Source organism: Phragmites australis, chromosome 17 (genome assembly GCF_958298935.1).
Source record: "Phragmites australis chromosome 17, lpPhrAust1.1, whole genome shotgun sequence".
NCBI lineage: Eukaryota > Viridiplantae > Streptophyta > Magnoliopsida > Poales > Poaceae > Phragmites > Phragmites australis.
In genome coordinates, this window is record NC_084937.1 from 2438289 (window position 1) to 2499236 (window position 60948).

The following is a 60948-nucleotide window of genomic DNA, read 5'->3' on the forward strand; positions in this document are numbered from 1 at the left end:
CCTTCACTCATGCAAAAATTGACAATATCAATTCTAGTATGCCAACAAACAAATCTCATGTACCTAATGGCTTTAATAGTGATTTCCTTAAGAAATGTATGATCTTTGTAAAGCCTTTCATAGTGGAGATATCTGTCTTCAAATTGTCAATGCTTCTTACATCACCCTAGTTCCTAAAAAGGACAACCCCTCTTATGTTACAGATTACAGGTCAATCTCTCTTCTGAACTCCTCTATCAAGCTCCTCACTAAGCTCCTTGTAGATAGACTCCTAGTAATTGTGACTTCTCTTGTCCATCAAAATCAATATGGCTTTATTAAGTCAAGATCAATCCAAGACTACCTAGCCCGGTCCTTTGAATACTTACACATTTGTCATCAGTCCAAAAAGGAACTAGTGATCTTAAAATTGGACTTTGAAAAAGCTTTTGATAAAGTGGAGCACCAAATCATTATGGATATTCTTAAATATAAGGGCTTTGGAGACAAATGGATCTCCTGGATCTCAGGCATTCTATATTCAGGTACCTCCTCAATGGAGTTCCTGGGAAAAAATTCACTATATAATAGGGATTAGATAAGGGGATCCTCTTTCCCCTCTCATTTTTGCCCTTGCAGCCGACCTCCTCCAAAGTATCCTGAACAAAGCCAAGAACAAGGGATTCTTTAGCTGCCTCTTGCCTCAGTAGTTGGGCTTGATTTCCCAATTGTTCGATATACAGATGACTCTCTGTTGATTATGCAAGCTTGTCTCAGACAACTCTTTGCTCTTAAAACCCTCCTTAACACCTTTACTGACTCTACAAGGTTGAAGGTTAACTAAAACAAATCAATCATGGTACCAGTCAATGTTGATGAAAGAAAAATGGAGATCTTATCCAGGACCTTCAATTGCCAGAAAGGATCCTTATCATTTACTTATTTGGGTCTTCATCTAGGTACAACAAGACATTCTTTTGCAAAATATTTGCCTCTGGTGAAAAGGGTAGAAAGAAAAATGTTAAACTGCTATAAATACCTTACCAAGGTTGGCAAACTTGAGATGGTTAACTCAATTATTTCTTCTTTACCTACATATGTTAAACTGCTCTAAATACCTTACCCAGGTTGGCAAACTTGAGATGGTTAACTCAGTTATTTCTTCTTTACCTACATTCTTTATGTGCAGTCAAAAAAACCCAGTGACAGTTTGAAAGGATCGAATGGCTCAAGAGGGGGTGAATTGGGTTCCAATTAAAAGTACGTCTGCTGAATTTCAGAATAAATAGCAACCTTATCCTAAATGAAAGACAATACAACTACACGAACAAGGTAGAGGAACAAGTAAACAAGCAAGCTAGAACACAAAGTAAATTACGGAACAAGTAGCAACTTTATCCTAAATCAAACATTTTGACCCGATCCAATAAGTCCTAGACCCACCAATCCAAACTGTAGCTAGGTGGATCCGGGTGCAAAAGATATTTTAGGGTATTTTGATTTTTGGAAAATTCCATAAAATACTGAAAGGAATATTAGTTGTGTTGATAAATCGGCTTAAATAATCTAAAATGCATAGAAAAATATGTAGACCTCAAATAAATATGAAACTAATTTTGTTGGGTTTTTATTATTGTAGTCTACATGTTAAAATTATGTGCATGCATGAAAGTGCTACTATTTTTCCTATAATTAAGTGAATGTGTTTGTTGGTGAATCAGGAACCAGGGGTCCCCAAATCCCGAGGCCGGGCCAGCAATCTGCCACGTGGCGCCTTCCCGCGGGGTTCATCTCCGCGAGGTACGAGAAGACTAAGTCCCAGGAGGGGGTGCTCGGGACCATGAACCGTGGTCCCCGAGTACCCGAGTTCCCCGATGATCTGCGAAGACCAAGTGCGGGGAAGAGAGTGCTCAGGGTCATGAACAGTGGCCCTCGAGCACCCAAGTACCCCGAGGACCCAAGGAAGGTAGTTCCGGGAGAGAGTGTTCAGGGCTGCGAACAGCGGCCCCCGAGCACTCAGTTCCCCGAGGATCCGAACAGTCAATTCCGGGAGAGAGTGCTCGGGGCCATGAACAGTGGCCCCGAGCACTCGGTTCCCCGAGGATCAAGAGAGGGGGTTTCCGGGAGAGAGTGCTCGGGGATGTGAACAGTGACCCCTGAGCACTCGGTTCCCCGACGGCCCAAGAAGTCCTTCGTCGGTGGCCCCCACAGGGGTCCAGCGGTGAGATGTCAGCCTGTGAAAGGCCCAATGCAGCATTTAAGAGGGCACGTGGCCCGTCACCTCTAACTGCTGCTGCCACGCTCGGTGTCAGCCCCTGTCACATCCTGGCAGAAGGGCGTCGGGACATTTAATGCTCGGGTCCCATCTCGTGTCATTTGGTGCGCCTCGGGATAGCATCGCAAGGCCCAAGGCGCCTCGCCTGCCGCCCTGCTGTGTCAGGCGAATAAGACCGGGCAGGCACGTTGGGCCGTTCTGTCGCTGCCCGGTGGGCCCTCTCCACGGCGCCCGTTGCCAGCGCCATCATGACGACCAAGATAGGGCGGGGGGGCGCGTTTTCAACCCCCCCGGTCACTTTGCAGCAGCCCATGATGACTGCTTTCCCATTTATGGCGCCTTGGAACTCGTGCCTTCCCTTTCGGGGCACGGACAAAGGAGGTCAGATCTAGCTCTCCAGCGCTCAGTACGGCACTCTGAGAGATTGAGGAACTCTGGAACACAGACACCTCGACAGAAGAACACCTTAGTATAAGCACAGAAGCTAAGACCACCGAAGAGCAAGGAGCCCGAAGCTCTAGGATAGACAAACATTCTTGTAACCAGCAACATTCCTGAGAGACATTCTCAGGGCATTTATAGCATCCACACAGGAGTAGGGTATTACGCTCAGTGCGGCCCGAACCTGTCTAAAAATCCCTCCAGTGCATTTACTGCATTCTGAATTCGATCCTTCCATCTCACCTGCCATCGCATTTACACCCATTTATTTCTCCCGCAAACATATTCAGAATCATCCCCCCGGCCGAATCTCAAAAAGGGGTCCCTCCGGATCCCTGCGATAGGAGTTCACCCTCCGACAGCTGGCGCGCCAGGTAGGGGGGTTGCATCCCTGAATTTGTTTGTTTTTCCTGCAGAAAAAAATGACAGGTGGCCATCGTCTCCGACGCACCAGCTCCAGCTCCAGCGAGGAAATGGAGCCCCTCGCGCAGGAGGCCCCAGCCGCTGCTGCTCCTCAGCAGCAACCACGGTCCGCACGCACGGCGCTCCCCTCTTAGGGGGACCATGGCGCTGGGCCCAGCAGGACCGCTGCCGCCGTCACTAGCGCACCACCTAACCCTCAGCAGGCGGCAGAAACTCCTACCGCCAGATCCACGTCTGGACAGCGCCGGGCGCCGTTGCGGCGTAGGCTCGCCTTCGGCGAGGCCAGTCCTGGGATTTCGCTGCTTGCGGCGCAAGCTCTCCTCAGGCACCCGCCGATCCAGGCGGCGGGGGAAACCCCAGAAGGCCACTGGCTCCAGGAGGTGGCCGCCTTGGTCGGCACGGCTCACCGTCAGGTGCTGGCCGAGAGCTCTCGTGCTACCTCCCACCGCGGCGCAACCAAGGCTGGTCCATTCTCAGGTGGCGGCCGAACCGGCCGCGGGGCTCCAATAGGAGTGCCACCCCCTTGGCTACTACCGGAGCTCAGGACCTCCGCTTGCACCTCAATGAGCGGAGGGCTGTTGAAGACACGCGCGTTACCCTCGAGCGCCAGCGGGAGACCCGGCATGAGGCTGAAGCTGAGGACCAGGCCTCCTCCTTGCCGGCCCATGACCGTCGGGGCTCCCCGCCTCGCCGGCGTTCACCGCCCAAGGGTGCTGCCCGCGCAGCAGGGTACGGCACAGGCTGCCGTGCCTTCACCAGCGAGCTCTGCCGGGTCAAATGGCCCACCAAGTTTCAGCCAGAACTGCCGGAGAAGTACGACGGGTCCATCGACCCCGTCGAGTTCCTCCAAATCTACACCACTGCTGTCCAAGCGGCTAGCGGCAGTGAAAAGATGATGGCCAATTATTTACATGTTTTCTTGAGGGGCTCTGCCCGCTCTTGGCTTATGAACTTACCCCTAGGATCCATCGGCTCCTGGGATGATCTCTGCCACCAGTTTGTGGCAAACTTTCAGGGCACATTCACACGCCCTGGCCTGGAGTGCGACCTCCACACCATCAAACAGCAGGAGGGGGAGACATTGCGGCGCTTCATACAGCACTTCAGCCAGGTCCGCAACACCATCCCGCGGATAACCCCCCATGCTATCATTGTCGCGTTCCGACAGGGTGTCCGCGACGAGCGGATGCTCGAGAAGCTGGGCACGCACGAAATCGAAACCACCGTGAAACTCTTCGCGCTGGCCGACAATTGCGCCAAGGCGGCGGAGGCTCGGGCATGGCATGTTCCGCGCCCTGAGCAGCCCGCCGTCGATCAACCAGGTCCTTCCCGCTCCGACAGGCGGAAAAAGAAAAAGAGAAGAAGGCGCGAGGCTGTCCCCGTCGAGCCGGCCTAGGGCCCCGCCCATGGGCCGGCCCAGGAGCCCGACCGCAGACCTGCTCGCCGGGCGGCCGCCGACAGAAGACCCGCGCCCGTGAGGGCTCTGGCCCGAACCCCTCCTAGGGCTCCGGCTCCCGCGAGGGCTCCTGCTCCCGCAAGGGCCCCCGCTCCTGCGAGGCCCGAGCCGGGGAAGTGGTGCCAGATCCACCAAACCAAGTGGCATGACCTCACGGAGTACCGCACGGTCAAAGGTCTCATCAAGCAGCGCCAGAGGGACCGCGAGGAGCCCCGCAGGGGCGGCGACGACAAAGCCGCCCCTGACAACCAAGAGCTCGGCTTCCAGGAGCCCGAGCACACCGTCGCCTTCATCGACGGAGGCGCGTACACGGCCTTCTCCCGCCGCAGCGTCAAGACCATGCGGCGCGAGGTGTGCTCGGCGACCCCGAGCACTGAGGCCGCAAGGCCCCTGAAGTGGTCGGACGCCCCGATCACGTTCAGCCTGGCCGACCACCCCGCCAGTACTGCAGGCGTGGGGCGACTACCCCTGGTAGTGTCCCCCACCATCTGCAACGTAAAGGTCAGCAGGGTGCTGATCGACGTGGGTGCAGGCCTGAACCTCCTCTCCAGGGAAGCCTTCGAGAAGCTACAGGTGCCCTCCAAGCGCCTAAAGCCGTCGCTCCCCTTTTACGGGGTGACACCCGGGCACTCCCTGCCCCTCGGGCAGGTCGAGCTACCCGTGACATTCAGGAGCCGGGATAACTTCCGGACAGAGAATGTCATCTTCGACGTCGTGGAACTCCCCCTCCCCTACAACGCCATCCTCGGGCGCCCGACGCTCGCTCGGTTCATGGTGGTCACCCACTATGCTTACCTCACGGTCAAGATGCCGGGCCCAGCGGGCCCCATCTCTATGACCGTCGAGACCGGCAGCGCCGTCTCCTGCGCCGAGCAGTTATACTCGGCCTTGGTCTCAGCTCGGGCTGAGGTCAAAGGTCATCCAGGGGGCCCGGGACCCTCTTCATCCAAACCCCGACTCGCTGCCGACGCCTCCGTTCCTACGAAGGAGGTCGTGGTGGGCGAAGACGCTTCCCAGGTCGTCCAAATCGGCGGTGACCTGGGTGGCAAATAGGAAAGCGCGCTCGTCGCCTTCCTCCGAGCTAACGTCGACGTGTTTGCATGGTAGCCGTCCGATATGCCCGGGATCCCAAGGGAGGTGATCGAACACCACCTGGCTGTGCGCCCGGACGCACGGCCGGTGAAGCAGAAAGTCCGGCGGCAGGCGCCCGAGCGCCAGGAGTTCATCCGGGAGCAAGTAAGTAAGCTCCTTGACACCGGCTTCATCCGAGAAGTCCTCCACCCCGAGTGGCTGGCGAACCCAGTCATCGTCCCGAAGGCCAACGGCAAGCTCCGCATGTGCGTCGACTACACCGACCTAAACAAGGCTTGCCCAAAAGATCATTTTCCTTTACCACGCATGGATCAGATTGTAGATGCAACCGCGGGGTGCGATCTTTTATGTTTTTTACATGCAAACTCTGGTTATCACCAAATTTACATGACCATAGAGGATGAAGAAAAAACTTCTTTTACCACTCCGGTGGGGACTTATTGCTATGTATCGATGCCATTTGGTTTGCGCAACGCTGGGTCATCTTTCCAGCGTGCTGTGCGCATTACCCTTGACTCGCAAGTTGGCCGCAACGTCGAGGCCTACATCGACGATCTCGTGGTCAAATCCTGAGACCACGCCACCCTGCTTGAAGATCTAGCCGAGACTTTCAATAGTCTCCGCACTACCCGCTTGAAGCTCAACCCTGAGAAGTGTGTTTCTGGGGTACCTGCAGGTAAGCTCCTCGGTTTCTTGGTCTCTAGCCGAGGAATCGAGGCCAATCCAGAGAAGATCCAGGCCATTGAGCAGATGCGACCCCCGGCTCGACTCAAGGAAGTTCAGCGCCTCGCTGGCTGCATGGCGGCCCTCGGGCGCTTCATCTCCAAGCTCGGGGAGCGAGGACTCCCCCTCTTAAAACTTCTGAAGAAGACCGGTCACTTCAACTGGACGTCGGAGGTTAAGCAGGCCTTCCGCGATTTGAAGAAATATCTCACCTCGCCGCCCGTACTGGTGGCCCCCTCCGAGGGCGAGCCACTACTGCTCTATGTCTCGGCCACTCCTCAGGTCGTGAGCATAGTACTGGTGGTGGAGCGTGATGAGTGCTCGGGGCAAGGTGCTGGGTCCTAACTCCCGGCTGCCCCCGGGCACTCCCCAGTCCTCGCGGCTCCCCCCGAGCAGGGGGTCAAGCCCGAGCACTCGACTCCCCCCGAGCAGGGGGTCGAGCCCGAGCACTTGGCTCCTCCTGACCAGGGAGTCGAGCCCGAGCGCTCAGCCAGCCCCGACCACGCCGCCAAGCTCGGAAGCTGTGATAGGCTCTCGGGTGAAGCCGCAGTCCAGGCCCACCGAGTACAGTGACCGGTGTACTTCGTCAGTGAAGTCCTCCGAGACGCCAAGACAAGGTATCCCCAAGCCCAGAAGCTGCTCTATGCTGTGCTCGTTGCTTCCCGGAAGCTGCACCACCACTTCCAGGCGCACAAGGTCTCAGTGGTTACCACGTATCCACTAGGGCTGATCCTCCGAAACCGAGAAGGCACCGGGCGCTTCGTCAAGTGGGCGGTGGAGCCGGCGGAGTTCGATCTGCACTTTGTCAGCCGCCAGGTGATCAAAAGCCAGGCTCTCTCTGACTTTGTGGCAGAGTAGACACCTGTCCCCGAGATCAACCAAGAAGAAATTTCCGCCTATCCCGGGCACGATGCGCTCGGGTACTGGATTATGCACTTCGACGGTTCCCTCACGCTGAAAGGCGTGGGGGCGGAGTGGTTCTCACCTCCCCAACGGGTGAAGAACTCCGGTACGTCATGCAGCTGCAGTTCCGAGCAACCAACAACATGGCGGAATATGAGGGCCTCATCGCCGGCCTCTGGGCCGCGGTGGGCCTCGGAATTCGTCACCTCCTGGTCAAGGGAGACTCCCAGCTGGTGATCAAACAGGTGTCGAAAGAGTACCAGTGCACGGATCCTCAAATGGCGGCATACGTGGCGGAAGTCAGGAGGCTGGAGAGGCACTTTGATGGCCTGGAGCTGCGGTACATATCTCGCCGCGACAACGCTCCGGCCAATGACCTTTCTCACCTGGCCTCTTCCCATGCGCGCGTCCCTGCCGGAGTCTTTGAAGAAAGGCTCACACGGCCTTCCGTCCTGCCTGCCAACCAGGACGAAGGGGAACCCTCGAGGCTAGTTCAGGGGACCCCGACGGTACCCTTAGTGGGAAGCCCCGTCAGGGTGCCGCCGCCCGGCGAGTGTGCTGCGCTTGCTGGCAGTTCTCAAGATGCCTCGTGGATGGACGCGATCCAAGGGTACTTGAAAGAAAAGTTCCTCCCCGGGGATGATGCCTCTGCCGAAAGAATGGCACGACAGTCCAAGCGCTATGCCATAGTAGACGGGGGTCTCTACCAGTGCGGCACGGACAGTGTCCTCCTGAAATGCATCACCCGGGCAGAAGGCGGCGAGCTTCTCGCTGAGATCCACGAGGGCGAGTGCGGTGGCCATGCATCGTTCCGCACGCTGGTCGGGAAGGCCTTCCAGCAAGGTTTCTACTGGCCTACAGCTCTCCAGGATGCTTCTGAGTTGGTTCGGCGCTGCAGGGCGTGCCAGTTCCACGCAAAGCAGATTCACCAGCCAGCTCAGGCTCTCCACACCATCCCCCTGTCATGGCCCTTCGCGGTCTAGGGGCTGGACATCCTCGGTCCATTCCCCGAAGCAATCGAGGGCTATGAGTACCTCTACGTCGCCATCGACAAATTTACCAAGTGGTCGGAGGCGGTTCCAGTCGTCAAGGTTACCAAGAACACAGCGCTTCAGTTCATCCGTGGTATCACAAGTCGCTTCGGCGTCCCGGATAGGATCATCACCGACAATGGCACTCAGTTCACAAGTGCCCTGTTCGGGGACTACTGCAAGGACCTCGACATCAAGCTCTGCTTCGCCTCTATCGCTCATCCTCGAAGCAATGGGTAGGTCGAGCGTGCCAATGCTGAGATACTGAAGGGGCTCAAAACCCAGACCTATGACGTGCTCGCAAAGCACGGGAAAGGGTGGATCGACGAGCTGCCTGCTATGCTGTGGGCCAATCGGACCACGCCAAGTCGCGCTACCGGAGAGACTCCTTTCTTCCTCATGTACGACGCTGAGGCGGTCCTCCCCTCCGAGCTCACTCTTGGCTCCCCTCGGGTGCATACCTACTCCGAAGGCGAACAGGAACGGCGAAGGTGCGACGACGTCAACTATTTGGAAGAGCGCCGGCGGCGTGTCGCCGTCCGAGCAGCCTGATACCAGCAAAGCCTGCGGCGCTATCATCAGCGTCACATCCGGGCCCAGTCTCTCGAGGTGGGGGATCTAGTTCTCCGACGCGTCCAATCGCGCGAAGGAAGGAATAAACTGTCCCCTATGTGGGAAGGCCCCTTTACCGTGATCGGTGTCCCGCAAGAAGGCTCTTTTTGATTGGTTGCGGAGGACGGGCAGCCGCTCCCCAATGCGTGGAACATCGAGCATCTGCGCAAGTTCTATCCGTAGGTGGCATGTATGTGCTCGGGCCAACCAGGCCGGGGTCCCCCCGCCCAAGTTGGCCGGGGGCTACCACTAACCATGTAAGTCACCCAGTCTTGTACAAAATTATCAATATATATTACCATTCTCCAGTTCTTATTTCAAATTTTATTTTTTTCTGGAATCCATATGTTTAATCTGTCTGGTGAGATGCTCGACTGTGCGAAAAAAACATGCTCTCTCTTTTTCCCTGTTGATAAAAGAATCCCAATCGGTATGCGCGTAGGCAGTTACCGCCTGACCTAAGTCTGTTGTGGTAGGCTGTGGTGTTCGGTGTCATGGCAGTACCCCAAGCATCACCGAGCCTCTGGGGTTCTTGGCTGATCCTACCGCTCGAGCAAAGAGTGGTCGGGAGCCTAGACTCCAGGGGCAGGCTATTGGTGCTCGGCCTGGTCAGTCCTTCCCGGGTGCCACCAAGCCATAGGACCTCTGGGTTATGCCTCTGTCTGCATACTTCGTCGGTCCGGGTATTCGAGAGGTCTCAGGTCGAAAACGAGAGCAATCTATAATGAGTATCGCACTAACAGAGCGCACCAAACAAAGAATCTTTTCCTATTTTTTCAAGTTACAGATCAACAACCGAGAATAAAAGCAGCTCGACCTATAGGGCCTCAGTGCCCAGGCCGCTGCTCAGGCCTGAGGGGTCCTCGGGTAATCCTACCGCTCGGGCATGAGTGGTCGAGATCGCCGGGCCCCGGGCTCCTTCTCATGCTTTCCAGTGCTCGGGCGCTCCGACCGAAGGAACCAAGTCCCCGGGCACCCCGAGCTCGGAGCGCGTACCTCTCCTGGACCGGTCGGCCGAAAGGCTGACAGCTGTCTGGTGAGTGGTTAAGGTTATACGAATTTACATCCTTACATATTCAGCAATCTATTGTTCCCGAGTTATCCTCGGGACCCTCGCATTCTAATCTGTTCGGCGAGACGGTCTCCTCGCGCACAAAACCCTGCCCACGTGTTCGCTTTTCCCGGAACGACAGAACGGACAGTAGAAAGGTGTACCATACGAACGGCAATGTCTGACCGAAGTCCTTCATGGTGGTCGTGGTGCTTGGCCCGCTTAAAAGTACCCCGGGCACTACCGAGCCTCTGGGGTTCTCGGGTAATCCTTCCGCTCGAGCAAAGAGCGGTCGGGAGCCTAGACCCTTGGGGCGGGCTGTCGGTGCTCGGTCCGATCTGTCCTAGCCCGAGCACCACCAAACCGTGTGGACTCTTGGTCGCATTTCCGCCCACACGCGTCTACGGTCTGCTTGTTTGAGTGGTCGCAAAATGGGAAAGCGTTCACTGGTCGTGGCGTGCTCCGTGCTGGATCGACCTATCTCCCGAGCAAGGAAGTTCGTGCCTTTGTCTCTTGACTTAGCTGTTAGACTCGTGAGGGCTCGGGGGCTAAACGCGCGAAGAGGCCTCACTACTCGGGCGATGAGTGGTCGGGGCGACTTCGTTCTCGGGGGGTGGGGGGGAAGGTTGGGCTCGGTCCGACTAAGTACTCATCGGGACACCAAGAGAAAAGAGAAAAGACTTCACCAAGCATCAAGACAACACTGGAGTTGCGATCCCAAGGAAAGGCTTCCATTATATTCAAAAAAGGACAGCTATTCAGAGGGATCACTCCCATATTTACATCAAGTCAAAGAAAAAGAAAAATACAAAAGCCTAATCTAGGTCGGCGGGCTCAGGAGGCAGTGAAGAGTCCTCGCTGCTGCTGCCACTGCTCGGCAACGGTGGTGGCTCCCGCATGAAGCAAGCCGCCACCTCGGCGACGACGCAACGGACAGCCTCCCAGGCGGCCTCCTCCTCGGCCTCGACCACCCCTTCCTGGGCTGGCTCCAGCGAGAAGTTGGGGTCCCGGCTCTGATAACAGGCCAGGACATGCTCGGCCACTGCTTGGGCCAAACCACGCCCTTCCCAGGAGGCTAACTCCTGCACAGCCCGGGGAAGCGCCTTCAGTCGTCGGCTGATCTCCTCGAAGCCGAGGGTGATGTGGCCGATGGTCGCTCACTCCATCCCTTTCTCGCCCACGTAGACTCGCCCGAGCCCAGCCACCCTCACGGACCTCCGTGCTTGCCGAAGGATGTCTCGCATCATCAGCTTGACGTTGGCCCGCTCGACGGTAACAGTCTCGAGCTCGTCCTTCGCGATCTGCAGCCACTCCTCAAGGCTTAGCTCCTCGGCCGCGCTGGTCGGGACGGCGCTGGTCGCCGGGGCTTCGGCTTGCTTCTGCTTCACCTGCTCGGCGACGGCAGAGAGAGCCTGCTCCCGGGCAGTCAGCTCCACCTCCCACTTGGCGGCCTACTCCTCCCAAGCTGTTAAAGCCGCCGACGCCGAGGTAGCCTCTGCTTCACGATGAGTCAGCTCCTCCTCCCAGGCATCCAGAGCCGTTGCCGTAATTTCGACGTCGGTCTCATAGATCGCGACCTCCTCCTCTCGACAGAGGACTTCGGCGCGGCTCCACTCGAGCTCGTCCTTCCGGCCGTGATATCTCACCCAAGCAGGTGGCTTCCTCTTGCGCGGTGATGGCCTCCTCGCGCACTTCATCCAGGGTCTCCCACTCCTCGGCCATCGCGCGCCTCTCCCTCTCATGGGCGGCGTGGGCCGAGGCAATGCGGGCCTCCAAAAGACGGCTAACCTCCTCTAGCCGGCCCCTCTCCTCGATGAGGGCGGCGCGCTCAGCCTCGAGTTGTGCTCGTTCCCCTGCCACGGCCGCCTCCAGCCACTCGATCACCTCCCGGGCGCTTCCTAGCATGTCCGGGAGGGGTTCCGCGACCTGATTCGACGGTGGCCGGGCGCTGGGTCCCCTGCGAGCCCTCTCTACGGAGGCGCTCAAGGTCCCCGACTGCTACCTTGATGGCGCCGCCCTCGCCGTGGCCATCTGCCCCGCCCTTGAAGTACTAGGGGCGAGCTCGGGGCTCAGCGGCGCTTGCGGCTCCGGTTCGGCCGATGCGCTCGGCTCAGGGCTCAGCGGCGCTTGCGGCTTCGGTTCGGCCGATGCGCTTGGCTCAGGTGCGCTTGGCTCTGGGGCGGGAGCTGGCCTTGGCGCTTCCGGTCACCTTTGGTCCCCGGTGGCGTCCTTGGGCAGCCTGAAAGCAAAAACAGGTTAGTCCCCGAACTCACTCCAGGCGAAACACGCTCGAGGAAGAAGAAACTTACACAGTCTTTGGTCCTCGGTATTGCCATCGTGATTCTGGGATCTTGAACTCTGGGCCCGACGGCTTTGGCCCAGAGTCTGCCCTCCTCCTCTTCGGCAGGGGGCTCTGCGGGGCTGCTGTGGAGCCCGTCTCCGACGGCGGGCAGGCTTGGGCACTCGCTGTAGATGCGCTCCCGTGCCGGCCTTGGTTTCTAGGCTCTGGCGCCCGGGGCCTCACCTCCGCCGTGAAGCCCGTCTCCGGTGACGGGCCGGCTTGGGCACTCGCTGTAGACCTGCTCCAGCGCCGGCCTTGGTCTCCGGGTTCCCGAGCCCCGGACCTCACCTCCGTCGCTGACTCCGCACTGGACGACTGGGCGCCCCAGCCTCCCTCCTTCGCGCCACCCACCGACGGCCGTTCCCGTGGAGGCGACGGTGAGGACGAGGATGTCGGCTGCGGCATGAACATCCGGGGGTGCTTTCCTTTGTCCCCCGGCGCCGTCGCCGCTCCACTGCCGGCAGCGCTTCTTCCGCCGGCCTGATGGCTGCTGCCTGCGGCAGCCCCACGGCCCCCCTGCCGCTCGCCTGCGGCCTGCCACTGGCGGCGTCCCCGCCAGAGGCCATCGAAGTGCGGCCGGTCGCCTTGTCTACCCCGGAAATCTGGATAGTCCCAGGGTCCTGGCGCCCTGGCCGGTCGACCAGACCCTGGGCGTCGAACTCGGGCAGCGTCGCTTGCAGCGCCACCCGGTTCAGGTCGGCGCAGAGCGCCAGCTGTTCCCGGGGGAGCACTGCCCGGGTAAGGTCCTCCACGCCGGTCACCACCCAGAGTAGGCCTGCCAACGCCGCCTCGTCTAGGTCCCAGTCCTCACCGATCTGGGTCCTGGTGATGTCCTGGGAGCCCGTGTACATCCAGCTGGGGCGGACCCGCTCCCGCAGAGGCGCCAGTCGGCGGCGCAGGTAGTCCGCCACCGCCATCACCGACGTAAGGCCGGCCTTGCATAGGTAGTCGATGCGGTCCAGGACCGGCTGCATCCGCTTGTCCTCCGCCGGTGACGCCTCCCAGATTGACCTCTGGGGCTCCGCCGCCAGCTCCGGCAACGTGAGGCGGTCATGGGGACTGACGTCGACGTAATCCCAGTCGCGCCGCCAGTCATCCCACTTGCTCCGCAGCACTTGGGGGATGTACAGCTCCGCCAAGCCATCCCGCAGCCGGAAGTTACAGCAGTCGGCGATATCCGCGGTGGAGAAGCCCCTCTTCTTCCTGCCCGGCCGCAGCACGAAGAAGTGGCAGAATAGCGACACCGACGGTGGCACCCCGACGAACATCTCGCAGAAATGTGCAAAGATCGCCAAGATGACGACCGAGTTCGGGTTGAGATGCGCCAGTTGGATCCCGAACTATCGAGGATCTGGAGGAAGAAGGTTGAGAACGGCGGCACCAGCCCGGCCGCCACGAAGGAGACGAAGATGACGATGCACTCCGGCCGGTCCGTGACGGGCGGGAAGCTTGCCGTCCTCACCACCGAGTCCTCCCACTGGCCTTCGGGCACCATCATCTTCCGCACCTTGTTCGCCGCCTCCTCGTTGACGAACCGTGACTCCGGCAGTATGCTGTCGGGTGTCTTGTCGCGACGGCTGCCTCCCGCTCTCGGCATTATGTCGGGGTGGGGGATGTGCTGGAACGGTGGGGGAAGAAGGGTGCACTATTCGCCAAAGGGAGGGCGAGAGCTCTGGAGCACAAGGAAGAAGAAGAAGGTTCGATCGCGAAAATGGCGTAAAGGGGCGGCGGTTCGCTCCCCACCTCCTTTTATACCCCAGGTATTTCAAACGACGCCTGCCACGGCGCGCTCGGCGAGACGAACTTCCTCGATCGGCGCAACCGCCAGGCGAATCTCTCGGGCCGCGCGGATGTTAGCAGTCGTCAGGCGCACTACCCTCGATCTGCGCAGTTGCCACGCGCGCCGCCCACCTCGTTATTACGCGCCTCGGGAGTCGGCTGGACGCGCTTCCGTTCGGCTCCCCGCTGGGCCGTACCAGAAGCCTGGGCCGGAGAGGCCAATGCCTAAAAGCATGCCACGTGGCGTCGGTGCTGGGTTCGGCCTCGATGAAGATGAAGGCCCCATCCACAGTCTCTAGGCCATCGCCTGCCAATGGGCCCGGGGGCTGCTGTCGGTGAATCAGGAACCAGGGGTCCTCGAATCCTGAGGCCGGGCCAGCAATCTGCCATGTGGCGCCTTCCCCGAGCACTCGGTTCCTCGAGGACCAAGAGAGGGGGTTTCCGAGAGAGAGTGCTCGGGGATGTGAACAGTGACCCCCGAGCACTCGGTTCCCCAACGGCCCAAGAAGTCCTTTGTCGGTGGCCCCCACAGGGGTCTGGCGGTGAGGTGTCAGCCTGTGAAAGGCCCGATGCAGCATTTAAGAGGACGCGTGGCCCGTCACCTCCAACTGTTCCTGCCATGCTCGGTGTCAGCCCTTGCCACATCCTGGCAGAAGGGCGTGGGGACATTTAATGCTCAGGTCCCATCCCGCGTCATCCGGCGTGCCTCGAGATAGCATCGCAAGGCCCAAGGCACCCTGCCTACCGCCCTGCTGTGTCAGGTGAACAAGACCGGGCGGGCACGCCGGGCCATTCTGTCGCTGCCCGGTGGGCCCTCTCCACGGCGCCCGTTGCCAGCGCCATCATGACGACCAAGACAGGGTGGGGGAAGCGTTTTCAACCCCCCCCCCCTGTCATTTCGCAGCAGCCCATGATGTCTGCTTTCCCATTTATGGCACCTTGGAACTCGCGCCCTCCCTTTCAGGCCATGCCACCGCCGGCGAGTATTTAAGAGAGCCGACGGGCACGGACAAAGGAGGTCGGATCCAGCGCTCAGTACGACACTCTGAGAGATTGAGGAACTCTGGAACAAAGACGCCTAGACAGAAGAACACCTTAGTACAAGCATAGAAGCTGAGACCACTGAAGAGCAAGGAGCCCGAAGCTCTAGGATAGACAAACATTCTTGTAACCAGCAACATTTTTGAGAGACATTCTCAGGGCATTTATAGCATCCACACATGAGTAGGATATTACGCTCAGTGTGGCCCGAACCTGTCTAAAAATCCCTCCAGTGCATTTACTGCATTCTGCATTCGATCCTTCCATCCCACCTGCCATCGCATTTACACCCATTTATTTCTCCCGCAAACATATTCAGAATCATCCCCCCGGTCGAATCTCAAAAAGGGGTCCCTCCGGATCCCTGTGATAGGAGTTCACCCTCCGATAGTGCATAACTAAATCCTGAGATGTCCAAAATCGATGAACCCAATTTTGTTAGTTTTCTTTTGTCATGCTTTGTACTGAAAAATATAGTTCAATTATGCAATGCATGACTGGCATGGTGTAGCGTGCCTTCCATCCTAGTATATTTATCCAGGGACTTAACTACCTAGAAATCTCGCACCCTCTTTGGCCATGTCTCTAGTGAGTTCTCTCCCCTACAAGCTTATTAGCTGCGTGGGTGGTTGTAAAATTTTATTAAATTCTGACATCGCATGGAATTTAAACCACATCATCTGAAGCCTTTCATGCAGCCTTGGATTGAAGTTTAAAACTGATTTCGAAAGTAGATTGTGTAAAATAGTTACCTTTTAAACCAGAGGTCCAAATTAGACCAACTACAAATACAAGGGCCAAATATAGATAGAATTTTCTTTTTCCAAAGAAAGATTTACACAAGTTCCCATTATTGAGTAGACATTAGAGAGAGAGAGAGAGAGAGAGAGAGAGAGAGAGAGAGAGAGAGAGAGAGAGAGAGTAGGAGTAGGCGTGTCCTCCGCCTCTAGCTCTGCGACACTGACATGGGCGGAGGAGACGACAGCTAGCTGCATGGCCGGGTGAGCTTATGACATGACTTATTCCATTTATACTTTACGGGGATCTTATGAAACCTATTCATGGATGACATGGTTGGGGTATGATCATAGAAAACATTCTCCTCAAGTGAACTAGCCTATCCTTCCTAGATAAAAGACTTACGTGTTGATTGGATGTGAAGACAACTTTTGTCGTGAATTCAAATGTGGCAAATCCAATTCTCTATCTTTATGGCCAAATCAATCATTCGAGTCACACATTCCCATAATCCACCTTATTTTCTTTCGTAAAATCCAATTCAGCTATTTGTATAAAAAATACTTCGGAGTTGAAGAGAAGTATCTAAATGACATGTCTTATTTTACAATAACTCATGATTGTAGCAATGAAATACCAAAACCTACCCAATATGATATATGAGAATTAAAATTCTCTATGATATGCCTTCCCTATAAAAGACTTGAAATACCTTGCTTATGTATAATTGAAAAGTGCATTAACATAAATAGGACAGTAAGCAGCGACAGTACAAAGGTATGTAAAATATAAAAACAGTCAAAGTGGATTGGCCCACACTAGCACTTTTCATATAATAACTCCACCAAAAGTGAACCTATTACCGGAATCGCTTCAGGTACACCTATCAAAAAACAAGTTTTAATGCCCAATAACCAATTTGATCCCAAGGCAAAGAATAACCGGTTCTACCAAATGTTGCAATCAATACAGCAAAAACCACACCTGTGGCAAGTTTATTCATAGGGTTTTTTTAGACCCACCTATGAGATACACAAAATCTAGTTGGTAGTTAAAAGTCATGGCACAACCATTAGCAACTTGTCTCTACTATATAAAATATGAGTTTGTTACCGCGTCACCTCTTACTATACTCTCCACTCATCTAATAAAAAATCATAAAATTTGAATAATTTACCTACTTTTACCATCAATCCTCGTCTTCCAGCCTCCATACCTGTTACCGGCTATGGATATGAGACCTATTTTACTAATGAACATTATGAGGGAATTTGCGGATCCCATCTGAAATCAAACTCTAACATCACTCCTGAAGTATTCATTTAGTGGAGCTCTCATGACGTATCCATATCTCTATACTTTATAATTGATATTACCATATTTAATATTTATAGTTTCGTCGTAGCGATACAGGAAAATAAGTAAGTGTAATAGCCGGTAGAAGGGAACTGAAGAAGACTACATCCACCCGTCCGGTAGCGAAGGCTACAGAGGAAGGACAAGCCCAGTAGTGAAAGCCCAATAGCCCACGTCCTCCATCCGCTCGTCCACTCCCAAATCCCGTCTCACCCTCTCTAACCCTAACGGCGGGAAAGCGGCCGGCGGCGGCGGCGCCGGGAAGGAGAGCACCCAGGCGGGCAGGCCCGCGGCCGCGGCTAGACACGGCTACACGGGACGTCTCGGCACGCCAAAGCTCCGAACTAGTCGGTCGGATCGGCTGTCCTCGGCCCTATAAATCCCAGCGCATCTCCTTGGTTTCCCGACCCTCGATCGCCTTCTTTGCCGCGCTCACCGAACCCATCCCTCCTCCTCTTCGTCGAGTTCAAGGTATGCGACTTGTCGATCGATCCCTATTCTCTACATATTGTTTGATATCTGGAGGATTATAACGACTTGGGTTGCTTCGTGATTCATCGATTTGTGTATAGACGATTTGTGGTTGTGGTTCGTTTGCTTAGTTTGTTTCGACAGATCTGCTCGGAGATGTTGGGTGTTTGTCTGAGTGAAACTAACGTATTTGTTTGATGGAAACAATCTTCAGCAGAGCTGAATCTGAAAGATAATAAGTTTGGTTTACATGCCGTATTAGTCCGTTCACCTTTGACATCTGTTATGATTAGTTAAGTATACATGCCATGTTGTCATGTGGGCACTATGAAAACTCCTTACACGGTCAAAGAAATAATACAAATTCCCTAATGACAAGGAGGAACTGGGCAATGCTGTAAACTAAAAGTCAGTTAAAGTTAAATTCCGTGACAAAAGAGTAGGTTAAATTTAATTGGCATTGACTAGCCAACTAGAAAGAGATTGCAGAGTTAATTACAAGACTATCTGCAGATTATCCTTGTTTTCCTTATTGCACTGCTGGCCTAGACCTGCATTAAATTAACACTTCATTAATTTATTGCAAGAGTATCCCTTACTGTTGGTGGGGTCAGCATAACCGGTTCATAGCTGGGTTTAAAAAATAATGTAAAGGTCATCATGTACTTCTGCAGGTTCTTAAGCTCTGTTTTCCCGATTGCACTTCTGGTTTGTTTAGATATCTGTCACAAAATATCAGAGAGTACCAGCTCACGTTAATGCAACACTCCTGTTAATTGGTTACTGTTGTTAGGGTCAGGATAGCAGGTTCATTTCTTGGTTTCTTGGTCTAAATATAAGTTGGAATCCATCCTGTACATTCTGCTAGTTATTAGGAAGCTTTGTTTTCCAAGTTGCACTCCTGGAGCATTTAGATATTTGTTGCAAAATATGGAAGTGTCGGACTTGCATTAATGCAACACTCTTATTAATTAATTGCTGCCTGTTAGCATTTCTTATTGTTGATGAAATCAGCATTACAGGTTCATTGGTTGCTTCCACGTGAACAGGTGGACTCAGTTCGACAGCATGGGTGAACGGGTGATGTGTGTATGGCATTGCCACACCGCTCACCGTAAGTGATATAAAGGTTTGAAGGTGGTGGGTCACCGCACCTCACCACAACGCGGTAATAACTCTGGTTAGGCTTGATTAATGATTAGTCATTTTTAAGGAAAGCAATTAGGTATTGTGTATTCCTGATTGATGTTTCACTTTATCGTTCTTTTTTAATGACAAATGATTTAATTTCTTTTCATACAACCCTTCTCAGATCTTTTTTCTTTAGAAGTTATGGGTATCATGCTATAAACCAAGGGCACAATGCACAAGTTTTAACTTTCCCCTGTTTGCCTAATTTTGTCCCTCAGGTTCTATCCCTTGCTAGTTGCTACTTGACTGCTGTAATACGGATCAAGCACGTAGACTTTTGCAATGGCAAATGAGGAGGACGTCAAACAGAGGCAGATTGTTGAAACACGTGCGAGAAATATTAGCCACAATGTTCGATGCACTGAGTGTGGTAGCCAATCTATTGAAGATTCACAAGCTGATGTTGCAATTTTGCTTCGAAAAGTACTTGTTCTTTTCTTTTACCTTTGAATAACAGATTTACTTTGACTCTTGGTGGCTACAAGTGAATGTGTCAGATTTCCTGATATGGTTATGTGCTCCGTTCTAATACTTGATTGCATGAACCTTTCAATTCATGATCCAAAGAAAAATGAGGCCTACATCTTGGAAATTCGAATGCGATAGCAATTAAAATATTGTTTATGTAAAATAGAATATGCTTTGGTGCAACCTTTTGTTTTAAAATGGTCACTTTTTCTTGCACAGTTTACCATGTTTTGGAAGCACCCTACAATTATTTTTTTAAGGGAAATGACGTTCATGACAAAAACATCACATGGCTTTTGTAATATCTATCACAATGGATGTTTCGAAGCAGATGAATTTGGTTCATCTCCTTTATTTATACCTGAAGGGTGCAATGACACTTGTTTTGGACAACTTGGTTGAAAGTTCATGATTTAAAGCTACCAGATATTAACTCTTGTGTGCTTCTTTTGCTTCCTCTGCTATCTTTCACATATTTGGTTACACCACCTAAGCACAGACTAACTGAAATGCATGGGTATAGGAAAAAAATCAAATTCAGTAATAATGGTAAATTAACAACATCACTATTTGTAGTTTTAATAATTGATATTTTCTGTCAAACAGTAACAGCATTTATATGACATTTTGCAGCTCATTCGTGATGAAATTAAAGCAGGAAAGAGTGATAAAGAGATCTACAAAAAACTAGAAGATGACTTTGGAGAGACGGTTCTGTATGCTCCTAAATTTGACCTTCAGACTGCTGGGATATGGCTTTCACCTGTAAGCTCCTAAATTTGACATTTCATTCATGATTTCTTTTGTCGCTTGGAAGTGCTACTCCTGATTCCCGAAGAGTTAATGGCTCATCTAATCCCACAAAACCTATTTCCTGTGTACAAATGTTACATAGTATGCACTTGATAAATTATGTATGCTTTTAATATGAATTCCAGACTAGGTATCTGGTCTCCTGATTTAGTACATTACGTGCAGGTCATTGTGGGTGGTATAGCAACTGGCATCTGGGCTTATCAAAAGCACAGGCAGAGGACAAACGTTCACATTATGGCCCTGAACCTCGTCCGAGGGGTTCCGCTGACTCCAAGGGAGAAGGAGACCATGCTTGACATCCTTACACCGCCACCACCGCCAAGGAGGTGGTGGTGGCCAGGTAACTGATGGTCATGTTCCTATCGTGCAACATAAGTACTCCATTCCAAAGGTAGCAGCGTCTAAATATCAGGATGGCTATTTTTTGGCACCATGTTTTGATGTATATTGCATATCTGTAAACTTTGGATCGCGAATTTGGTTTAACCTAACATCTGCGATGTCTTTGTACTGCATGGAACGTCTGGTAGGTAAGGAGCTATGAATTATCTGATGTTGCTGTTGTTGCTTTTCAACTATGGAGCTCTCATTTGTCAGCAGCCCTCACGTGTGCTGAACTGCTGATGAGGTAACAAGCAGGCGATGTCACTGCTGATCAGAACACAGAACAGAACTTGTTCCAACACCAAGATTATCACTTTTCCCTTTCTTCTACCTAAGTGTCTCTATGGTGTATGCATGTACAGTATTCCCCTATCTATCTACTGAATCTATTTGGCTCTCGTTTACCCTGTGAGTTTACTGGTACTCCCATGCCTATCAGACAAATGTTACCATTGGCTGCTGCTTTCATTGACAAGCTTTACGCCCCACCTGACGTCCACGCATCGCCTGATGTCCCTTCCCGTGTGCAGTTGTAGGTGGCTTGATCCTCTCGTAGTACCAGGACGGCAATGTGAGGAAGAGCCCTGACGCGATATGATGTGAGGTACCGAGGCTTTGCGTACGGGTTCTCCACGGCGATGAAATGATGAACGTGGAAAAGGAAGGGGTGGAGGCTTTGATACTAGTTGTCACATCTCTAGAACTGAGAGATCTGAGAAATCTAGCCAGAGAAGAAGATCAAGCAGAGAAAAATAAGAGGAAGGAGGAGCATGGCTATGCCATGAACCAGTTCAGCTCATAACCACTCATATCATCCATATCCTTTACAGAGGTTCCCACTCCTCTCTCAAACCCCAAATCGAGATGTGGGCCCCACACACTCATGCCCCTTGTGTCGGCTTATATTATACCAGCATTGATCATGCACGCCACCTCCAACACCCTCACGCCTTGGTTGCCTTCTCCTGGTGTAGCTCCAGCATCACGCCTTGGTTGCCTTCTCCTGCTGCGGCTCCAGCCTTGCTCTGTTGTCTAACGAGCTGTTGGCATTGTCGGTTGGATAATAGGTTGTGACACCTAGGAGGCGCCTAAGTGGGGAGCACCAACCGGCACGCGACAACAGTCATGTCGTGCCTGCCTAGGAAGGGCTCGCAGAAGAGATCAGCGCCGTCCTTGGCCCTGTCGACGAGTAAGGCCGATGCATTGGGGAGCATCCGATTGCCAAGCCGCAGTAGTTGATGTAGATAGGGTAGTGGTAGTCGGCGTCATCATGGGCGACTCCCTCGCCGAAGTCGAGCTGCCGGAGTGCCTTCTTGTGCGCAGTTGTGCTTTTGGAATGCTTCTTGATTCCGCAGCTTGGCGAGGAGGTATGGTGACGGCTTATGCAACGATTTCTGGTGGTAGCCGGCGAACACGTACCAGCTACGACACAACTGGTAGCTGAATTCGGCCATCGAGGAGATGGTCATGCCGGTATGTCTTCCAAGCATGAATGATATATTATCACACGTAAAGAAAAATTAGAAGGTATTTCTCTAGGGGCTTAACTACCTAGAAGTCTCGCACCAATGCCCACATCCTCTCTAGCCTTGTCTCTCCCCGGTAGGCTTGCTAGCTGCGTGGGTGGTTGCAATCTTGTAAAATTGGTGATGCTATATTTCAACAGTTTGATTTTTGGTTTCTCTTCAGCAGCAAATATGAGCCCTGCGATCTTCATCGAGTGGTTGTCCCTATTTTTTCTTCCTCTAGAGTTGTTGTAGCGAACATGACTCTCTTAAGATATTTATATGATCTTATAATTAATGGTAACATAGTCAATGAGACTAACATATTTTGTTAAGTATATGTCTTAATAGGTCTTATGGATGCAATACATGAAGAAGTCACTATAGTCGTGATAAAAATTGATTGAATTGGAGAAGTCTTAAGAAAAATGACTACATCGAATAGTCCAGTGCTCTGATTGTTGTACACACCGGAGTGTTCTCGGCTTAGAAGAAGCTTTTTAGAAACAACACATTGGATGGTCCGATGTTAGAGTTGTATGAACACCGGAGTGTTTTACAGGAGAAGTGCAGATCTTCGGAGGGAAGGTTTGAACGCCGGATGGATTGGTGCTCAGAGATGTACAGGCCGGATGATTCCATCATAGCATTTTCTAGGAGAAGGTCTCTACAGCTAGTTCGGTGTGGTTATACACACTGGATGGTCCAGTGTCCTGAAGATCTACACATTGGATAATAAATAGTGTAGAAAAAGTGGCTCCATTGGCTGAAGTATAAACACTGGGTGGTCCGGTGATGAAGTTCAAGGTTACACCGGATATCTGGTGTTCAAAATAGGTTTGAGTGGAGTTCCAACGGCTAGTTTATACTGCTATACACGTTAGATGGTCCGGTATTTGTACTGCTATTGACACCGGATCATCTGGTACTCATAATTTATTTGAGCTATTGGCGTGACGGCTAGTTCACGTGGTTGAGGCTGTAAATACCCCTTTACTCTGTCATTTGAGTGGGCTAGAGTCTAGAGAAGCTCATAGACACTTGAGAAGACATTAAAGCCACTAAAGTGCTAAAAGTGATCATTCAAGGCAATTAAGCATAAGATTGGGGAGTAATTAGTGCTAATACGTCTAAGGAGAGTTGTTGCTAGGTGTTGCTATCTAGAGAAGGATCAAAGAGTGATTCTACATTGCACCAAGTGGTACACTGGCATCATGAGCCTTGGTGGCTCATGCTTGCTGACCTTTCGACTTGGTGTGAAGCTGCGACAAGACGCTTCTACAGGGACTTGCCTCGATGGCTCAACCTCTAAAGTGAAGACTGCAGCAAGTGACTGAAACAAATGCCTGTGGTGAGGCCTTGCCTTAGTGGCTCAACCTATTTGAGGCCTAGGTGGCTCAAAGGTTGTGACCGGGTGCCATTTGGGAGCTGTAGTCTAGGTGGCTACTCTAACATGGACTAGGGTGACGTTTAATATTATATATACCACATGATAAAAATCTTTTGTACCGAGTTTGTTCTCTCTACCATCTTTACATTTCCACATTTACATACTTACAATCTATCCTTGCATGTTTATCTTTATAGAGTAGTTTGCTAGGATTAGTTATAGGTTGCAAATATTTTAAATAGTAGAGTAGACACTAGATAAACCTAGAGCACATTTAGATATAAATTGACATAGGTTTATTTTGTGAAGTTTTTGAAACTGATTAGTTTTAAGTGTCATTCACCCCCTTCTTACGACGTCACTAATCCCTATAGCTGCCCCTCTCCATGCCATTATTCTTCTTCTCTAATGCGCTGGCGTGACACGCTCCCCCGGTCCGCCCTCTTGCACTCGTCTCTAGTGGCGCCCCGCCGTCGGACCATCTCCGTCAAGTCGTCTTCGCTTGCCTCCGTCCCGACACCGCTCATCAGGTCCTCCTTTGCCGCCCGTGGTGCCCCCATCGCCTCACCACTCGGTCAGCTCGGACTTCCTCCCCAAGAGCTCTTCTAAGTTCGGGAACGAAGGAACCCCCTCCTGGCGGCCCGACCTTCCTCCCGAGAAGCTTTTCTAAGTCCGATGACAAAGGACCCTCTTGCCCTCCCCGAACCCTACCGGCGGCCGCCGTTCTTCGTTGTCTGAGACAATGATCTCGTTTTCTAACGCTTGACCATTAGGAGGCACACGTAAAATTTTATCTTTGATCAGCTTAAATTCAGACATCGTATGGAATTTAAGCCACATCATCTAAAACCTTGGGTGCAGCCTTGGATGGTAATTGAAAACTGATTTCGGAAGTAGATTGTGTAAAATAACCTTGTAGAGTACAGGTCCAAATTAGACCAACTGCAAATAAAAGGGCCAAATATAGATAGAATTTCGTTTTTCCAAAGAATTATATCAACAAGCATGTTATATATATCAGATTTAACTACTAAAAACCTATAAGCAATACTTCAATAAACATATCACAGAAAGACACTACTAAAAAACTATTTTTCAAGATACCTAGGGTAATTTTCTACAGGCGGTTTATTTGAAAAATCGCCTGAACAGTTAGCAAGGGCCTCCTGCGGTTACGGACCACCTGTGGAAATATATTTTTACAGCCGGTTCCTTATGTAAACCGCCTCTAGAAATGACCATCTATTAAAAAATTCATAACTTTTTTATGTGAAGTCGGATGAGAAAAAACTCTATATGAAAATTGTAACTCTCGATGAGATCTACAACTTTGTAGTTGATATTTTTTTTTATTTGAAGTCATTTAGATGTCCAAATAATTGTTTCAAGTTTCAAACGATTATTTGGGCATCTAAATGACTTCAAATAAAAACTTTTCAACTATAAAGTTGTAGATCTCGTCGATGGCTACAATTTTCATATAAAGTTGTCCTCATCCGATTTCATATGAAAAAAATATGAATTTTTGAAGATAAGTTGTCACCCATTTTTACAATTGGTTCACATAAGAAAGCGCCTGTAGAAATATCTATATTTTTACAAGCGGTTCACATAAGGAACCGACTGTGAAAATAGGTGACAGCTTATCTTAAAAAATTCATAACTTTTCTATACAAAGTCGGATGAGGACAAACTTTATATGAAAATTGTAGGCCTCGACGAGATCTACAACTTTATAGTTGAAAAGTTTCTCATTTAAAGTCATTTAGATGCCCAAACAATCATTTAAAGTTTCGGATTGCAGATATCAAAAGAATTGCATATGCTCATATGTTCCGTAGTCGTTCTCTGGTGTGATGGTGGGGAGAGTTCGCGCGACCCGACAGGTTTTGAGTTCGAGTGCCAAAAACCACGTAGCGCGCGTATTTCGCACGAAAAAACGCGTGACTTGTGACTTGTGACTTCGCGACCCCGTGGAGTTCCTGGTCGGTCAAAAAAAAAATTTGACCTCCTGGTCAATCAAAAAACATTTTTTCGGGTCAAAAAATATCGATTCGGGAACAGATTATCGCAGACAGTCCGCTTAAGGAAATGCTTGTGGAAATCAATTTCCACAGGCGGTCCGCTTAAGGAACCACCTGTGGAAACCTATTTTCACAGGCGGTTCCTTAAGTGAACCGCATGTGGTAATAGATTTCCACAGGCGGTCACTTTTGCGCCTGTGAAAATCGTTCATTTCTACAGACCTTCGATCGTAGACGGATGCGCTAAACGCCTGTGAAAACGAGTTATCATCCGCCTTTAGAAATAATTTTTGTACTAGTGAGATATAGTCTATTATTTTAGGTCATAGCTCATGCTTTTTAGTTATTGGTACGTTAATTTTTGTCAAGCACCTCCAAATATGCAAATAAAAAAGTGATGGTTGTTAAACGAAAAAACAATTATGAATTCTCTGTATTTATCTTTACTAATTCAGAAAAAACTAGTACATATAGTTACACAAAGATATATAGCCACATCCGAAACACAATACTTTATTTATGAACATGAGTACATGATTACATCATGATAAAATCCAACGTAAAATCTAGCAAATACGGGTCCCATCAATATGCCACATACAATCGACTTGGGAAACTTTAATTATCCTGGCAGGCATCTGCTCGTACTCTATTTCTAATAAAATAGTAAAGAGTGAGTGAGTAGGTATTAAAAAATTATATCATCTTAACTAATTAGAGTACCACATCCAATGGCTCTCAACCAACACAAAACCATTGACCAAGACTAGAGGTGTAAATAATTCACGAATAAACATTGTGCATCTCGCGCTTGACCATAGGCTTAGCTATTCGGATATAATTAAACTCTGTAGAATTATATAATTGTACTCACAAGATACAATGTAAGCGTTTTCACAACTCTACTAAGGATTGTGGCAAACTCGATCGTAACAAGGCCGTTACAATGCTCCATCCCAAAAAGGCGCTAAGGTTTCACCGTTGTAGGGTTAAATCACCCAAACATAAGTCCCTTCTTACACCTTGTGAGTTTTCTAGTGTAAACTAACCCCACACAACCACTTGGCATAATCTTATTCGGGACGTTGTAAATTAGTAGGCCAGACTATGCACATACTAGCTGGTGATTTGTACAGTATTACCTCATAACAATGGTTTGTAGACCGGTCTTTAATTGACCTGGGCAAGACTTCCTAAAAAAACCCACCACATGCCCAAGTCCTATCAAAAACCATGTTCAGCATTTGAAGAGGACAATAGATTAACCTTTGGCAACTCTTTTACGATGAATCATTTGCCTTATTGGAAAAAATCCAAGTTTTATTGTTTTACCGGTCTAAGCAAGCTAGGCGATATCTACGTATAAAAACCAGCCAATATTATATAATGTATCGACTAGTGGTTTTGCCTAGAGTTTCAGGAAGCCACAGTATTACAAAATCAAGATAGGACAATATTCAAGTTGGGCATAACTAACTATAGGGCAGAAAAGGGTGGGTGGAGACACAAGCGTGGTCAGGCGGAGCGACGATAAGACTGGGTGCCTTTTATAGTCACGGCAAGGGAGCAGAATAGTCGCAACCATGGCATAAAGATGACAAAGTGGAGCTCACGGTTATGGCCACTACAGGCGACGGTTCGAGTCTACGATGATGGAAAATGAATGAGGGAATCGGTGGCATTCGGTTTTGCTAGTTAGTGGGTGCTAATGCGCTTTGAATGCGCACCTGAGCTAGCTCGACGGTCGCTCGGCCATGGTGGCAGTCAGGAAATGAACGGCGTGTGTCCTGGAGGAAGAAGAAAGGAGTTGTGCTCCTGGGTTGAGCCTGCTCGGTGGTGGGGGAAGAGGATGGGCCAGACTAACCTGGGCTGAGGGGGGTTTCGGCTGAGAGGAAGGATGGGCCAGATTGGCCTAGGTTCAGCCCACGTGGGATAAGAGGAGGAGGAATAGAAGATGGGCTGAAGGGAGTTTCGGCCTGATTAGGATTGGAATTTCTTTTTCTTTACATTTTGGATAATAGAAACACCAAGCAGACTCAGAAAGAAAAAAAAAGAAAAATAACAAATAAACTCCACAACTTTGAGTAAGTGTTCCTTTAGGTTTGCTAGACACAACCCAGTAGACATTAATAGCCGTAAAACAGTAGAATGATTTTGATTTGTCATTTTTTAAAGTAAACACCGGTAAATTTGTCCAGCCTCAGTGCATCAACAAAATCAGATATCGTTAACTCAAAGTGTCTACAATAAGATTTTTAGCAACACGAGGCGAGCGAGAGCACGTGCGTATTTTTCTAATCCTCTCATCTACATGTGCTAAGAGAATGGATGATGTAACTCTTTTAAATTGATTTTTCTCCACCTCTACTTAATAAGGTGGGACTAAAAACCATACCCTTTATTCATTTTTAGGTCTTTAAGATTTATTAAAAATTATTTTCAAAATATAATAGGCCAAGACCACATGTTCTAACAACTAGGTTCCGAGGCCATGCCCAGGTGAGATAGCCTCTGCGTGGCGCTGCCGATAGCGGGAAGGGCAACGACCTGGGAGAGAGAGAGTGAGGAGGAAGGAGAAGACGAGAGAAGAGAGATTATTATTTTTTATTCTTTATGGCCTGCCACAGGCCTCATGTTATGGTTATTTAGCCAGCTCACAATGAATGCTTATGGGTACGCATAAGACCCTATTATATTGACTGCCTCATTTCTCAAGTTGTGGTCGCTGAAATTCGGCAGAGGATTACTAGTCAGTGGGTATAGCAGCAGGTAGGACTGTGCTTGGAACGGTCGTCGTTACCAGCTGTGACTCATGTGGCCAAATTGAAGATCGAGTCTTCACCGGAGATGGATGGTTATTTTGACGCACTCGATTCTCTCACGCGCTACGACTACGACTCAGGAAGGTGCTGTTGTATATAATACAGCGATAGATATCATCCTGTACATAAAAACACAAATGTAAAACTGTATGAAGCAATTGTACATGATCTTTAAAAGAGATAACAACAGTTCAAAAGTTACAATTTCTAATATCATGTGAACAATAAGAACTACGGTTCAAAAATGCGATGGTAACCAACAAAAAATCGCGGTTACCGACCTTCTCGGTGTGGCTCGGTTTCAAAAGTCGAGCGGTTACTGAATTTGAATTCAAAAAATTCAAACCAATTTTGAAAAAAAATCAAAAAAATCCAAAAAAATCTGATAAAAAACTAGAGATAATTTTAAGAGTATTTGTGAAAACCAAACTTTAAACAAATATCATTTGGACATCCAAATTGATGGGCAAACTTCGGATATTTTTTTAATGGGCCCTTCTGTGTTCTGGGCCGAATAAACAGTAACTTCCGGCCCGTTTGCAGCCCACGGCCAGTCGATAAGGTAGCGTCGGATTGGAGCTAGCTGTGCGCTGCACACTTTCCCCACTGCAAATCCCGCAGCTCCACGCGCGGCGCCGGCGACTGGCCGACCAAATCCGGTGAGGTCCGACCAAAATCCGGTGCTTTTTCTTCGGTTATCGCGGTCTAAGAGTTCGGTTACCGACCGCATTGGGGCGGTAACCAACGGTCGGTCCCAGCTCACCGCCAGACTGCGACGCTGCTCGGTAATCATCGGCAACTCTTCGGTAACCGCTTCATCTAGCTCGATTTTGTGTGCATAACGGTCGGTAATCGTTGTAATACGGTCGGTAGTGATAGATTGCGTGGTATTTGGACGATGCATTGCGTTATGAGTTCAGTTGTGGACTGTGTAGTAGCTTTTTTTGTGTAAATGCACCGTTCGGTGATGAGTTCGGTTGATTCGGTGGGTTATAGACCTTATTACATTGAATTGTCCGTGTCTATGCGAATTATGGTAATATTCGTGCTAGATAATCGGCCATTTACTATCGATTTTAGGTGTACATGGTGCTAATATTCGTTCAAATAAGTTTATTAGTTGGGTAACCATTGATATTTTTTGTTCAATTGAGTTAAGTAGCGATTTGAACACGTGGTGTGATATGTATTAGTTTACTAACCATTGAGATTTTTTCTTCCAACAGAGAAATTACAAACTAAGCAATGACAGATAAAGATATGGTGTGGCAGCATGGGGACAATTTGGCCCCGGGTTTTAGGTGTAATTATTGCAATAAGGAAAAGAGAGGCGGTGGTGCCACAAGGTTGAAAGAACATTTGGCAGAGCGTGGATCAAATGTTGTACTTTGTGATAGGGTGCCTCCAGATGTACATGATTATTTTAGACATGAGCTGGATAGGGCAAGAGATAAGAGAAAGGGAAAGGCAGACGAGAGGGTTCGAAGGCAAGAATCAGCTAGAGTTCAAGTAGATTTGACAAGCGACAATGAGGACACAAAAGAGGAACAGGTGCAGCATGCCATAGCTCAATCAAGGGACAAGGAAGAGTTCAGGAGGAGGGCAGGCGAGTCCTACGAGCATGGAGGTGGTAGTGGTACTGATAGAGGGGGCTCTTTGTTAAAGAGGATGCTTAGGAGAGCATCGTCAACAAGGGAGCCACCACCAAGTGTCAGGGATTACAATGTTGCTTTAGCAAAAGTCCCTGTGCAATCGAGGATTGACACCGGGTCATGTAGTGCTAAGGGAAAGAAAGCGAAGGAAGCTATTGGTGTGGCATGGTCCAAATTTTTCCACACTTCAGGCATTCCTGGCAGAAGGGCGGATAATGCATTCTTTATCGCTGCAGTTAAAGAAACACAGAATGGGGTGAGTGATTAAGTTTGTAATGAATTTAATATTGTCATACTTCTATCTTTTTGACGTCTGATCATTTGTTCTGTAACAGGCGAGGGTGTTCCATCTCCAACAGGCCGGGATATAGATGGTAAGTATATGGACGAAGAATGAAAATGCTTTAAAGAAAATATTTGACAGGTGGAAGCTAGAATGGCTAGAGTATGGTGTTACTATAATGTGCGATTTGTAGACGGGACCGACGCATATGTGTATTATTAATTTCCTCTTATATTGCAATGGTCGTATGTTTTTTCACAAGTCTGTAGATGCGACCGGCTACAGTCAAGATGCAAAATATTTGAACAAGGTACATTATTTTCCTAAGTTGCTAACATAGTATTTCAATTGTTGCATATTTATTTGGTTCATTCTTTTATGCAGGAGATAAGAGCAGTGGTAACTGATTTGGGCCCACAAAATATTGTACAGATTGTGACTGATAACGGGTCCAACTACAAGAAGGCATGTCAGGTTCTGAGAAGGGAATATCCTACTATCGCGTGGCAGCCTTGTGTGGCGCACACGATAAATTTAATGTTGAAATCGGTTGGTGATTTTAGAGAACACGACATTGTCATCTAAAGTGCAAGGGCCATATCGCGATCTGTACAATCATTTGAAACTACATGAAATGATGAAGGCAACGATTGGTGGAAAATTGGTGAGGTGGAATGCCACAAGATTTGGAACTAACTACCTATTTCTTGATAGCTTTCTACGACAAAAGGATAAGTTCATGCAATGGATGGCATCTAGTGAGCTCCAGCAGTCTCAATACATTAGTTCTGATATTGGGAGATATGCACATAGTTGCCTATCCAGCTTACCATGGTGGGACAATCTAAAAATGGTTGTTGATTCCGTCCAGCCATTGTATGCATTCCTCCATTTTGCTGATCAGGACAAATGATCTAGCCAATGGGACATACATGAATGCCAGTAATACACTCCTACCACTTTCTATCTTATTTGTACTGATGCTTGTGTTTCTAATGCTTCTAGTACTAATGTTTCGATCATCAACTTGCAGCGGCCGCTTTGAACCCCCGCACGCATTACGCGTATGGCATAGGTCCAACTTTGTTCGAAGATCTCCGTGAGACATTTGAGAGGATGAATGATGTTACTACTGCCGCGGAAGCACTTATTGAGGCTACAACATATCGGACAAAGTCTCTCTTGTTCTCAGGTCCTCTAGCTGCACGGATGGCTTCTGACGGCAGGACTCATCCTGGTACGAAAACTTTTACATATCTATCTGATGCGTAATTTTACCTACTTTTCTGAGCCTCATATCACTTTACCTACTTGCAGCACAATGGTGGTCTATGTTTGGCTCGTCTACATCTACACTATCAATGCTTGCCAGACACCTAGTGTTACAGTGCGCATCATCTAGTGGGTGTGAGAGGAACTAGAGTACATTTGCTTTCATCCACACCAAAGTTCACAACCGATTAAGCTACAAGAAGCTCTATAAGTTGGTATATGTCAACTACAACCTGAGAATACAGAACAACTTGGATGCAGGTATCAGGTCGACTGTTGATGATGATCCATTTCAGCGGCTTATGGAGCTCACATTGAACGAGGATAACAATCCGCTCCGGGACTAGATGGAGACTGGGAGATCAAATGCAGCCCCTGAGCTTGACGAGGAGGACACAGATAGCAACGTACCCCTGCCTACTCACCTGGTGATAGACACAGCGAACACACCTGACTTGCAACAATGGGCTGCTACAGTGGTTGGTGACACACACACGGGAAAGAGGAAGAAGCAAATGACGCATACAAAGAAGAGCAAGAGGACTAAGAGCAAGGGAAAAAGACAAGTGTAAAGCGATGAGAGCACGGTTAGTGACCCAAAGAGCCCAACTTACCAAGAATCGAATGACAGCATCTCAAAGATTGACAGTGGTGATGATGATGGTCATTTGTCGTTCCTCCTGTGCAATTCACTGGTGAGAGTCAGCTTTCGCATGCCACACAGGATTAGGACCACGGTGCTCCATCCTCACCAAGGCATATAATACATGGTGGCCACGATGGACCACAAGATAGTGCGAGCTATTCCAGCAGCTATGGCATGGAGAGTAGTTCTGGATCGTATCTGTACCACTATTCTATCCCCGATGCTCAGTCAGAGCCTCCTATTCAGTGGGTCTATGAGTGGCAAGACCCTGAGTTTTAGGAGGAAAAAAGAGAGCTAGGAGGAGGAAAAAACCAGCTCAACTGCTAACCAATAAAAGAACTACGCAGCATAAACAAAATCTAAACATAACAAAAGATGGATGAAGCCATATGCCCTTAAGCTCCAACCTGAACGTGTGACCTCCAAGAGTCGGATGCACTACTCATTTCCGCCACGCGCATCGGTGGGCGTGAAGTAGCAAAAAATGAAGCCCTCCTCACCTGTAAAACCTGTAGAGCAGCTGAGTACGAAGGTACTCGCAAGATTTAATCCATAATGGGCACTTATAAATAGCCCGACTTCAAGGATGATGCATTGAGATGTTAGGAAGAATATGGCTGCATGGTTAAGTAAATTCATATGCGAAAGCAAATTAGACAGAAACATGTGCGAGCATCTATACTTGACCAAAGTAACAAACTAGCCCACAAACATCAACTAACATAATAGAAAAGGAACTATAGTAGTAACATCTATAACGAGCCATCTCAACATCTCAACCATACCAAACCACATTCGTAACTCTATAACTGCTGCAAATGGACAGAATCATGCTCATGACCAAGAGCGTGGCATTTCAAAATGTTTTTACACCCTGCAGGGGTACTCCTTCACCTACATGACTTGAGGACCATACGGCTTGCATGACCACATAGGTCCATATAAGGGGTACTCATGTCAACCTTTTCCAATAAGTCCCGACTGTTTGAACATACGCCAATAGGTGCAGGGGTCATTCAGAATTACTCCAGGAGCAAACTAGATACCCCAACCGACCTCATGCCTGACACCATTGACTTGCACGACAAAAAGTCACAACTACAAAGGTAATCGGCTTGTCGTTCCCTTATGCGACATGTAGTAAGCATGGAACATGCTAAAGCCAACTACAACAACAATCGGTGCTTAAATGATGCAAGCAATTTACAATGTCCGGGTCCCTCTCCCGATCCAACCAAGGGAACTCCACATCCGGGCAGGACAAACACCCCTAACACCACCCACATCTCGTCTCATCCACCCCACTCATCCAACAGACACCATCAACCTATCATTATGATCATTGTACAAGTAATTAAAGCATATTCTTGCGAACAATAAAACATTTCACCGCTCGACTTCTACCGATGAACTAAACACTTGCTAAGCATCACGAATAACATTTTAAGTTAGACAACATCAAATTAAACTTAGGCTACAAGGATAGAGATCAACAATTATTCAAGATAGGAGAATTAGTGCATCAACATAGATTCTACCCATCATAAAACCGACATTGACTCGAACTCATGCATAACGTATATAAAACATATTTACCACATCATATCATACGATATCCAAAGTATTGGGAGAAATATGATTATATGATTGCTTTGCTGCTCAGGTATTTGCCTTATGCTACCCGCGCAACACTTGCAAAACTCTGGCAAACTGGCATCGCCTTCAACCATTGTCACAACACGCTTCGGTTCTTCGTTCACTAAAGAAAAACGGGTGCAATGATAAGCATGAATGAAATGCACAATGTATGCTACAATATGCATAACAACAAGCTAAAGGTGTAAGACATACATAGGAATAACGAAACTTGCGATCTAAACAATGTCAGAAAAGTAACAGGAGGCCAGAGACTCTGGGTTGAACTCGGAGTATCTGGGTTTCGAAACCTCCAGGTGAACCTCTAGGTGAGGGCTCTCGGTTAGCCATTTTTGAAATGACCCGGAACCTCCAGGTGAGTCTGGATACTCTGGGTTGGGTCGGACACTCTGGGAGAGGCTCCTAGTGGGGCTCTCAGCTATTTACCCGAACCCTCCAGGTCGAGTCCGGATACTCCGGATTGGGCTGAACACTCCAGGTTGATTTGGACTATCCAGGTTCTGATCGAGTTGAGTTCTAAAGTGTTTTCGCCGGCCGATTCAACTCGCATACTAAATCTATTCTACCAAAATATGGATATACACTATACAAAGGGTTCTAGACTCGAATTGCACCTTAAATCACCATAGTTCCCGAGGACAATTCAATGGGGTTTCTCCATGTTTACCTGAAGTATCCGGGTCAATCTGGATTATCTAGGTTGTCCAAAGAGGTTTCTTCAAGGGGGAAATCTCGGTCGATTTAATTTGTGAGCTTCTCCAAATCAAAAGGAAATATGTTTGAGAGAGTTTATATAGTCTATAAATCACTCACCAACCTAGCAGCATGATTCCTAACACAAAACTCACCCGAATTCTCATTTTAGCTCCAAAGCTCAAGAACTCAAGAACTTTGCAACCGAAGCTTCAAACTTAGGATTCATCCAACCAAAACGTGCATCTATGCCATAGGAGCCTAGGAGACTCACCCAAGATGCTTTGCCAAGCTTGAGGACTGTTAGTTGAAGGAGGAAAATCTCGAAAAGAGGAAGAACGCTAGTGCTCCTTTTGCTTCAACCAAGAACACCAAAAGACATCAAAACCGGTTTGAATCCTTCAGGAAAACAAAAATAAATTAGATGGATGGATAACTCATGAGCTCATGATCACATGACTACCACATGCATGCCTCGATTCCTTCTCTTGAGGTGGGATTTTGGGGGAGAAGGAGAGATGGAGCTTTAGAGGGGAGTGAGAGGGAGACCTCCTTGCCTTGGACGGTTCAGGAGCACATGAGTGTGAGAGAGAGAGGACAGGAGTCATGGGGCTACTGCCCATAGAGAGGGAGAGATGGGTGGTGGGACCACATGTGGGGCCCACCTGTTACAGAAAAAGGGTCCATTTTAACTGTGAATTTCATTCTTTTCTCTCCAGACATTCTTTCTCTCGCCCGAATTCACTTTAAACGAATTGCACTAGTGTTCCAAGATAAATTACCTCAAAACTAATCATGATGCTAATGATGCATAATTAGACTTAATCATGCGATTATGAATTTGGGACGTGACAAACCTTCCCCTTAAAAGAATCTTGCCTCGAGATTCGGTACGAGTCAGAGAGAGTACAGTGAATCTAGGAACCATGCTGTGAGCATGTAGATAGAAATTGAAACGACTGCAATACTGAAAGGATCGAATGGCCCAAGAAGGGGGTGAATTGGGCAATTAAAAAAAATCTTCCAATTTTTAGAACAAGTAGCAACCTTAACCGAGATGCAAAGAAAAGCGACTACACGATCAAGCTAAGGAAAGGGAACCAAAACTAGCAAGCAAAAACACAAAGAGAAATGCAGAAACAAAAGCTTGCAGGAAAGTAAATGCTCAAAGTAAATACGAGAATGTAAAGAGATGGACAAGAGAACACCGGATTTTTTCCCGAGGCATCGAGGAGTTGGCACTCCCCCCTAGACCTCGTTGGAGCATCCACCAAGGATATCGCTCCCCCTTGAGTCACCAAGACTCAAGTGCTCTCTCATGATTGCCACTTCTCCATCTCCGAATTGGCATGCATCAAACCAAGTACAAGCTCTTCTCGGGTCTCCAACAAGAACTCCAAGAGCTCACCGAGAACACCTCCAATCACCAAGATCAGCTAGGTGTTGCTAACCACCAAGAGTAACAAGCCAATAGCTTCACTTGACCAAGATCAAGCCTAAACTACAGCTAGATACACACTTGCTACTCTCTAAGCACTAATGATATCCTTAATCTTCAATTAGGGACTTGGAAATCAACTCAAGTTCTCTCTCTTGCTTCTTGATGACACACACAATGTATAAACTCCTCTGGGTCGCAAGTGCATAGAATGAAACCAAGTGGAGGGGTATTATAGGCTAGAGATCTAAATTATAGCCGTTGCCTAACCACCCACTTTTTCTGTTAACACATGATGATCCGGTGAGTATCTCCTTACTTACACCGGACAATCCGGTGAGTACAAACTTCCATTTCCTCTGTGCCAGCTGTCATTAGCCATTATTGCTGATAAATGGTCCGGTGACAAAATCCGGTGAACACATACTCAACACCGGACCATCTTGTGAGTGCAACCCAGCAAAAACTGACATTGCAAACCGCTCTATAAAATATGCTCTGGTGATGATTTCAATGCCATCACCGAATTATACGGTGGGTTAACCTTTTCTGTACTCGCATTGTTCTCTGGTAGAAAAGCTCCGGTGAGCATATGTTTCTATCACCGGTCAATCCAGTGAGTAGAACACCTTCAGTCCAACCAAAAACACTCCTCTCTGAAAATATTGCTCCGGTGATCCATTTTAGCTTTCACCGGACCATCCGGTGAATGAAGTTTATTTTGCTTCAAGAAATTGTTCTCTGCAGGAATTTGTCCGGTGTACACACCATCTTCACCGAACCATCTGTTGAACTGAGCTTCAACATTTTTGTATTAGGATCGCCTCTGCAAGAAATGGTCCGGTGTACTCATCATTGAATCACCGGATAATCTGGTGAGTTATACTTCTCTGTTTCCTGGGCAATTCCACCTCTGCTGAGAATAGTCCGATGAACTTACTGCACTAGCACCGGACCATCCGGTGTAACACTTCAAACAATTTTGCACATGTGTCACCCAAAAACCATCCGGTGATTTATTAGACTTCTACATCGGAGCATCTGGTGAACTTAACATTTTCTGACTAGATGAGCAAACAAAGCTACAGTGAGTATATTTTTTGCATCATAGGACCATCCAGTGAGGGTAAAATTCTCTAAGCTCCTCCAATTCAAACTTTCTTAAGCTCTAACTTCTCAACATCTCAACCATAAGCTTCTATGAGCTACCTAGTGCTAGAATTTCACAAGTGTGCATCAAACTAAGTCTAGACTTACTAGGTCAAGCTACAACTCTTAGCCCCTCTTTATAGTACGGTCAAAGGACTAAAGAAAAACAACCTATACTACTCTAAGTGTCCTTCATCTCCTTTATGACACTTAGAACTAGAAGATCCTTAATCTTGATGAACATATCCTTTGATCATCCACAAAGTTGCTTTAGGGACCAAGCATACCCAAATATCATTGTGAACTAAATTTTTTATACCCTTCAAAACCAAATTGTTAGTCACAATGATACGATTGTCATTAATCACCGAAATACTTACCACTTACCTAGCGGCCTAGATGCTACAAACACTCACAGGCCGACGAAGAACTCAGGATAATCGGCATGAAGCCGATCTTCATGTTCCCACATCGCTTCATCTTTGGAGTGACTACTCCATTGAACCTTGAGGAACTTAATAGACTTGCGCGCATCTTCCGTTCGGCTTCATCAAGAATGCGAATTGGATGCTCGAAATAAGAAAGATTCGGCTACAATTCTTGGGTTGCGACCTCAATAACTTCGGTTGGGACTCAAAGGCATTTCTTCAATTGCAAGATGTGGAAGACATCGTATACGGCGGAGAGGGATGGAGGTAACTCCAACTGATAAGCCACCTCACCACGCCGGCCAATAATCTGGAAAGGGCCAACATAACAGGGCGCTAACTTTCCCTTCATCTGAAAACATTGTGTTCCTCTCAGAGGAGAGACCTTAAGATTTAAGTTAAATATTATAATAATGGCACTGTATGTGATACACTAATGAAGTCGCTACATGTATGAAACTTGATCCTGACATACATGTGGTTTGCATCTGATTTTGTCCCTTTATAATACTGGGTTTGACATTGAGGATGATCAATCATAGTGGTGGGAACTATGATTGAGGGTTCAACCTTAGTGGATGGAACTTTGGTTGAGGTGTTGGTTAGTTGGTTAGGTCAAGATGGATGTAATCTTGAGATGGTTTGTTATTCACTTAATTATTATTGCTTTTCAAATGTTCTTACTTAAACACTGATTTATGCAAGAGAGCCATATAACCTTATTCTTGCCAAGCCTTCATATGCATACTATTTCCTTCACAAGGTCGAGGAACTAGTCGAGGAGCACGACCACCTGCTCGGAGTTGGTCGGGGAGCGTGACCACCTGTGTGGGGCTGGTCGCAAATCTGATCGAGGAGCTTTACGCACACGATGTTGGATCGGTCTACTCCAACTCTTCTTCCGCTGCACTGCGCATCGAGCGCTAATGATCTATGATCTCCTACTAGCATGATTTTCTGGGTGAATGCGGTAAATTTTTTTTGTTTTAGGCTAGCATAGCCTGCCCATTACCCAACACTATCTGCATCAACACATTTGTCATGCTTGACGGTGGGAGTGACACGGGGTTATTCTCATTGGAACCCTCAGGACGATTTTTGAGATTTTGACGTGTCCTCATCCTATTACGGTGATAAGATAAAAGAGATGCGAAAAAGTCAAATTCCGACATGGATCAATGTTATCTTTGGTATGTCAAATCCAAACAAGTGATGCGCACTAAGGCAACATATATCAAGAAAATGCATGTTCAAAGGTATGGCGCGAAATGAACAAGGGAATATGAAAGTATGCCCGATCCTTATCTTCACGTTTCTTTCCCGAATGCATCTCTCCCCAAACAGTCATCACAAACACATACATCACCTTTCGCATGAAGAGAATAAGTATTCATGTGAATGGTGCTTGTGCAACTCGCCGCACAAGCGACGTTTTATATGTGGTTGCCCACTTATTCAATTCTCGTACCTTTGCCTTACAGGACACCTCATGTAAACGCCACATTAGTAGATGACCATATCAACCATCATATAGTGAATGTTCATACGTTATCGCTAATGTATTCATTTTTTGTACTATCATCGTACGAAACACACTAGACCCCCTACCTCGCACTGGTTGAGCCCCTGATTTTTGCTACTATTGGGATGCATCAATGCAACATAATCAACAAATGCATCACAATGAGAAAACCACACAATGCATAAACAAACAATTCAAGTGCATCACTCAAGCATATGTTACACTTAGGGGCATAATATAGAATGTTCATACATATTAACATGAGGCATAACAAAACTTTAGTGGGTTTCTTTAGTGGGTTTAACGCACTTACTAAACAATGCTTAAGACATTGTTTAGGCTACTTAATTAAACCAAGCTTTGATACCACGATGTAAGGAACCGTCCAAATAGTATTTTAATTAATCATTAACTCGATCATTTTCTTAATCACGACTTCAACGATTAATCAGAATACCACTCCGGTAGTCCCAGCACGTGTTTTGTGCCTAAGATCGGGACATATGCCTTTCCAACATGGAACATCGTAACAAAGCTTCAGAAAGAGCGAGTAATTAACCTTATATTATAAGTTCTTCAGCATGCATCAAATTAATACAGTTTATAGCAAAAGAGAGCTAAGAGAAGACTAAAACCTGCTCAATTCCTAACCAACAAAAGAACTACGCAGCAAAAATAAAAGCTAAAGATAACAAAAGATGAGTAAAGTCATATGCCCTTAGGCTCCACCCCAAACACGCGACCTCCAAGAGTAGGATGTACTACTCATTCCCGCCACTCGCATCGGTAAGCGTGAAGTAGCAAAAAACTAACTCCTCTTCACCTGCAATACCTGTAGAGTAGCTGAGTACAAATGTACTCGCAAGACTTAATCCATAATGGACACTTATAAATAGCCCGACTCCAAGGATGATGCATTGGGATGTTATCAAGAATACGACCACATGATTAAGTAAATTCATATGCAAAAGTAAATTTGACCGAAACATGTGTGAGCATCTCTACATAACTAAAGTAACAAACTAGCCTACAAACATCAACTGACATAATGTAAAAGGAGCCATAGTAGTAACATCTATTACAAAACATCTCAACATCTCAACCATACCAAATCACATTTGTAACTCTACGACTGCTGCAAATGGACAGAAGCATGCTCATGACTGAGAGAGCGGTATTTCAAAATGTTTTTACACCCTGCATAAGGGTACTCCTTTACCTACATGACTTGAGAACCATACGGCTTGCAAGATCACACAGGTCCATACTGGGGGTACTCATGTCAACTATTTCCAATAATCTCCAACCGTTTGAACATGCACCGATAGGTGCGGGGGTCATCCAAAACTACTCACAGAGCAAACTGGATACCCCAACTGGCCTGATGTCCGACACCATTGACCCGTACGTTAAAAAGCCACAGCTACAAAAGATAATCGGCTTATCGTTCCCATATGTGACATGTAGTAAGCACAAAAAGTGCTAAAGCCAAATGCAACAACGATCAATGCTTAAACGATGCAAGCGATCTACGGTATCGGGGTCTCTCTCCCGAACTACCCAGGGGAACTCCACATCCGGATAGGACAAATACCCCTAACACCACCCATATCTTGTCTCATCCACCCCACTTAGACAACCGACACCATCAGCCCATCATTATAATCATTGTACAAGTAATTAAAGACTATGCTCGCGAACGATAAAACATTTCACCGCTCGACTTCTACTGAGAAACTAAGCACTTGCTAAGCATCACGAATAACATTTTAAGTTGGACAACATCATATTAAACTGCTCGACTTCTACTAAGGAACTAAGCACTTGCTGATGCATTAGCCTTCTCCCAACAGGCCCTTAATGCATCGAGATGTGTTCTTTCGACCTCGTCTTGCACGGTTCCTCTAGAGGGACGGGCGGCTCTTCGGTGAGGTCCCAGAACAATCCGAGCTCCATCAACCATAGCCTTGTCTGAGCCTGTCAGTGTTTAAAGACAGTCCCATCAAAGCTCTCAGACTTAATCACGTCTAAGGACGACGGTGGTAGGGTAGAGGAGCTAGAGCTAGCCATCTCAGAAGCAATTGAAATTTTGAATTGATGTATATAATACATCGACAATATGAGCATGTATATCATCCCATATATAAAAACACAAATGTAAAACAGTAAGAAGCAATTGCACATGATCTTTGAAAGAGATACCAACAGTTCAAAAGTTTCAATTTCTGACATCATGTGAACAATAAGAATTGGACAACATGTTCTTTTCATGTAAAAGAAAGCTCTCAGGAAATGCATGACAATTGACTCCAGGACAAACAAGATACTACCCCCTAATTGTTCTATTAAAAATATTATTAATTGAATAATTTACTAAGTTCTCAACTAGTTATTAGAACCTAGATAAAGTTCTCAAAAATCAAACAATATCATCCTAGATTATGCTACTGTACCGAATCAGAGCAACTACATTTATTGAATAGAACTAGCAATATGCTGCCGAGACTGAGATAAACAAAATGGACAGCGAGATTTAAAAGGAGTACTGACAATATCATACAAGCTAAAACAATTTCTATGTCTAGAATCAACTATAGTTAGCAACCTCTGAACTAACAACAACACATTACCTGGTAATCGGAATAATAATAGGTAGCCCTGGAAATTTAACACAAGAGATATATCTCGGTATAGAAATACAAAACAGTAAGAAACACAATAAGAATCATCAAGGGCTATCACAAGTATCAAAGAACTAGATAAACACAGATTTAGACTATTGGACCCAGTAAATTGTGCAGTCTCAATATATCACAAAATAGTGCAATACAAATGTGCACTCTCACAAAATGACCGGCCGTATCTGTCCCGTAGACCAATGCACCGGGTTCGGTTCCACAAGCTTCTACATTTCCAACCGAAAGGGAAACCACTTGGATGCAAAATAAATAAATGTTTGGAAAGCTCAGTAGTCGGTAGGTTCCAGCTACTTTGTAGAAAATGGAAAACAGACATAGACGCAAACAACAAAAACAACATAAATTGAAACATCACATATTTGTACGACCTACCAACAGAATTGAGTTGTTGACCTACCGCTTTGGTTCCATATATAACACAACAAAATTAAATCTCATAATTAGTATGTGATGAGGTTAGCTATCCAATTAAAACTATTTAATTGAATAATCAGTGTTTGTGCTAATTACATTTTAAGAATATTCAAAGATGCATTACCGAAACACAGTACGTGAAAAATAGATAAATGAGATACATAATTAATGATGAGTCACAATATGACCCGTCACTTATGATAGTAGTGACTGGTCGTAGTTATGACCTATCATTTATTATCAGTCATAAGTGACAGGTCATCCTTAGGTCAATCATAAGTGATGGATCAAGTTGTGACCTATCATCACTTATTATTGATCATAAGTGATAGGTCATTCTTAGTCAGTTATAGGTGACGAATCAAGTTGTAACCCGTCACTTATTACTAGTCATAAGTGATAGGTCATCCTTAGCCAGTCATAAATGACGGGGTTAAAGGATGACATGTCACTAATGACTAACTCATAAGTAACGGATCATCCTAGAGAGTCATTAGTGACAGATCAAGTTGTGATCCGTCACTAATGACCAGTTGGATAAAACAGAGCATATGAAGGAATTTTAATTAATCAATCATTAGATGTATTAGTCAACCAATTTTCTATCACAACTTACTTAATTTTTTTTCCTTATATAGTAAATATGTATATAGCATGATACTATAATTTTTTGTCTTATTTTTCTCACCTCAGCAGCATTAGAATAGGAACTATTATACATTTCTGCTCAAGTTTGATGTAAAGGGTCGCGGCTATGGACACAAACACGTATTCTGAAAACTGTGCAGAAACTTTAGAGGGCAAGAACTCAATCTTTCAGGCCATTTTTTACCTAAAAAAAATCGCCGTACCCGACGAAGTGGGGAAATAATTGATGTAACTTTTTCTGTAGATGTCCGTAGAGTAAAAAAAGTTAAAATATGAGTCTGTATGCAAAAACTATGTCTATTTTACTAAAAGTCACTCTAGGTCATCTATCAAATTACAATTTGGCAAAAAAACAGTCATAAGTAATAGGTCATAACCCTTCAATAAAGATGTTAAAATGATAAAATATTCAGCTTCCTTCAAAACGCATGAGATAGTGTGGTGGTAAGAGGCAATGCACGTGAGGAGGTCGCAAGTTAAATTTCTACAACAGATTTAAAAAACAGTGTAAAAAATAGCATATGACACGTGACGAGTAGTGATTATCTCTGCATTAGGATAGCTCGGATGAAAAATTATTGTTCTGACTTTTTTCGTGTAAAAAACACGAAAAACATCCATCAATCATAAGTGACAGATCAAGTTGTGTCTCATCACCTATGATATTATTGATGATAGGTCTTTACCCGTCACTTATTACTAGTCATCAGTGATATGTTTGAAGATACGGGTGCGTCACCCATCACCTATAACAATTATCACCTATCACTCATAATTTTTTTTTCACGTGGTGATTAATTGTTCAAATCAACTTTTTTGTTTACAAATCCATACAACACAATGAGCAAATTAAAATTGAACCAAGAGTCCGCATAGTGTAGTTAAAAGGTAGACATATCGGCAACTGATGATTTAATTTGTTGGAGCAGCTGGGTTTGTTGTCACCTGTGATGCTGTCTCATGTCACCAGGATACTTTAGTCCGCCACTCCTACAATCCTACATGCATCACTGATAGTGAAAAGTGAATTAGCGGCCACCGAATGATGTTGTCTAATACAAAGTATTATGGTCAAAGTTGCCCATATACTATAGTACTATCCATCATCCCAACTTTTCCAGACTCAGCTCATCATGCACACAGCATGGGTATGACAGCCATTTTTTTCTTCTCTTTGTATTTTTTCACTTTTCTGTTTGATACAGAAAAACAATTCTCCAACTGGGCTTAATTGAAAATGTTTATGCTTATATTTCTATTTCTATTTCTATTTCTTCTTTAAAAATAATACCTTTGATGTTATACAGTTTTTACTGTTTATGTAAACTTTGAGAGTACAACTATGAAATAAATATCAACAAAAAATTTAAAGCAATACATCATATTGCACTAGGAGCGAAAACAGGAAGAATAATATCCACCCAGTCCAATATTGTACCTACAAAAATGCCTGAAATGTGTGTGTTTTTTTTTCAAACTTATGATCTGCATAAGATATATTTCATATTGGTACAACGGGAATTTTGCAGGATATGAGCCACTACATAGGATGTGATGGACTCATGGCTCCTCAAATTATTAGAGCTAGTGACTTCCAACGAAATGGCAATGATTTGATTATTTCAGAAAGTAGTGCATCGAAAATTGCTCCTATTTAGATCGATACTTTCTCATTTATTTTAAAGCATCACAAAAATATAGTTGCCATACCGAGCCACTTATTTATTGGAACTAATCCGCATGAGAGGAGAAAGAAACAACTCTTTCAGTTTGGTTCTATGCCAGCCATGGAGATCAATCCTAGTTGAAGAAGGATTTAGCGAATCCTAATTGGAGAAGGATTTCAATTGATGTATTTTATCGGGGTGAATTAATTGCCATGATCAATAAGTTCATCTTGCCTTATTTGAGCTAGGGAGTCAGGTTAATTTTGGTATATGCCATATCTAGTCCGAAATAGTCAAATATGGTCAAGACGATGAGTTAGGTTCGGTTTGAGTTTGTTTCAGACTCCGCCAAATAGACCGGCTTAAAAACGTCATAGAAGTCGCATACGGAATCCATTTGTGATGTGTGAGCACATGATGGAAAGGTTATTCTAAGCATTTTCTAATGGATCTGGCCCCACCTTGAAATTCATTATGTACACGTTGCAATGATCGAAACAATATTGTGTCTAAGTCTACCTCTAGTTTAGGTTGAGTCGGAGTTGGACTCTTGGCTGGCTTGCATGCCATATAGCCTAGGGCTAGCACTCTTGTAATAAGACATGATTTTTTTTTGAGTTTTCTGGAGGGTTCCTCCCCAAGAACAGGAAGAGGGTATTCCCCTTTTTATCTATCTGTCCATCCATATTAGGTTGAGAAAAGGTGTGATCAAGCCATCTCGTATTGGACGTGCTTTGGATTTCTATGAAGTCCTCTACTTCTGATAGTGGTCCTTGGCTGTCCCTGGGTGAGAGTTTTTGCTAGGGTTTGGATTGCAACTCTGTAAGCTGAACTCATCTATCAATACTACTGTTGCTGCTAGTTTGGTTTTCCCCTAAATTGCAAGATCTACTGCTAAGAGGTTACTGATATTCGTGTCGTGCGAAAACTCCAATACTTGTTGCCCTACTATTCTTGTTGGTTTATTAGACCATGGAAACCTGGAAACTTGTCTCAGGTGTGCTACTATTTTTTGATTATCAATTTTGCAGAGATAGCGATATTAATTGTCGATCAGTTTGCTATTTAGGAATAATCATTTGCTTACTATTTAGTACCGTAAAAGATAGGGCAAATCTTGGGCATCACATGTGTGTGCTCATTAGAATGAATTATAATCTGTGAAATATTTGAAAAATTAGTAAAATGGGTATCCAAAAAAATGCCGCTATGATATGAATTTGTAAATTATTATATATGTAACTAGTTTATGTTGTTCATTATGATAAATAATTCGTTGGCACATAGTTTAACTACCATTTCCTTTGGGAAGCTAAATCCACTATTACAGAAAACCCTATTAGGTGCCAGTTCATAACTGGCATCAATGTGGTTTTTGAAATGGCACTAAGTAACAAGTCACATGATTTTTCACATGAAACACGCATACGTGAAGTTCTTAGTAGTCGAATATGTGATATGTCACATTATGCAAAGCCTCCTTATCATGTCAACCATCACTGATTTTTGAATGCAATGGTATATTTTTTCCTTTTGACCATTGTTATCCCAAACTTTTGATGATTATTTAAGCATCAAAATGACTTCAAATATAAAAGGTTGTTAATTATAAAGTTGCAGATCTCATCCAGAGCTATAATTTTTATATAAATATTTTTTTCATATGACTCTATATGAATATTTTATTAACTTCCAAATATCTCACTAAAAATACGCAAACCGACATTTATTTTCCCCTGTTTCAACATGAACCAACTTAAGCATTGCATATATTACCATTTTATCATGTAATTACTACTATTAGATATGATCATTTGCCTAAGTTATATTTTTATATCATTTTATATTTCATCCAACTTGGAATTGAGTTGTCCTATATGAAAGTCAGATAACAGTATTGCATATACAATTTTTTAACCATTCTTTAGTGGTTACCGGTTGCATATTTTATCATTTCATTATGTTATGACTAATTTTATCCTTTTTTATCTAGTTTATGAAAGATAGGTATTCTCATAAATGAACCACGATGAAAGAAGTTAAGCTCGATAAGTTACGGATGCCAAAATAGTTAAGACCAAATTTGGACATCTAGATGACCTCAAATGAAAATTTTGTTAAATACAAAGTTGTATATCTCATCAAGAGCTATAATTTTTATATAACTTATTTACATGACTCTGCATGAAAAAATTATAATTTTTTAAAGACGAGCTACAAACTATTATCATTATCGGTTCGTATTATAAACCGATAGTGATAATGGTTTTTATTTCTAGTTCTTTTTAGATGAACTATCACTATCGTTTCTTAACATGAACCGACAGTGATACTTATAACCATTAGTTTTTAAGAAACTGACAGTGATAAAAAAGTCATACATTAATGTTTCTATAATAATGATATTTTTTCTCCTGTGTTTTTTAATTCTCCGTCACCTATTGGAATCCGGCTTATATCTGCTCCCAACTCCGTGTTCCAAATAATTATATTTCTATCTACATCCGTGGTATTCCATATCTGGCTACGAGTTTGGAGGAAAAATATTATTAAGGTACCGGATGGACAATATCCACCCATCCTGTATTCATACCCATGTCATGCTCCATTATATAATGTGAAAAGAAGTCATGAGTAAATTCCAAATCCTTATACTAGTTATGGTCCATGCAATACAATGGAGCGATTTGATATGATATTTTTTGCAAAAAAAAAACATGCATATAAGTTTTTGGAAATCTCACTTTTCTTTGTTCACATCGGTTCCTAGCCCGAGGCACAGGGAGGGTTTAGGTTTAAGCTGATGATGTGACTAAACTAAAGCAAAGTTTGGAGTTTAGGGTGAAAAAGTGGGCTTTGTTCATAAAAAAGTGGGCTTTTGCATTCTAGTTTCAGCTATAATTGAAGAAAATGCTATTCTTCTTCTTCTTCTTCTTTTGAAGATAATACTTTTGATGTTATACAGATTTTCACTGTTTATGTAATTTTTGAGAGTACAACTTTGAAATAAATATCAACGAAAAATTTAGAACAATGCATCATATTGCGCTAAGAGCCAAAACGGAAAGGATAACATCCAGGCCACCCAGCCCAATGTTGTACCCAAAAAAATGCATGAAATGTGTGCTTTTTCAAACTTTTGATCTGCATATGATATATCCCATATCTGTATAATGGGAATCTTGCAGGATCGAGTCAGGACATAGTATGAATCATAATCTAAGAAATATTCACTCCTTTTAAGAATACAAGAGGTATTTTGTTTTGGCTCAATCTTCAAAGTCAGATTTTGATCATTGTTTTCTCATAAAATATGCAGTTTATAGCTATAAAATCAATATAATGCGAAAGAGTTTTAAAATATGAATCTAGTTGTATAGTTTTTATATGTTAAACATACTTATAATTTGACTAATTATTGATTAAAATATATAAAGTTTGAATTTTTCAAAATAAAATACGTCTTGTATCCTTAAACGGCTAAAATACAAAAATAGACAACATACGCTAGCGTATTTACGAAAATAGACAACATATCGGCGTATTTGTAAATCTAGCACCTGTATTCGGCACTTTAAAATCCGAAAACTCAATTTCGGTACCTCAAACTCCGAAAATACATCGGGCCCACTGATTTCGGCAACTAAAGTACCGAATACGACACTGTTTACCGTATTCAGCACCTCAAATACCGAAAACACGCTGTATTCGGCAACTGACGTGCCGAAAGCGTATTCGGCATCTCAGTTGCCGAATACGGCTTCTACCGTGCAGCGAGAAGCTAGCAAGCTACAGTAGAACGCAGAAATGTGTTAAAAATTCATGTTTTTTATTTAACTCACGATTTTATTTGAGAGTATAAAAATAGTCTAAAAATTCTAAATGTTTTCACGAACAAAATAGAGGTCACTAGCAATCCGTTTTTATTGATTTGATCCAAAAAGCATAAGCCAATATTTAATTAAAATTCTCTAAATAAGCTAACTTTTATAAATTCTAGCAATTTTTAATACCTCAAATAAATTCTCAAAAATCTAGAAAAAATCACTAATATTCTTCTAATGTGATGTACTAATTTATAAAAATGTTTCGAACCCTATGTTATTTGATGAAAAAATAAGTTCCTTTATAATGATACATTTATATGCATTCTTATCATTTCATGTCATATTCTCTTTTAATTCATTTCATGTGACATTCTCTTTTTAATTCATTTCATTTCATGTACTAATATTTTATTATTTCAAGCTCACCCAGCACATTTGACGATGAGATATGCTAATATCCCCTCTGTTTGACATCCTCATTTATATGCATTCTTATCATTTCATGTGATATTCTCTTTTTAATTCAATTTAAATAAAAATAAACGCATACATTCTCTTTTAATTCATTTCATGTGATATTCTCTTTTATCATTTCAAGCTCACCCAGCACATTTGACGATGAGATGTGCTAATATTCTTCTTATGTGATGCAGTCAACATGAACATATTAAGATTGATTTTTCATGCACCTTTGTTGTCTGCACTAAGGAAGCAAAATATTCCCAACCAAACATTGTCACTCCTCGGTAGATCGAAACACCTTCGCAAGTGCGCAACATTATCTTGCCTTGTCATGCTTTTCATCTCCTCAGCCGTATATATTCACACCACTCCAGCCATGACAACAAGGGCGGTCATCCTCCACAAAAGAGAATATCACATGAAATGAATTAAAAGAGAATGTATGCGTTTATTTTTATTCAAATTGAATTAAAAGAGAATGTATGCGTTTATTTTTATTCAAATTGAATTAAAAGAGAATATGACATGAAATGATAAGAATGCATATAAATGGATCATTATAAAGGAACTTATTTTTTCACCAAATAACATAGGGTTCAAAATATTTTTATAAATTAGTACATCACATTAGAAGAATATTAGTGATTTTTTCTAGATTTTTGAGAATTTATTTGAGGCATTAAAAATTGCTAGAATATATAAAAGTTAGCTTATTTAGAGAATTTTAATTAAATATTGGCTCATGCTTTTTGGATCAAACCAATTAAAACGGATTGCTAGTGACCTCTATTTTGTTCGTGAAAACGTTTAGAATTTTTAGACTATTTTTATACTCCTAAATAAAATCGTGAGTTAAATAAAAAACATGAATTTTTAACACATTTCTGCGTTCTACTGTAGCTTGCTGGCTCCTCGCTGCACGGTAGCAGCCGTATTCGGCAACTGAGGTGCCGAATACGCTTTCGGCACCTCAGTTGCCGAATACGGCGTGTTTTCGGTATTTGAGGTGCCGAATACGGTGAACAGTACCGTATTTGGCACTTCAGTTACTGAAATCAGTGGACCCGACGTATTTTCGGAGTTTGAGGTACCGAAATTGAGTTTTCGGATTTTAAAGTACCGAATACAGGTGCTAGATTTATAAATACGTCGATATGTTGTCTATTTTCGTAAATACGCTGACGTATGTTGTCTATTTTTGTATTTTTGCCATCCTTAAACAGAGAGAATATTTTTCAAAAATAGCAAAATGGGTATAAAAAATGTCAAATATCCTCACGTGTGTTCTATGATTCTCAGTAATTGGCTCGCTATGATATAAATTTGTAGATTATGATACATGCATGTAACTAGTTTATATTGTTCATTATGATAAATAATTTGTTGGCACACGGTATAACTGATGGTTCCTCGAGGAAGCTACATCTTTTGTTTTTGTGTCTTGTGTTTGTTAATTATCCATCACCTACGTACTTGAATCTCCGTATTCCAAATAATTATATTTCTGTTTACATCCGTGATATTCCATACCTAGTTATGAGTTCGGAGAAAAATATTATTAAGATACCGGATGGGCAATATCCACCATCCTGGATTCATACCCAAACCACACTCCATTTTATTATGTGAAAAGGAGGCACGAGTAAAGGAAGAATATTTCCAAATCCCTAGGTATCTCTAATGATAGGAGATAGTTGTTATCTCTTAACTAACAGAGTATACTTTTTAATACTGTGACGAATACGATTTTCCATATCTTACTTTTCTTTCCGTACATAATTCCCAATCCGAGACAATTAAGCATGCACATGGAGAGTTTAGGGTTATTGTGACTAATCTAACAAAATTCAGAGTTTAGGTGAAATAGTGCAGATTTACATTCTTTTTCTATTGAAAACCATATATTTTGCCGATACTACGAGTAAGACTTTGGGAAAGCTCTTACTCTTAAATTCACCTCACATATGGTGTTTATAGTAGATATAAAATAATTTAAGTATATATTTTTATTCTAAATATACACAAAATGACTCATATAAACACTTAGTGTATATTTAAGTTTAGCTCAACGATTTTTTAAGCTACGAATACATTACTGTAGAGCTCTATCAAACGGATCTTAATAGTTTTCTCTCTGTAAAACAACGACTAACTCAAGCAAAATAAGACCACGGGATAGTAATTAGTACTGTATTAATAATCAGGAAAAAAGAGAGAAAGAAAAAGAGAAGAAAAGAGGGGCGGCAGCATTTAATCGGATTGAATCCCCTTCCTGGCGTCCGCAGCGCAGCGCAGCCTCCTGATCTCCTCCGCTCCGCCCACCCACTCCTCCCCTTCCTCGGCAGATCCCCCGTCCCCCGTCCCCATGGGCCAGTTCCCCTCCGCGCCCCGCCGCAGCAAGCCTCCGCCTCCGTCCCCCGTCCTCCCTCCGCCGCCGCAGCTCCTTGCTTCCATCGCCGAGATAGGGGAGGCTGCGGAGGACCACACCGCTGACCTCCCAGAGGAGCTCCTGGCCCTGGTCTTCGGCCTTCTCGGCTCCGGCGACCGCAAGCGCTGCTCCCTCGTCTGCCGCCGCTGGCTCGCCGTCGAGGCCGCCTCCCGCCTCCGCCTCGCGCTCGACGCGCGGTCGCCGCTCCTCGACGCCGCCGCGCTGCCCCGCCTCCTCGCGCGCTTCCCCGCCGTATCCAAGCTTGCGCTCAAGTGCGACCGCCGCGCCGACAGCGTGGGAGACCCGGCCCTCGCGCTCATCGCCGACCGCCTCGGCCCGGGCCTGCGACGCCTCAAGCTACGCTCTCTCCGCGCCGTCACCGACGACGGCGTTGCCACGCTCGCCACCGCGGCCGCCAACCTCCGCAAGCTCTCCGTCGGGTCCTGCGCCTTCGGAGCCAAGGGAATCGAGGCCGTCCTCCGGTCCTGCCTCCAACTCGAGGAGCTCTCCGTCAAGCGCCTCCGCGGCCTCGCTCACTCCGAGCCTATCGCCGTCTCCGGCCCTCGCCTCCAGTTTCTGTCGCTCAAGGACCTCTACAACGGGCAGTGCTTCTCCTGTTTAATCACCCAGTCTCCCAATCTCAAAACCCTCAAGATTATCCATTGCTCGGGCGACTGGGACCCCGTGCTTCTGGCCATCCCGCGAGAGGCTTCGCTGGCCGAGCTTCACCTCGAGAAGCTTCAGGTCAGCGACCGTGGTGTAGCCCCCTTATTTGGGCTCGAGGTATTGTACCTTGCCAAGGCGCCGGAGGTCACAGATATTGGGTTAGCCGCCCTTGCCACCAAGTCGCCACGCCTCCGCAAGCTGCATGTGGATGGATGGAAGGCCAACAGGATTGGTGACCCTGGGCTCGCCGTAGTGGCACAGAAATGTGCCAGCTTGCAGGAATTGGTCCTTATTGGTGTTAATTTGACATCAGCCAGTCTTAAATTGATTGCTGCCAACTGTCCCACCCTTGAGCGGCTTGCGCTGTGCGGGTCCGACACGTTTGGAGATGCAGAGATCTCATGTGTTGCAGCCAAATGTGTTGCTTTGCGTAAGCTGTGCATCAAGGCATGTCCTGTGTCTGACACGGGGATGAATAAGCTTGCCGAAGGCTGCCCACGCCTTGTCAAGGTTAAGGTGAAGAAGTGTCGTGGGGTGACATCCGAGTGTGCTGAGCGGCTCCGGGCTAGCAGGAATGGAGCCCTTGCTGTGAATTTTGATGTGCCAAGTGGTGCTGGTGAGTTTCAGGATGCTCGGAGTGTGGACGAGAGTGGGGTGCTGGACAATGCCGGGAGTGATGTGCTGCCAGAGGATTTGGACGATCGGATAGGAGGTCTGGACCTTTCAACCGGGAGCAGCGGCAGGCCGTCAAGATGGAAAGCACGGATGGGTGCTTTGATGCTGAGGAGCTTGTCTGTTTCCATGTTCCGGAGGCGTACGATTAGAACCTGCTATACGACTCATGAGTCATGAGAATTGGGTGCCATGGTTACTCCTTTAGCCTTTCGATTCTTTTATGTTTGTATGTTAAATTAATTGGTGCTGTTGCTCGTTGTATCAATGTTTGTCTCACTGGATGGTTCCATGCTGTTCTCCCTAATTTCTGTTAGGAAATTTAGTTTATATTGCCAGGCAGTTCGGTTGAAGGATACTTAATATTTGATTTTCGTCCTAGTAGCAGGGATTCATGCAATTGCATGCTGTAATCTTCTCAGAAAACAATTGTTTGAACAGAAAAATATGATGTGGAAACAAAGCCATATGGTCAGGCTCAAAAGTTCTGGTTTTGTTTGGATATTAGTATCCATGGCCTGCAAATGTGAAAATGTTTATGTGCTTTAAAATACAAGGACAACAAAGCTATTATGCCTAGATATCAACTGTACATATATAGCAAAGAAGCTGAGATCAAGAAATTATCTGGGTGAATAACTGAATATACTTTGTGCGCTTGTTTTTTTTTTTTTGTGTGAAAGTAGATACCTCTTTTCTATCCGTTCACATACTTGAGTATGGAAAAACTAAGCCCAGATTAAAGTTGCATAATCTTCTCTTTTTATTCTTTATTGAGTATTGTAGCTTCTGTGGAGAGGATGTGGTGCATCCACTATTGTTTGGGATGTTAACAGAGTGGGACGGAAATTAAGTCTTCATGATCTTTGTTCATGCGATGGTGACATATGATATGGAGATGGATTTCAGGAGGATGTCTATTTTTAGTATTATTAAAACAGTAGCATTAATTTTTTTTTAAATGCACAGTAAGTTACAAACATTGACAAACAAGAGTATTATGTGCAAATACTCAAGTGGACCTGTATGTGCGTTCATTTTTACAGGTTTTAGTACCATCCTCTTGTACTGATAGTAGAACACAACTTATTTAAGAAGTATTCCTTAATGATATGTGGACTATCAACATATCTTACCACTTTGTTTGGTCTTCTGAAATACAAAGACTTCACTGATGGTTTCAACTGATAGATTTTGTTCTTCTGTTTGTTTTGTTGCATACTATTTTGGTGTTGAGCAACATTTAGCAGATTATCAATTGTGTGTTGAATATATATGTTTGTTGTTGGCTGGGATCTGATTTGAGTCTTAATCGATGATGCTAGTAGTCCGGCATATGATGTGTTATGCTGTTTAATATCATCCAGATGAAGTATGATTGTCAGTTATGCACTAGCAAAATTGGAAAATAAGCACAGGTGTCACAGCCTGTTTCCTGGAGCTATAAATAAAAGGGTTTAGTTTGTCTTCATTTACCATCAACCTTATTTTCCTCCCTATTTCTTCCTGAGGCTGGATTGCTTTTTCCTTAGATACCGTGTTCTTGTGACTGGAATCATGACACGGTACATGTCAAATTGTCAGTTGCCAGTTGTGTTTCTATGTGGGACTATTCTGCTCCAGTGACTCGTTGACATGGATCTGAATGGTTTCTGATGTTCCGCCCATTTGTGCTTCTCCGCCTGTCATGACGTCTCAAACATGTTGTCTCTGAACAAAAGGATCTTCTCAATCTTCCATGTAGAATGTTCAATGAGATGGAGCACACCAGTTTTCTGAAAGTTTGGCCATTTCCCAGACCACTTACCGTCCAGTTGACTTTGAAGCTGACTGGTAGGAGACGCCGATTCCCTACCAGATATTCTTCCTTCTGGAAGATTAATATGCATGGCTGTTGGTTGTTGCTTTCCCTGGTCAAGGAATTTGGTGAGTACCGTTCTTTGATTACTTCCAAGTTGTGGACATACATGGAGGCTTCGAGAATCTGGTTAGGGTTGTTGCTCAGTATCCTATGTTTATATCTTTGCGCCTGGCGGTTTAACAATGTGTCTGTATATGCAGCATAATTATTTGGACGGCGCTGAGCGTCAAATTAATTTGCATGTTCTGATGGTATTCCCTTGTTCAGTATCACTGGAAAATTTGAAACTGTTGCTCGGTTTCACAACTGCCTTTTGTTCTGTTCTTTCTTCAAGTCAGATGTATGAATTGTTTTCTTTGAACGCATCCTTTGTTTCTCGGTTGAAATTCGGCAAAACGGTTGGCAGCCTGTTCCTGTTGACACACATTTTCATTGAGCACATGTTGAGAGAACGTGCGAATAGCACTTTAGATGTAAGGGTACCAATAGGGTTTGAACTCTGATTCTAGCAAAAAAAAAGACAACCCGATGTTTGTTCCCTGTAGTCGTGATACGATAGCGTGTGAGTTGTAGCTGGTTTTTAGGGTCTTTTCTTAATCTTAATGTAATGCCTTCTAAATATTTTTTTCTCTTGGTTGAGTTTTTTTTTTATAAAAGCACATGTTGATGGTGAAATGATAGATTGACCTAAGAAGGGAGTGAATTAAGCTCTAATTAAAACTACTTCTATATAATAATAAAATAAGTAGTGAACTGATCTTAGATGAAATATAATGTAACTACAAAAACAAGCTAGAGCAGACAACAAAACAAGCACGCAAATACACTAAGCAAAAAAAAAAAAAAATACTCAAAGTAAATACGGAAAAATAAAACGATAGACAGAAGGACACCGATTTTTTTCTAAGATATCGAAGAGCTGATACTCCCCATAGTCCTCGTTAGAGCATCCAATAAGGATATCACTCTGTCTTGAATCACCAAGACTCAAGTGCTTTTTAATGATTGTCACTTATTCATCTTTAGATTGACAGACATCAAACCAAGTGTATTGCTTTTCCTGGGCTCTCAAAAGAATTTCAAGAGCTCACCGAGACATCTCTAATCATGAAAGATCGATTAGGTGTTACCAACCACCAAGAGTAACAAGCTAATAGTTTCACTTGAGCCTAAATTACAGCTAGATGCACACTTGCTACTCTCTAAGCACTAATAAATTCCTTAATCTTTTAATTATGAATTTTGCAAATCATTCAAGTACTCTCTCTTGCTTCTTGATAACACAAAGTGCATAGGCTTCAATGGGTTGCAAGAGATTCAAGTGAGACATAGGCTAGAGATTCAAATCTAACTATTGCCTAACCATTCACTTTTTCTGTGAACGCTGAAAGGTCTAGCGTGCACCGGCTCACACACGCCAGACCATCCGGTGTATACCTTTTTTTCAAACACTATCAGTGCTAGCTGTTACTAGCCGTTACTGCTCTGAAATACTTTGGCGAAGCCTCTGTTTCACACAATGGACCATTCGGCACGTATAATCACAAAAAACATATGAGAAACATTCTCTGTAAGAAATGCTCCGGTGAAGTCTTTAAAAGTGTGTCGGACCATCCGACGTGTAATACTTCATCTTATATAGAAAATTCACATCTTCAAAAAAAACTCCAGCGTATTTATCTTTAACGCCAGACCATCTAACCCGTCGACTTGAAATTTCCCTTCTGAGTCAAAACACTCCGACGAGTTCAAACTGTTGGGCGCTGGATCATCCAACGTATGTAAATTTTTCTGAACTCGTCCAATTCAACTATTTTTGAGTTCTAACTTCTCGGTAACTCATCCATAAGCTTCACTAAGTTACCTAGTGTTAAAATTTCATAAGTGGGTATCTAACCAAATCTAGACTAACTTAGATCAAACTACTACTCTTATTATCTCTTTATAGTATAGTGAAAAGATTAAGAAAATATAATTTATGTTACTCTAAGTGTCATTTGACACTTATAACTAGAAGATTCTTAATCTTGATATATATATTCTTTGACCTTCTTAGGGATCAAAGAATATCTAATCATCATTATGAACTAAATTTTGATACCCTTCAACACATACTTGTTAGTTACAATAATATTATTGTTATTGATTATTAAAATATTTATCACTTACCTAAGAGTCTAGACGCTACAGACGGCTTGTTGGGGCTGACTATGCAAACCGAAACAGTGGATTATCTGACGGCAAGAAAATGCATAAAAAATCGCTTAGTGTGGCACATTATCGAGCATCCATCTAGGGGAGATTAAGCTTCAAGGCAAGCACTTGTTCCACATAGTTTTGAAAGATATTATGTAGTTGTTTAGTGGATGGTCAATACACATAGCTAAGCAGCCCTGAACTCGTACAGATCATATGCATTGCATGTGATCTTATTGGCCTCAAGAATCATATCGTATTGAGTCAAACCACTAATCTGGACCGTCAAAAAGGTTCCAAGTGGCCTTCAATTCATGCATGATCCCACTCGAGACTACATCCACAACATGAGGGAACATGATTAGGGTGTTGACGATATATAACCATAATTTGGTCATAACTTTTGGCTTCTTTGCCGTTTCAATTTCTGTTTGGCTAGCTAGATGAGTTGTTTTTATTATTGCTTCGGTTTTATTATTAATATTGGGTGTTTCTGTGCTACCTTTCACCAGTGTTTGGTTCCTTTGTTGGGCGTGTTTGGTTCTTTGTCAAGAAGAGACAAGTTGTTTCAACCAACCTAGCCATGTTGAGCTAGTTTGCAAGGAATCAAAATCAAATATGCCCTAAATATATGCTATTGCTCCATATATAAATGCCACCCCAGGTACGACGCAGCTCATGGGAACACCGCGTTCTTCTACTATAGCAAAATAAACCTAGATTGAATTCAGAGTTCACATTAACATAAATTTACAATGTATTAACCGATATCATCAATTCATTTCACATCCCATAGAAAAGATGTGGAGGGTAAACAACATCATACACCATAAATGGATTACACCATTAAGTACTCAAGTAGATAATGAGTAGGATAAATCCTAGTGAAGTTTGAAGTTTAGTGACTCCAAAGAGAATTGCACTTCCTATCGAATTGAATTGTTTCCTCGTCTGTCCTTGTACGAAGAAACATCTTCAAAAAATGAAAGAGAAATGATCTAGAGAAATCTTGGTGTAAACTTAGAATCATGTAAAAAAAAAAAATACAAACTGCAGTAACCAAAGGAATACAAGATTAGAATCGTGTGGTGCACACCTCTAGAGCACGCAGGCAGATTTGAAGCATTCACATGGTGCCTGCAAGAGCCATCAAGAGGTGAAGCTCCGTTGATGCATCGTGTCGCTGGCACACTCTGCTGCCTATCTGCATGTCTACATCCAAAATATTTGAAGGACTCACGTGTGTAATCTTTCAAGTTTTCAGAGCCCTCGGAATTTGTGCACTTAATGTGTTTCAGGCATGTTTGTCTATGAGAATTCAATCTAGTCTTGTAGAATTTATGGAAGCTCATTCTCATTAGATTATAGATTGCGAGATTTTGTATTATAATATGACTTATGAATTGTGAGAATCAACTTTTATATTGTGACTATTTATTTTTTTACTTTTGAAGTTAGAATCCATAATTAGAATAAAAAACAAACATGATCTTACGTTTATGGTGTGCAGCGTGCTTATGTTGATTTAGAGTTAGGGCCCCAGTTAGCAACAACTATTCAAAACTGATATATATTACTGATGGTTTCAATCAAAAATTTGTAATTGTCAAAGTATTTTATTGACAAATATAGTTATATCAATTTTATATTCTCAATCTACATAATTATTTATATATTAATATTTAAATGTTAAGAAAATTTGATCAACACATATCTTAATAGGAAGCTCAACAAAATGGCATAGGTGAAAGGAGCAGGATGGGCGAAGAAGAAAGGAAAGAAAAGAAACAGAATGACGAGTGTGATCCCATGGCAAAGAGTATTCTAACCATGGGCAAAATGAACAGTCTGCACGGCAAACAACTTTTGGATGGTTTGTTCACGACAATGGCAACGGAGCGAAGAAATTTTTGGACTCGGATGGAACGTAGTGAAAATCGACTTATTCGATGGTAAATTGGTGGAAGTTGGACTTATTCGATGGCATAGAGTTGATTTTCTCTTAAAATTGCATCTCAGTTGAAGCGTCGCAGGAGTCAGCAACATTGTAGTAAGGAAAGAGACTTTTTATTTATATATTTTTGGTATTAGCAAAAATGTGTGTTTATTTTGAATATTTACAGATCTATAGGTTTATCGTTCGATGGATGGTTTATTCAACGGGCAATAGATCCACATGGCACTCAATTATTACTATCTATCTGTCTTTAAAAAGCTATTTGACCAGGCTTACCTCGTCTCATATGAATTTGTAGGTTCCTGTCGCCTATTCAATAGGGTGATAGATATATAGATTTGTAAATTTTACACATTTTGCTAATTTCAGAAAAAATATAAATAAAAAAATTCAAGAAAAAGAAGAGGGAAGAGGACCATAGGGAGGGAGCAGGAAGCGCACGGACGTGCCGCGACGGACCCAGCAGCAGAACCATCACGGCCGGCCCGGCATTCGCGTCGCAAAAGCCCCAACCAGCCCAAGAAGAGGAAGAGGGCACAGCAATGCCGCGTCGGGGGCGGCCGAAGAAGGGCGACGGCCGGATCGACGCGGCCATGGACCACTTCGCCGCCATGGGCTACCCCGCGCGCGACGTCCGCAAGGCCGTGGCTGAACTCCTCGAGGTGAGCCCGGGCCCTCGTTTCTTTCCTTTTTCTGCAACATTGTGGCCGGCTTTTGTCCGGTGACAGTTCAAGAATTGCAGAAGTTTCTTGGGACTGCGGGCTCCTGGATTGCAATTACGTGCCTACGCTAATTCCTTGATTGATTCTTTGCCGTGGGGGATGATTGATTGATTAGGCGTACGGCGGCCTTGATGCCTGGAGGAAGGCTCCTACTACATTGTGCAAGAGAAGCTCATCGAGAAGCAGGAGCAGGAGGAGAAGCTGCAGCTGCTGGAGCACCACCACCGGGAGCAGCAGCAAGTGGAGGTGATTGTTCCTTTCTTTTGTTTCCTCTGTCTGTCTCGCTTCATGCTCCGTTTCACCTGATCATTGTTCCATTTTGTCACCTGTCCATTCTGTTGTTTGGTTCCTTTTCCTTTCTTTGACATCAATTCATTGCCGCTTTCCACTCTTATGATATGTAATTTCGCATTGATTGTTGGGTGCCCGCGTCGTCCAGACACTATCTATGTTAAGACTGAGAAACAAGACTCGAAATATATAGATTGACATTCAGAGAAGAAAGACCTCTTTCTTCGAGATTATATTCATTAAACAGCGGTAGCAATTTATCGTCTTCGGACATGCATGGCCTTTTTACCATCGCCGATACAGGCTAGTGTTGATACTTCGAAAAGTCGTTTGCGTCCTTATCCACTGGTGCTGAAAGACCTACCCATGACTTCTCATATTTGCGTCACTACTAGTGCACACTGTGACATACCATACCTTGAGTCCGATCTAGAGATGGCAATGAGTCCCGTTACCCGCTACCCGACAGGTAATTACTCTATTAGAAACTGAGTATAGGCAATTTTTCTACTTGCGGGTCTGTTAGCAGGTAATAACATCACCCATCGGTTGGAGCGAGTTTGAATCAGTTCTCCTGATACCTGTACCGTTTACCCACGGGTCCCCCAGCAGCCCAACTGCCCAAGCATCTAGCCCAAAAATCTAGCCCACTCCCACTTGACCTCGCAACTAACCCTAGAATCTATCCCCATCCGGCCACTCCCACAAATCACAGTCTCTCTCCCTCGCCTAGCCGCTAGTTCGCCACAGAAGTATAGGACCGAGGACTCAGGCTATCCAGCCACCGCCCGCTGCAGGCCGCACTTGGGGCGTTGCTCCTTGGCCCTTGGCGCGTCGCTCCCAAGTCCTGGTCTCGGCGCCTCACACCCAATTGCCGTCATCTCACCGTGCGGGACTGTGGGCGTGCGGCCTTGCCGTCTCAGCGCCTCATGCCCAGTCACCCTCACCGCCTTGGCCTGCCACCCGTCAGCCCGTTCTTCAGTCGCCCTCGCTGTCTCTCGCCCTCATTGCCTCGGCCCGTCACCTGTTAGCCCGTGCTCCAGTCGCCCTATGCCCCCATCAGCAGCCGCTCCCCTTCCGGCCAGTTGCCTCCCAGCCAATGCCATTGCCCCCAGATCCCGGACACCACTGTCAGTACCCCTTCCAGCTGGTCGCCATCACACCCGCCGCATGCCGTCAAGCCCGCACCGCCAGCTGCTGCACGTCACCATGCCCACTTCTCACCTCCTGCAGTGGCTAGTGGCGCAGTCCCGCTTGGGGCCTTGAGCGCTCGACACTCGGCACATCCCCTAGTGCCCGTGCGATCGTGCCCTAGTGCCTCTGTCGCGGTGTTGGCATCGTGGCGTCAGCGTCGACCAATGTCATAGCCTCGCCTTTGCTGACTCGC

The 60948-nt window shown here is 45.3% G+C and overlaps 2 protein-coding genes across 8 annotated transcripts; both read left to right on the forward strand.

Moving 5' to 3' along the window:
• The first annotated feature begins 17371 nt into the window (after positions 1–17371).
• LOC133897577 (cytochrome c-type biogenesis CcmH-like mitochondrial protein) lies at positions 17372–20975 on the forward strand. Of its 7 annotated transcripts, XM_062338354.1 has the most exons (6): positions 17373–17712; positions 18762–18880; positions 19122–19326; positions 20005–20136; positions 20350–20578; positions 20718–20975. In XM_062338354.1, the coding sequence occupies exons 3-5, from the start codon at positions 19186–19188 to the stop codon at positions 20533–20535; spliced, it is 459 nt and encodes a 152-aa protein (XP_062194338.1). In that variant the 5' UTR covers positions 17373–17712; positions 18762–18880; positions 19122–19185; the 3' UTR covers positions 20536–20578; positions 20718–20975. The 7 variants fall into 7 exon arrangements, with proteins under 7 accessions (XP_062194341.1, XP_062194339.1, XP_062194342.1 ...); XM_062338357.1 differs by having other exon boundaries at positions 17372–17712; positions 18735–18892; positions 20350–20975; XM_062338355.1 differs by having other exon boundaries at positions 17372–17712; positions 18762–18892; positions 20350–20975.
• A 30057-nt stretch (positions 20976–51032) lies between these two features.
• LOC133897560 (F-box protein At1g47056-like) lies at positions 51033–53490 on the forward strand. Its single transcript, XM_062338329.1, has one exon. The coding sequence runs from the start codon at positions 51134–51136 to the stop codon at positions 52712–52714; it is 1581 nt and encodes a 526-aa protein (XP_062194313.1). The 5' UTR covers positions 51033–51133; the 3' UTR covers positions 52715–53490.
• Positions 53491–60948: the final 7458 nt, after the last annotated feature.

Coding starts and splice junctions, on each gene's coding strand:
- LOC133897577 (XM_062338357.1), top strand. CDS start 19,186: ATGGCAAATGAGGAGGACGTCAAACAGAGGCAGATTGTTGAAACACGT. Junction 19,327..20,004: donor TTGCAATTTTGCTTCGAAAA/GTACTTGTTCTT, acceptor GACATTTTGCAG/CTCATTCGTGATGAAATTAA. Junction 20,137..20,349: donor CTGGGATATGGCTTTCACCT/GTAAGCTCCTAA, acceptor CATTACGTGCAG/GTCATTGTGGGTGGTATAGC.
- LOC133897560 (XM_062338329.1), top strand. CDS start 51,134: ATGGGCCAGTTCCCCTCCGCGCCCCGCCGCAGCAAGCCTCCGCCTCCG.